Here is a 72089-nt window from a genome sequence, read left to right as displayed (position 1 = left end):
ACCATCACACAGCTCCAACCTCTTTATTAAGTTTGCAGATGACACGACTGTGGTGGTTCTCATTAGCAACAAAGATGAGACTAACTACAGGATTGAGGTGAGCCGCCTGACCAAGTGGTGCAGTGACAACTTTCTGTCTCTGAACGTGGAGAAGACAAAGGAGATTGTTGTAGACTTCAGGAGACCATCAACGGTGCGACTGTGGAGAGAGCGAGCAGCACCAAGTTCCTGCGTGTGCACATCACAGAGGACCTCTCCTGGACTGAAAACACCGCAGCACTGGCCAAGAAATCACAACAGCATCTCTACTTCCTCCGCAAACTGAGGAGAGCCAGAGCCCCGGCCCCCATCATGTACACCTTCTACAGAGGCACCATCGAGAGCATCCGGTCGAGCTGCATCACTGTGTGGTATGGCACCTGCAACGCATCCTACCGAAGGACTCTGCAACGCATAGTGAGAGCAGCTGAGAACATCATTGGGGTCTCTCTCCCCTCCCTCCAGGACATTTATGGAACACATCTCACCCGCAAAGCCCTCTGCATCACAGGTGATCCCACTCACCCATCACACAGCTCCTTCAGCCTGCTACCATCAGGGAGGAGACTGCAGAGTCTCCAGGCCAGGACCAGCAGACTGAAGGACAGCTTCATCCACCAGGCTGTCAGGAAGCTGAACTCCCTCCCGAACCTGCCCCCCCTCCCCTCTTCTTCCCCAGGCACCACTGAACTATGAATCCCCCCCCCCACACACACACACTAATTATATGATGGCATGTACTAGTCACTTGTGCAGCATTGGTCTGCTCACTACCTCCTTCGGCATGGAACTGACATCCTTCCACTACCTCATCAGTCAGTTAAATAACTGCTGTTTGTCACTTGTCACTTGTCACTTTAATCAGACTTTAATAAGATATTTTTAATAAGTGATTTTTTGCACTAAAAAATCTTTTAACTGCACTGTTGTTCACTTCATTGATTTGCACTATATCTGTCATTTGCCTTGCGCTGCTTTATTTAACTTTATTTTTAATTTTATTATATGTCTTTTTTTATCATCCCCTTATTGTATAGTTGTATCTACATTTTATTTTTGATCTATTTATTTTTTAGGTTTTAATGTTAATGTTATCTGTATGCACCGGGGTCTGAGAATAACGCAATTTCGATTCTCTGTATGTATGTACTGTACATGTGGAAACTGACAATAAAGCAGACTTGAACTTGAACTTGAACTTAATGTGGTTTCCGGACACAGCTGCTCTCCCTCATGGTATCTTCATCTGTCAGTGCTGTGATGCTTTTTTTTGTCAGTGTGCATCTAACGACTTCCTCATGAGATTCTGTGTTTAGTCTTTTATCAGTGCAGCCACAAATACTTCCACCATTTCGTCAATAATGAGTCAAAATGGCAAAAATCTGCTTTTTTTTTTTTTCAAAAGCATAAATAATGCCCTTATTTCCCAGAGTATATCTATTAAAAACACACTCTCTGAGCACCTCATTATGGCTCATGTGTGGGATGTTCGTCTCTGAGATGGCACCTGGCTTTCAAAGAATTAACCTGCTACACCTTCGCCCTGTTGCTAGGCGACCGCGGGGCGCTTGGCTCTCACCGCCGGGGGTGTAATAGACAGGATTGTGTGAATATTAAAGACGGGCTGGACTCTCTTAGACTGGAGTGGAGGGAGGGCCGTCCGGACACACACTTTAAGACTGACTTTAGCAGGGCTGGAATCCGCTCCTGCTGCATGCAGGTTGGGGTTCAGCCATTAATTAGTTTATTTTGATGCGGTTGATTAGCCTCATGAAGTCTGTCGAGACTCGTTAGAGTAAGTGTGACTGTATTGTAAACTGACAGATGGCCCAGAATGCAAAGCGCTGTTTGCTTTGAGTGTGAGACTGGCACTTAGAGACAAACACACAGGACCGTGTTCAGGATTTCACTGGTGCCAGCTGAGAAAACACACAGCAGGGTTATTACTGTGAAAAAATCATTCAAAATTCATTTTATTTTGTACCTCGATTTTCAGTTGTAGTTTTTGGTATCTCTAATTGTTCATAAAAAGTCTTTAGAAATGGACTAGTTTTAGTTTTGTCTTGTCTAGTTTATATATATTACAATAGCGGTACAAATCTGAGACTAAGCCTTTAAGTGCTACAGTATTTCAGCTGTTTCATAGTGGGTTTGTAAATTATATACAATGCCATTCAAAGTACAAAATTCAAAGTTTCAGTGTTTTTAAAAGAAGACTCCTCTGCTCACTAGGACTGCATTTATTTGATCAAAAGTATAGTAAAACCAACTGCATTCTCAGTCTCTGCGAATATCTTCCTGAAACAAGTCACTAAAATGAATGAGAAATCACATGAGGAATGTATCTAAAGAATTTTGAAGTGTCTATTATTAAATGAAGCGAAGTCATATCAAAAACAAATATTCTCTGATAAAATAATCTGTATGAAACCAGAGCAAGGTACAGTCTTTCCCCGTCTGATCTCATCTATAATATGATCATGTTCATCACATCGTGTGCTATAAGATATGTATCCACGCAAAACCAGGCTTGAGACGCGCAGATATGTAAATGTCCACATCAGCTCTGTAAATAAAGAAAGATTTATTAAGTTAATCTTGGGTACTTTTCATTTAAAAAGTACTGCTGTGAGGAATAAGCCTTGTATTTACCTCAAAAGAAGAAGAATGCGATGCGAGTCACGGCTCAATCCAGCAGACGATCTCATCTCATTTATTTTTTTACTTATGTTAATAGTGTTACAACTGTTACATAAACTTACACATTCACTTGTTGAACTTTTCCCAAACTATAATGCTAGACTAAAAAATGTAAAATATGTACATTTTGAAATCTGATAGACAACCTTTCATTGCATCTATATGTTTGAGGACTTGTCTGCATTTTAGCTCACATTCTCCTGTGATTTATTCTTCTTCTTCTTCTTCTTCTTGGTTTTTAACGGCGGCTGGCAACCAGCGTAATTAGGTGCATTACCGCCACCTTCTGCTCCGGAGTGTGGAACAGAGCGTTACATTCTACTCATTAATCCTGTCCTTTTAAGAAATTCAAAGAAAGCTTTGCTATTTATTTTACTTGCCCATTTTATTAAAGATTTAAAATGTACCACCTGAATTCCATTCTTCTTGATTTCAACTATCATACTACTTCTTTCTTCCTCATATTTCTTACATTCAAGAATTGCATGAGTTACTGTTTCTTCTACTTTGCATTCATCACATAGTCCATTTGGATGCTTCCCTAATATTCTGAGTGTACTATTGAGATTGGAATGTCCCAGCAATATTCTATTATATACAACCTCTTCTTTCCTTGTTTTACCAATATGTCTTATTTTTTTACTTACTTTGTTAATTAAATTGTAGAGAAATCTACCCTTTTCGTTGTTGTCCCACTTTATTTGCCATTCTGCAATAACCTTTTTCCAGATTAAAACCTTAATTTCAGACTTGCTTAGAGGAACTTGTAATTCTATTTCTTCTCTCTGCAAGGCTTGTTTTGCTAACTTATCTACGTCCTCATTTCCCTTTATACCTATGTGTGATGGAACCCAAATAAAACTAATTAAAATATCATTCTGAACCAATCTAGAATATATCTGTAAAATACTAAAAAGAATATCTTGATGACTGGATTTAAAAGACCTTAGACTCTTTAAAACTGAGAGTGAATCAGAACAAATTAAAACCTTTTCAGGTTTATAATCTTCTACCCACTGCAAGGACAAAAGTATTGCTATCATTTCAACAGTATATACTGCCAAATGATTGGATGTTCGCTTTATACAACTCATTGTCCATTCTGGAACTAAAAAGGCAGCTCCAGTTGTCTCACGCTCTGGATCTTTTGAGCCATCTGTAAATATTTGCAGGTATTGAGGATATTGTGTTCTAAAGTGTACAGAGAATGCTGAAGACATGTCTACTTCTCTTTCTGCTTTTTTAATTTCCAACAGATGTAAATCTATATGGGGAGTTGTATAACTCCATGGTTCATTTTCAGGAATCACCACTGTTGGGCTCATCTTAAACCGATTTACCTCCATTTCTTCTACATACACTTTACTACTCCATCCAAAACTTTTTCTACACAATTTATTTTGTTCCCAACAATTCATTAAAACCATTTTTGTAGGATGATCTTCTTTATGACCTTTGAGGTTAGCCCAGTAATTGATCATTAATTGTTTCCTTCTCATTTCCAGAGGAATCTCTCCTACCAGGACTTGTAAAGAAGGAATGGGTGTTGTTTTTACCGCTCCACAACACTGTCTCATAGCTTGTGCTTGTATTTTATCCAATTTTTCCAACAGGGTTTTTGAAGCTGAACAATATACCACACTGCCATAATCAAACACAGATCTGATCATTGCCACATAAATAGTTTTTATTGATGAAAAACTTGCCCCCCATGCCACTCCACTTACACATCTCATGATGTTTAATACCTTCTGACATTTTTCAATAACTTTGTTTATATGCTCCACCCATGTAAGTTTTGTATCAAAATAAATACCTAAAAATTTAAAAACATTAACTCTCTCTAAGGACCTCCCGTACATCTTCAAATTTATCTCTGGTATATTTCTTTTCCTAGAGAAAATTATAGTCTTAGTCTTTTCTACTGAAAATTTAAATCCCCAATCATATGCCCATTCTTCTACCTTTCTAATTACTTCTTGCATCCTTCCATTAATATACAAAATATTTCTTCCCCTTTTCCATAGAGCTCCATCATCAGCAAAAAGAGATCGACCTACATCTAGCTGTACTTGATTAAAAACATCATTAATCATTATGGAAAAAATTAATGGACTTATAACACTCCCTTGTGGAGTTCCATTTTCTATCTCACATCTGTTTGAAAATTCATTGCCAATTCTTACCTGTATACTTCTGTGCGCCATAAAATCTTTAATCCAACTGTAAATTCTTCCACCTATATTCATCATTTTCAATCCTGTGATTTATTAAAGCGGTCATTGATGCAAAATTCACTTTACAAGTTGTTTGAACATACAGTATATGTGTTGGAACTGTGTGTACACATCCACCCTATAATGATAAAAATCACCCGGTGTTTTATTTAATCTCTATTATAAAATCTTTCTCAAATCAGGCTGTTCTGAGATTCCTGTCAGATTGATGTAGTTCTGCACAGGCCCCTCCCACGATAGTTGATTGACAGGGCCATCTTACCTTAGACCCGCCCTGAGTGAGCTGTCATCAGTCCGTCATTGTGTCTACTCCAGTGCAGGGGAAGACAAGAATGACTCTGATTAAGTGATTGAGGGAGATAGGTATAAACGGAGGTCGGAGCCAGCTCCAAATGGGCGGGTCAGCTCCAAATGGGTGGGACTTCAGCTCCAAGTGGGCTGTACAAACCTCCAGAGCCTTTTGATTGGTTTATTTAATGTCATGGGGTTAATGCACGCTGCGAATCCCCCCCCCCCCCCCCCACCACCACCAAAAAAAAAAAAAAAAAGACGACGTCAACTTCAAAAGGCTTTTCTGGGTCAAGAAAGAGGAGTTTGAAGGGGTAAGTTTAGACTTGTACAACGTATTACAAGTTGCGAAAAAGTGCAGTATCTTGGCGGTTGATGTTTTAGTCTTGACGTAGTTAAATCATGAATACAAGCTCATTGCATTCAAGTTTGAAAATGGGAGGACATTCATGTGCAATTTTTTACCTTCAAAACTCATATTTACGATTATTCCAAGAGCACGTTAAGACAGCATTAGCAGCACAGATAAATTACATCTTTATTTTGTCTGTTACCCTTTTGTGCTAAATATTTCTGCAATACATTTACGCTGCAGATTACGGACACTGAAGACTTTAAGCAGGTAGGCTATTGTTACTAACGTTACGTAAAATATGCAGACCTATGTATTATAACTGCACTGATATTTAAGCGATCAATAACTATTAATAGATTTAGTACAGTGTTCTATAATAGTTAAAACTCCTAACTGATAATGCTTGACTTTAACAAAGCTGGTCATTGTTTCAAAACAATTTTAAAATGTTATCTATTTTTACGTGTAACGTTAATCCAAATAATGTAATGCAATTGAAACATTTGGTTTAATTACCAAATTCATTTTTCAATTTAATAATCATAACAGAGTGGATATATGAGGATAACTGCAGTGTCCACTACCATGCATTACATATCAACAGGTGTAGAATTAATTTTGACATTGTAGGAAACACAAACAAACAAAAACATTATGTGTAAACTTTGTGTTACAGAAAGTTCAAGTCTGGGTGGCCAAAAGTTACATTTCAGTGATCTGGTTACCGCCTCTCTCTGCAAACCCAAAGGATCACTTTCCTGTAAACTTGTTTTTGTTCTTTCTATGCATCAAGATGTGTAATTTATTTTTTCTGAAGATTTTTGACTAATGTGTGTGTGTATGTGGGTCTTTGTGTGGATAAATTATGTTCATACTTTAAAGGTGGACATTTGCAACAGCGCTTGTCCCTAAAATTGCTCCAGGGGTATGGTCAGAGACTGTCCTAAAGGACAAATGTTGGAATGTAAATGACATTACATTCTGTGGACATCTTACATAAATGTGCATTGTACTTTAGTTAATGTTAACTTGTCAACAGTGAATTATTTTACGATGTCATTGGACTGAATGTTTAGTGACTAATGACACTTCATTCCATTAAAAATATAATCCATAGCCTTGGAGTGAAAGCAGCAGCAAAGTTTTCCAATGCTGATAAAATTCAAGCAGGTTAAAACCTCAGGTTCCTTAAATATCTGTTCTACAGGACTTTTTTGGGTTGGACAGATTTTGTTATGGTTTTGAAGTCTGATGCTCACCAGCCCTTCATTTATTTGTTCAGAAATGCAGTAGAAACATTCATATTGTAAATTGTAATAATATTTTACAATAACTCTTTTCTATTTGAGGCAGCAGCGGATCTGCCCCAATCATCATTAACGGGACCACAGTGGAGAGAGTGAGTAGCTTCAATACCTTCAAATGCCCTGCAAAGAGTAGCTGAGCACATGTCCAGAACATCTCTCCCCTCTCTGCAAGACATCCAAACCAGGAGATGTAAATCTAGGGCTGTTAAGATCCTTAAAGACCCACCAACCCATCTGCTACAGTCAGGCAGACACTTCTACAGTCTGATGGCAAAGACGGAGAGGCTCAGGAGGAGTTTCTTCCCTCATGTTATCAGACTACTAAACATGGACATTAAACACACTGCACTTTATAGACTGGTTGTTTAGGGCTACCCAATAACTCTCTGCACACTGCGCTTTTTTGACAACCTAACTAGGTATTTCATCCTCACTGCACATTGTGTACATCTCTGCACATTATCTGTGTAGCACCTCTACAAATCATCTGTGTAGTAATACAGTATATTGTGAATATTTCATTATTTGTATTTAATTATCTCCAAAAAAAAAAAAAAAAACGTATTTTTTTCCTGTTGTTTCATTATTTGTATTTAATTTTCTCTTATTTATTTTTTTTGCACGGTCTAAAAAGAGTATGCCAGACCTACATTTCACTGCTTTTTGCATGTCATATAACAAATAAACCTGAAAAAGTTACCTGTGATTGAGTTGGTGATAAAAAGGAGATGGGGAAATGAGTGTCTTAAATTGGACTTTGGTACCAATAATATTTTCCTCTTAAGTCTTGGAATGTTTTTTTTTTATTATTATTATTAACTCTTGTATTACTATTTAGATTTGTTTTCTTTTTTTAAATTAAATGTTTATTTGTAAAATGTACTTCCACGTGTGGCCTTTTGTAATGTTGTTTCACCTAGAGCCAAGGGGGTTGTAACAATCTAAACAATATAATTCTCCCTCAGATTTCAAACTTGCATTAAAGAAAAACATTCACATACAGTAAACATTTTATTGCTCTAAATTACTCATTCATTTTCTTGATACTGATATACTTATAAAATTAATATAATTTAATATACTTGTATGTTTGCAGTTGTCACAAAATTATATAACCCCTTGTTAATAAAATTTAAACTACAATGAAGAACAATAAATCTGTTTTTCATTAGTATCGCTTCTTTATGCCATCCTCATTCGCGCGCACCCCGGCAAAGACGCAATGTGAAATTTCCGCTTAAACCCCGCCCATTTGTAAAATCCCGCCCACTAGCGGCAAAAGTCCCTCCCACTTGGAGCTCTCCGTGAAGTCCAGCCCACTTGCGGCAAAAGCTCCTCCCACTTGGAGGCCTCCGGGCTGCAGCGATACCTACTTGGATTGAGGCGTTTTGATGTTGGATGTAATAATGAATATAGCAGTCATCATTTACTAGCAGCATCTGAGTCGCTGAAGACACAAAGGATTAATGCTACATTCATTTTGAAGGGAATGCGCCGATCCCTAAACTACTTAAATGTGTCTATATTTACACAAATCATTCATGATCCAGCGTTATCTTCAGTAGAAGTGAGTGTAAATTTTTTGTTTGTTTGTTTTATGAATCCTTGCAAATTGCCTTTCCTAATAATTTGCTAGTTAGCAAGTTTCACAGCTGAGGTTTACAGTCTTTACACCACAGAAGAAAGGGGCGGAGTCAGCAGAGCTCATTAGCATTTAAAGCAACATTGACTAAAATAGCTTTCTGAAAACAGAGCTTATTTTGACAGGGTAAAAAATTGTGTTGTTTTACTTTACCATTGAGGAAATTTAACAAAAGTATGTTATAGACTTTTCATGAAGACCCTAAAAAATCATATCAACTTGTGGAGAATGAGCATCCGATAACCCATTTAAAGGGCATATTGATGCACAAACATGATTTTTACTTCATATTGCTTAACACTGCATTTGTAACTTAAGAAACATAATTTTATTTACATGCATAACTGTAATCAAAAGAAAAATTAAAAATGTAACGCATTGCTGCATTACCAGGAAAAGTAATTAGAATACATTAACGCTTACTGTGTAACACGTTATACCCAACTCTGGTTTCTGATTCTTATATTATATATGTTTTTTGTTTTTTTTCAGGATTCTTTGATGAATAGAAAGTTCAAAAGCAGAACTTCTCATTTTAATTTAGTTGTATTATGTTTACTAAAATGAAAATAAAACTGAAATAAACATTTATAAAAATACACATAATTAACGATGATAAGAAAACATTTAAAATGACAAATACTACTAAATTAAAATCTCAATGTGTTTTTAGAAGATGAACAGAGGACTTGAGGGTTTAGAACAGCATGAGGGTTATTAATTGATGAAAGAATGTTAATTTGTGGGTGAACTATCGCTTTAACAAAAAAAAGGGTAAAAACAGAAACTTATTCAAAATAATAATACAACTAGTAAGTATATAATAATAATGAAAAATAACACTGGTTATATAATTTAAATGAATGGTAGTATCACTCAATCTCGTTCTGTATGGTTATAAATCAAATTTCATTAAACAAATAATTTTGTCTGACACCATTTGTATTGGTGCAAGCATCTATTGATGATGTTACTCCCTGAAATGTGATGTCAGAAAGATCAGGGCATTTTTAAAACCCTTTTGTGGTGAGTGGGGTGGGTCTGAGAGCCGTGTGAATGGGTCGAGTCCAGTGGAGTAATTGGAGATGAGCGACACCTGCGCCACTCACCGGTCTCGAGTCCCACGGAGGAGCTCCAGAAGGATAAAAAGGAGGAGTGATGAAAGTGTAGGATGAGAGAGGACCAGGCTTTGATTTTATTTTGTGCGCAGCAGTCGTCCGTGAGGGGCTGTCTATTTGTGTTTATTTTACCATTAAAGTTTTATTTAAATTTCTGCTGGTTCTCGCCTCCTTCTACCCGTGACAACGAACGTTTGGTAGTGTTACAGCTTTTTTCATCTTTTTTTTTTTTTTATTTTTTTTTATTGTTTTCTAAGTATACAGGTTAGATTGATGTGTGGCTGCATCAAGGGCTTTGTAGTATCTTGTGCATGACATAAAGTTCTAAAAATGTGATGCACATCCTCTTCCCTTTGTCTTTAAATGCAAAAACATGCTCTGTGTGAACTTCCCCTAATGGTGTCAAAAAAAGACTGAATGACTTGCTTTACTTTGTATATTAAGTTGGAAAAAAGAACTTTAAAGAACTTTAATTCAAACAACTTTAAAATATGTCAAATAGTATGTACACGTTCAGAATTCTGGCATTTAGATTCATGGAGTGTTTCTTGAAATGAAGCATGTCTATTAGTCCAGCACTTACACTCTTCCTCCTGTTGATATCAAGTGTAAAGGGCCAGCGGAGAGAGAAACAGACACCATGGACACCTTTGTGGATTTCTCCTGAAACTTTTTCAGATACACTGATCCTCAGAACCTGCTGATGTAAGGAAAGAAAAGCAGCTCTGTCTGTCCCAACAGGTGTTTGTGGAGACTGTTCTAGTCTGTGGTGCTTCAAGAAATGCTGAGAGAGCGAGACTCAGAATGGAAGACCATCTATCTGTGTGTACTTTTTAAGATATCACTTCTTTTGTCCCTGTAATGCATCACATACATCTTCATAAACACAATAAAATACCACAAGAATATCAACACATTGTTCCAGAAGCTTCACAGGAAGCATTAATAGAAATATATGATCAGTTTGCTTCGTCTATGCATTAATGATGCCTATGAAGGTTTTTGAACAGATATTAATATATTAATTTGTTTTTCTTAAATTTTTGTCTGACATAACTGTGTGATGTAAAGTCATTTGCATTGAATGCTGGAAATGAATCATGATCGAAGCTCGACAAGTGAAATGCCATCATCAAGAGTGAAAATACATAATTCATAGAAATATTACTGAACACCAGAGCACTGTGACTGTACACATTGGATTGCGTTTAGAAATGTATATATTAAATTTAAAACGTTTTTTTATTTATTTATTTTTGCTGGAAAACAAAAACTATGAATGGCCTCTACACAAATTACACACAGAAAATTAATTGTTATATTATAAAAAATGTAAATGATATTATCACCGTGTGATATATTAAATGTTACAGTATATGTACATGTATATCTATAAGTACATCTTACACTGCCTGCTGTAATGATTTAGCCCATTAAAGGTGAGTGTAGTGAGAAACCAAGTGCAGTTTATTTACAGAGTGATCCAAAAATAATCCAAACAAAGTTTTGATTTGAACAGACTTGACTAAAACAGACTAGACTAACTGATAGAGGGTTACAACATTAATACACAAACAAGAACAAAGGCAAAGACATGGCTACTTACAGCAAACAAAGAGGCTCATAGACATCCACAAACCAAACCAATGGGAAACAAGACACATGGCCTGGACAACCAAACAGAACATGATGCAATGAACAGAAGAACCAATAGCATGAATACAAGAGGGCAAGGGAAGCATGACAGAACATGGGGCAATGGCAGAACTAGGGCATGGAGCTAAGGTGGGCCTGGACCGAAGAGAAGATCCAGAGCAGCGTGGAGACGTCAGACTGGGGAACCATGGGGGAGCAGGTCTAGGCAAGGCAAGGCAAGTTTATTTATATCGCATATTTACACAATGGTAATTCAAAGTGCTTGACATAAAAGAAAGTAAAATAGTCATGAAGAAATAATAAAACAAAAATAAAAACAAGCAATTTTTAAAACTTTGGAAATGATTAAAAAATTTACTTATTCAAAATGAATTTAAAACAGTTAAAAGTAAATAAAAAGTCTAAAATTGCTCAAAATGGTGTTATCAAGATTTCTCTTTTTCAGGAGGGGCTAAACAGCTGCAGTTTTCAGGGCCATGGTTCAGGGCCTAGCAGAGAACCATGGCAGAGCAGGGAACCATGAGTTCATGAACATACTCTGTGGCCGTGGCAGGGCATGCAAAGGGTTCAAATGTGGATGCCACCACCTGCAGCGGACGCCTCCTCTTCTGGAGGTTCTGGAGTGGATTCATGGTCAGGATCATGCTCAAAATTTGAATGCCTTAACAAGAAGGGCAACAGAGCTTAATGAAGCCTTTTAAAACCAAAGCATGCATTATGTTGTTCTCTTTATTTTTCAAATAATTTAATTTCCATTTTTGTGTGTGTGTGTCTGTTTTAAAATTAGAAATATTACATCTTAATCTCTATCCCTAAACGAAAAATGGACATTTGAGCTGAATTCTGTTTTTTTTTTTCTTTTTTCTTTTTTTTTTTTACAATTTCAATATTAAATCAAAACAAGAATTAACTAAGGATACACTTATTTAACTGGGTTCTGTTAGTGAATATAAATATTATGTAAATGCATTGTTCCTTTAACTCAGTTTCCATGAAGAAAATTGTTAGGAACAATAGTTGGAATTGCTTCTAGAGCTATTGAATGAACAGTTAGTTTGGTGCTGGCAGGTGGATGTAGAGTGTGATATGAGGCGTTTGTTTATCACAGTTTGTTGAAGTGTGCTTATTGTTTTGTTTAAATTTACGGAGCGGTTCACATTCTCCCTTCAGAGAGCGTTTGAACGTGTTATTCGAGTGTCGTGTCTGTGGTTTCGGTATAAAGCAGCGCCAGGATTAAAGTGTTCTGTGTCTGTGAGTGTTTAAAAAATAACGAGCGCGGGCGCACACACACACTAGTCATGTTTCAGTGGTAATGTATATCCATGGGCGCCTCCTAGTGGCCGCTCTCGTTTAATACAGATACAGTATGAGTGTTGGTGTCCTCTCTGGATGTCTGTGGATGTTATACCGGAGAGAAGGAGCAGGCCGTCATGCACCTGTACTACTCACGCTTCCTCAGCCACTTCTGCAGAGACCAGGGCATGGTTTCACACAGGTGTGACATATATCATAATACTAATAATCAAACACCTCCATCAGAGCCATGGGAAGAGTGCTTTTTAGATTAGATTAGATTAGATTAGATTCAACTTTATTGTCACTGCACATGTAGGTACAAGGCAACGAAATGCAGTTAGCATCTAACCAGAAGTGCAATAAGCAGTAAGTACAGAATAAAGGTCTATAATATGTACAATAACTATACAGGTAAGTATTATGGACATAATTTACAGATATTAAATACTATAAGCACGATATACAGATAGGTGTACTATGAACATACTATACAGATGGATTATGTAAAAGTGTATGTACACTATAGGCAGAACTATGAACATAATTTACAGTATTGCAATGGACAGTAAAGTGCATAGAAAAAATATTTCAATGTGCAAATGGATTATACAGTGTTCCTGGATGAACAGACAGTAGTGCAAGTAATAACAAGTTACTTTTTGCTTGTTGTGAGTAAATAAATAAATCAGAGTGTTGAAGAGGGGGAGGAGTCTATGTGTGTGGTGTGGGGGGTGTTGAGGGGTGTCAGAGGGCAGTGTTCAGCAAGGAGACAGCTTTAGGGAAAAAGCTGTTCCTGAATCTTGTGGTCCTTGTCCGGAGGCTCCTGAAACGCCTTCCGGAGGGGAGGAGGTTAAACAGTCCATGGTCAGGGTGAGAGGAGGCCTTGAGAATGCTGCGAGCTCGACGTAGACAGCGTTTCTTCTGGATGTCCTCAAGAGCAGGAAGTGGTGTCCCTGTGATGCAAGCACTTTTTGGTGCTTGACAAAATTTCTCCTATTTTCTTCCACACACACACACACACACACGTGTATATATTACAGGTTGGAACAACATGAGAAAGTCTGTTTTTCTAAACTGAGAAAGTTAAGGAGTGAGTACGTATATCTTAAATTGCACATTACATTCAGATAAAAAGTTAAATATATAGTTAAAAATGGAAGCCCTTCCTTTGGTCAAAAGGAAAAATATTGGAATCTACGATCTATTTTTACTCAATAATGTGCACTAGGTGCATTATATATATAAATATATAAACTTGTTATATACAAACTGATAGAAAATATGTGCAATCTGACTCCTGTAAATTGCATTAGGCCAGTCTTGAGTATAAAATCAAAACAGCTTGTGCCATCATGTTTGTGTGTGAAGCAGCCCTTCTCACATTCCTCACTCACTTTCTGTGGATACTGGAGCCAAAATAGTCTTTTTTGTTGTTGTTGCCAGGCAACAAGGTAAACAGACTCACATGAGCATCTGAATTGGCTCCAAAATCGTCTGTAATTTCTGTGATCTTAGCAATGATGGGTTCATAATGCTTCTGTGTGTACACAGTGTAGAGGAGAGATGCTTATTACAGTAAACACAGCTGCTTCTGTCTCTTCCTGAGGATTCAAACACACAAGATCCTCGCCCCAAAGACCCTCTTAACATCTTGAGTGACCCAAACACTGCTGGTCAGCACTTAATACCGGTGTAAACCTGGTCTTTCACAGCTGCTGCCTGACATACAACATTACATACAACAAGAAGTCTCTTCCAAGGCTCAATTTATGTGATCAAAAATATAGTAAAAATGTGAAATATTATTACAATTAAAACAATTATTTGATCATTTCTCCTGTTTTCAGAGTCACATGATCATATAGAAAGCCTTGATTTGCAAGAATCATTTCTGATTATTATTAATGTAGAAAACAGCTGTGATACATTTTGTTTTTAAGGATTCTTTGATGAACAGAAGATTCAAAATAACAGAATTTATAAATCTTTTGTGACATTATAAATGTATTTACTGTCAATTTCAGTCAATTTATTGCATAATTGCTGAATAAAACTATTAAATAATAATAATATTAATAATAAAATTATGTCCCTAGCAGGTGTGGACTGTTTTAAAGTAGTCAGATAAATCCTAGAGGGATGAAATCCATGTGATATATTTACATCATTGACATAAGTGCATTGAGTGTTTATGGGTGACATGAAATATTTGTTTACTTTTAAATTTGTATTATTATTTTTTAAATTGTATTTATTTCCATGATTTTTCAGTTCTAGAAATCACACTTTAAAAAAATGTATATGTATATATCTAGGTTTTCCAAGATTGTGGGAACCCTTGTTCTTGAGAAGAAAATATAATAATAAAAAAATAATTCTTACATCTTGATTTTTAGCTGTTTATGCTTGTTTTCTCATATTTTAAATCATTTGAATATATTTACTAATACTATATTGAGTCTATATACTATATAAGAGCAGTTAAAGGACCTACGTACACTTTCAAGTATATGTTCATAAAAAATGGACCTAAAATCCAGATTTTGATTTAAAGAAGTGTGTGCATCTTATTCTTCAACTAATGAGCAACAAGGTATGAGATGGCAGGCTCGTATCCATCCATCCTCAAAAAGAGAGAGCGACCGGTGGCCAGGAAGATAAGAGAACAAGAACAACAGCGTCACAGTTGAAGCCAGAGATGACAGTGATCATTATATGTGTTTTAGAAGTGCATTCTCATCACTTCTATGGGGCTGCTGTGCTCAAAATGCACATTTGTAGCATAAATGAGCACTGGGGTACAAACTAAACATTTGAGCACTGTTAAATATACCAGTGTTTTACCAGTAAATGTAGCTGGCAACACATATCAACTAAGATTTACTAAAGCCTCCAACCATGATTTTTTTATTTTATTTCTTATTATGTAATTTGCATTGCTAAGAACTTGATTTGGACAACTATAAAGGTGATTTTCTCAGTATTTAGATTTTTTTGCACCCTCAGATTCCAGATTTTCAAATAGTTGTATGTCGACCAAATATTGTCCTTCTAATAAACCATACATCAATGGAAAGCACGCTTATTCTGCTTGAATTTTCTGATGTATAAATCTAAAATGAAAATGACCCTTATGACTGGCTTTGTAGTCCAGGGTCACATATAATGACAGAAATATTAAACTTTGTTTAATATGACCACTTTAACCAGTATTCAGGAAATGGTCATGTGTTTCACTCCTTGACCAGTGGGGGTCACTGCAGCACACATGCATACATGTTCCTTTCTGGTAGAGATTCTTTTTTTTTTTTTTTTTATGTGTTTGGCTTGTAATTAATTTTAAAAGCACCGATATTTTATTTTGACATAGAAAACAGTAATACGATTTCACAATATTACAGTTTTTACTGCTTTATTTCTTGCACAAAAGGCTGCATGCAATGGGAAAGTGGTCTTACATGTGGAATGTGTATATTTAGCCTGTATAAATAGGCTCTCTGGGGCTTGGATTGATTTTGCACTGGTTTAAAAGAGCCTGGGCTGTACTTGATCCAATCCAGAGCCGCTGAGCCTCACAATCTTTGATCTCCTGCCGGGAAAAGCCTAGCTCTGTCATCAGCTGTGTCCTTCCTTCGGTCAGGGCCTCGGGAGGATAGCTGTTGTTCTGATGTGGAGTCTGCCTGATCTTAGCTTTCCCGGGGAAACGGTGATCTAGCCTCCAGCAGCAGAGAGATCATGTGTTCACAGCATCAGTAAATAAACCTCCACCCTCATGCCTTTATTCATGTCAGGGAGTGATGAGGAACCTTGGGACATTCAAGCTCTGAAACCTAGTGAGCTGCCCTGCTGTATGCTCCCTTCATAGGCAACATCTGAAGTGTGTGAACTGAAATGCTCTACACAGACAGCAACACGTCACAACATGACAGAGGCTTGATGCTCAGAATTTAGTTTGGTGTGCTAACATGCTTACAAAGCAGGAAAATAGCACATAAAGTGTTTTTTTTTTATGTTTGGGGTCATACGTTTTTTTTTTTTTTTTTTTTTTTTTTTGATTCTTCATACTGTAGGAATTTTTTGGATGAACAGAGAGCTCAAAAGAAGAGAATTTATTTGAAATGGAAATCTTTTGTAACATTATAAATGTCTTTTATTGTCACTTTTGATCAAGTTAATGCATCCTTGATTAATTAAAGTATATTTTCTTTTAGCTTAAGTGTATATTTGAAGGAAACTGATATCTGATATTGTGCTGATAGAAGTTAAGCCATGGTATTCTGTTGACAGGTCAAAGGTCACTTCACAAAGAACTTCCTGTTTAATGTGGCCATCTCTCGGCTCATGGGCCTGACCAACACACTCTCAGTAAGTCATCAGCAACCATCAAGAAGAATGCGCTTGTAAATCCAAATGATTGATTGAATTTTCTGAATGTTTTATTGTGTTTTCTGCTCTCTTACCATATCAGGTTCCACACCTTAGTGTGTCAAAATATGAAAATGCTGTCATAATTTACTCATTTTCCCAAAGCTGTTAACTGTGGGTGGACACTATAAAGCTAGAAAAAGTATTGGCATAAAAAGACTTGCTTGGTACAACACTTAAAAATAAAGGTGCTTAAAGGGACACACCATTCCAAAATGAAAATGTTGTCATTAATCTCTTACCTCCATGTCGTTCTAAACCTGTACAAGCTTTGTTCGTCTTTGTTTAATAAAGTCATTATCTTTGTTTTATTTGTGTACAAACAGTATTCTCGTCACTTCATAGCGGTACGGTTGAACCACTGATGGCAGATGGACTATTCTGATGATGCCTTTCATACTTTCCTGGACCTTGACAGAGTAATTTTCTTGGTAATCTATAGGACAGACACGAGCCTCCCTGTTTTCATCCAAAATATCTTAAATTGTGTTCTGAAGATGAACAAAGCTTTTACGGGTTCGGAACGAGTGATTATTGATTATTGACAAAATGTTCTTTTTGGGTGGAGTAACCCTTTAAAAGTTTCTTCCCAGCAATGCCATAGAAGAACCAATGGTTCTTTAAACTTTTTAGAATCTGAAGAACCTTCTTTCTACACAGATGTTAAAGGTTCTTTATGAAACCATTTAGATAAAAAAAAGGTTCTTCTGTGGCATCGTGAAGCACCGTAATTTTTAAGCTGAAATTGAAGTTGTTCTGAATTGCTTTTATTAATAATATAAAGAAAGAGTCACTCTGAATCATTTAAATGAGTCATTTTTTAAACGAATCCAAAGCCATTTCCTGTTGACATCAACATGAAACATTAGCATATTACTCGCCCACTTGTTGGTCTTTTTGCTTTGGTCTGAATTAAAATGCTAATTTATTCTTTGCTACAAGGTGGCACTTTTTTGAGCAGTAGTTATAGCTGTTTCCCCGGTAACGGCTGTAAACAAAGCAGCACTGTGCTCACAAACACTGCTTTATCAGGAGTTACAGACATGATGTAATGAAAATGAGACGGACCAATCACAACAGATTAGGGTCATGCAAAGGAGGAGTTTGGAAAAATGAACTTTTAAACTAATCTTTGGCAGTCTTGAGCAAGTAAGGTAAAAATAAATGCATATTATAATAAAAATAAAGTGTTTTTTGACCTTGCATGCATGTCAACCTGTTGTTGTGGACTCCCAAAACCTAAATATGATCCTTTCATTATCCATAGTAGGGGCACTTTAATAAAGACTTACATACTGGAGCAGTTGCATGGTGTTTCTGGATCATTAAATGAAGCAGGTCTGATGGGTGGATACTAACCTTCAGGGAAACAAGTACATTTAACAGTTTATCTAATCCCGAAAAAGTGTGTTACACCCTCAGATATAGAAGCATGAAGTGCTGCACGTATCACACACACTGCACACAAACCCCCCTCACTGTTCCATGTACTGTCCTTTACTCCACACTGCAGCTATTGTTTGTGTTCCTGGTGAAGATCTGTGCTGTCATTTATATTTCACCCTGTGAAGGGTCCATGATCGCTGTTGGGGGTAAATCATTGCAAGTAACACGAGTTACATAATCAGATGACTTTTTCCAAGTAAATAGTAAAGTAATGCAATACATGCAACAAAAAAATATTTTAATTAATGCAGGTTACGTTGACATCTCTTCTGTATTGTGTTGAGAGAAATCGAGAATGAGGTTGAGAGGCTGAGAAACTTCCTTCAGTTTGAAATTAACCAGCTGCCAAAAATATAACTTTTGGGTTTTTTTTGTTATTAAAAAACAAATAAGCAAGCCCAGCCCAGGTGATTCAAAATAAATAAATGCATTACTTTCCATAAAGAATAATTAAGTAGCATAATTATTTACTTTATGCTGTAACATAATATCACTACCTTTACTTTCCCCAACACTGATGGTGTTTTTTGGTATTGAATGAGCACCATATTCATGTACCTCAACATTTATTGATTTCGATGGTCGTGCTAATTAAAAAGTGGTTTCCTTTCAGTTTAATTTGTATAGTTTATAGATGGTCCTGCTTCACAGGAAGATGAATTGTATGTAACTAACTGAAATTCAACAGAGACAACAAAAACATTGTAATATTTTAAAAGTATTTAATCTTGAATATCAGTGTTGGGGAATGTTACTTTTGAAAGTAATGCATTTTACAGTATGGCATTACTCTAAAAAAAGTAACTAATTATATTACTTTTACTGTTACTTTTATGGAAAGTAATGCATTGCGATACTTTCGCATTACTTTTTGAAACCTGGGCCGGGCTTACTTATTTTTTTTTTTATAAAAAATATCAGAAGCTTACATATTTATAGAATGATTTATAGAATGCATTTTTCACAGAGGATTAGACATATTTCATAAAATGTCACCAAAATTATTTCTGAAAATACCCCATGTGTGTTTTGTTAATTCAGGATTCGTTTTGCATCATCAAAACAAATTCAGTTTAAGAATAATAATTGATTCTGATGACAAAACAAAATGAATAGTACGATGCTAGTAGAAAAAAAAGTGAATAATTGTGAGCTGGGTGAAAAGTCGTGGAAATAGTAGTGGTGAGGGGGAAACAAGGAAACTCTTGGCCCCTGTTGTCCATTCCATCACATCCCGCTATTGTCACACACACACACACACACACACACACACAATGTGTTTGTCCTGTAAGGAAAATGAACATGCCCACATGCTCTGAAAACATTGACTGATGCTGACCATGCTGAACTTTGTTTGTGTGTGTGTGTGTGTGTGTGTGTGTGTGTTCTCATGGATAAAGAGGACCTTAATGTTCCCCAGAAATTTTATATATATATATATATCAGTATGGAACAACATAAACTTCAGTTCAATTCAAGTTTATTTGTATATCTCTTTTACAAAAAATTACGTTTCTACAATATTTAGTACTTTAATAACACACATAATAGTAAATCATGTCAGAACTCATCTCATTTTTTAGGTGAACTATTCCTTCCTTCTGTACTTATGCACACACACAAACACACGCTGAGGACAAGCGGAAGTGTACATCCTTCCTGAAGGCCATGTTGAGGTCAGACACAGGTTTCTGTATTTGTGATATTGACCATCGCACGCCAGTCTATGTGCTGGATCCTTCTCTGTCTTGCTCTTGCTGTTCAGTTTGGTGACACTAGTGGATCTTTAACTCTATAAAGCATACTTTATCATACTTTTAAAGCCTGTATATGATCATAACTTTGCTGTAAAACCTGTTGCACAAAATCTGCTACATCTTCTGTTATTTGATTGAGGCCTTTTAGCAAAACTGTGCAAATATCCACCTTTAGAATGTGGTTCCCGTGTGTTTTTTGCTGTAAAATCTTTACTGAATTGTATCGAATTAAACATAATAACTTTTATATTGTTAGTAATATTTCAAGATGAACTCTTACTGGGCTGAAGCAACTTTTAGCTTTACTTGATTGTCCATGCATAGGTTTTTAGGAAAGATCATGTTCAAATGTGAGTCCCAAATAGGATCATCAGGCTTTTGAGGAATGTGTATTTGTTCATCTCTCAATCATCATTGTATTTCATTATATTATATATTTTGATCAATAAAACTAAACATTTAAATATCATCATATCACTAAGACATTATTGGAAGATGTAGAGTCATAACTGGTATTTATATCATTATAAACTATAAGTGTCTGCTACACTATTTTAAAGATTGCATTGATTTACTATACAAGCCATCAGAATTTGTTTTATGTCTGTTTTTTTTTGTTTTTTTTTTGGTTAAAGCCTCAAGCCCTTCAAGATATAGGCTACTTTTTTCCTTTTTTTAGCTGAAGCTGTCCCTTATGAAACAAAAATATATTGCAGTATATTGGAAAATACTGTATCATGTAATATATTAGGCATATATTCTTATATATGGGATTTAATATTTATTTTTTTCCAATATATTGCAATATATTGAAAGCGGCAATCATTTGTATATTTTGCAATATATTATATATGTATCATCAATATGTTATTCAATGTAATCGAATATATAATATATTAGAAAATAAAAAGGGAAAATAATATATTACAATATATCACAATATATTTAAAGAAATAAATTGGTAAATATATTTTCCTTTCGTAAGGGGTGATTCTGGATGATTCATAAAATGCAATGGCTACCATCACTTTAAGAGTTAAAAAAAGCATCACAGGCAACACAAATTACGTAATTCCCATCTCTCCTGTTGATATATCGAGGTCTTATGAAGTGAAACAATCAGTCTGTGCAAGAAACTGAGCATAATTTACAACAATATTACCTGTAATCCAGAGCCTCAGATAAACAGAGCAATGGGATTATTTTCCAGAAACTGGTTCTTTTGGACAGTTTTAATGTAGTTTCAATGAACTGATTCAAATAACAGATTCACCAGTTATGATATCATACAGTAACATCATGTATACACAATTAAATAAAACAGCCAATAATGACATGAAATGTGGATGTTGTACATGTCTCATGTAAAACATCCTCATAAATATTGTTCATTTTCTTGCACAGACTGATTGTTCCGCTTCATTAGACCTCAATAAATCATCAGGTGCGATGGGTATTCATTTTGTGTTGCCTGATATGCTTTTTGACTCTCAAAGTGACAGCAGGCATTGACTTGCATTGTATGAATCACCAAAGAACAGGGTTTCAGCTAAAATCTGCTCTCAAAACGAATCGGTATCTCAGTATTTTTGTGATATTTTCTTGTCATCAGGATGTTTGTATGCAGAATATTCAGCACAGGATGCTCTCTGGGAAAGTGGCAAAGGGAAAGTGTTTACCTCCAACTTAAAAGCCTGTATTTCAGTGCAGTCGGTCTGTAATTTGTGCATGTGTGTGAAGGGATTGGCCTCTGAATTTGGCTTGACGAGTGAACGATTATTACAGACTTGAACCATCTGGGGCTGAAATCTTCTTTGCTTGACTGTCTTTTGAGGACTTGGGCAAATGTGTGTCTCTACTTGCCCTCATGCATCTGTCATTGGTGTAAATTAGTACACTTATGCTACCTTCTAAAGTCTCGTTTTGTCCGAAAACCAAAACAGCATCACGTACAAAATTGCATTCTTCATGGAGAAGACAATCCCAGAATTCATTAAAGATATATATACAGGTATGACAGATGGGAAATGGGTTGTGAAGTATAGATAAAATGAGTTAATTGTTTTTATATGTCTGGGTAGTCTAACAAAATTATTGAGCTTATATTGTATGAAGCACATAAAAGTATTATGTTACTAGCTATTGAAGCCGTTTATGTCATGAATTCTGAGATTGCATCTCACATACTTTTCTAAGTGTTTAATTCTCATACAATTTTGAGGAAACATCTCACAATTCTGTGAATATATAATATAATATAATATAATATAATATAATATAATATAATATAATATAATATAATATAATATAATATAATATAATATAATATAATATAATATAATAATTTTTGGGGAATATTAACCATGAATGTGTGCTTTCCGTCCAATAAAGTCGGAATTGTAAGACATAAGTTGAGAGTTTCAAGAAAACAACTGTCTGAATTATGAGATAAACCAGCAATTTTGAGAAAAATTTCATAATTGCAAGATTTAACTAAAAAAATAAATAAAAGAGAGAGAGTTTAGTGGGATAAAATGTCGAGCAGATCCATAAGAGCTTTCATGTATTTGCTCTATTGCTATAGCTTGACATTATTGAAATATGTTCTCATTGGCTGGTTCTGCATTCAGACAATTTTATGAATTTTCTTTTAGCATTTTCTGAAATCTCAACCAAGCAGAACAACGTGCAACAATCTACTGTTGCCAGATATTGGTTACCAGAACTGACAACTAGCAACATGAGATAAAGACATAGCTACCATAACAGTTACAAAGATTAATAAAATCAGGAAATTAATCTCTAAATGGAGATGTTACTGCATACACAGTTGAAATAGTACTACCCAGAAGGCTTTGCTGCGCCTGCTCCCTGCCGGGCCTCAGGCTGGCATCAGCCTGCTAGTATTTTAGGGAATCCCCTGCTTTGTGCGGGTGGCTGAACTACTCTGGGAGTCATAATAACAGGGACGATTTTCTCCCATGATGCAGTCCAGCTGTCTGGGTGCGTTTCATTTCACCACAGACACACTGAGAAGCAGATGCAGCAGCTTTAGTTTCACACAAAGCTAACAGCAGATGCAGAAGCAAGGTAGCCACCCACAAAGGTTTTGTTTAGTCATGCCAGGATACGGCATAAGCACTTTAACACACAGTATGCCAGTTTTAAAAACTAAAACTGCTGCTGATCAAGAGGAAAACCAGTAAGAAAACAACTCTCAACTTCCCACAATATGAGTTTTATCTGATGGACAGTCAAAATAACACAATGTAAAACCACTTGTTTAATTGATTGTCTTCAGTTTCTAATCTTTCAGATGTCCTCAGTGTTCCCTCTGTCTTGTCCTCAGATCAGTGATGAGGCGTGTGGGAGTGTATCAGTACCTCGTGAAGGGGCTCAGGACACACAGAAGGTTCAGGAGACCTCTGGACACCCGTCTGCTCTCTGAGCATGTCATCCTCTCGCCCTGAACGACCCTCATCAGCTTCCTGCTGGACGACTGACATGAGTTCTCATATCAGAAAGGAAAAAAGGTTGAGGATTTTTGAAAAGGAAGCAAAGAAGGACATTGTGTACAGTTTTACAAGATGTTCTTTTTGAGTTGAAAATGAAAACGGCTTTGCTCTTTGTTGCTAAGAGGATTTTATGTGATTTTCAGTGGATGAGGTACATTTGTTGTACTCGGCCCTCTTCACCTCAGACTCCAGGCCAAAGTTGAGAGCTATTTCTGAATGCCCAGTTTTAGCCTGACATTACAACACCTCTGCTCTGCCTGAAATGGAGATGTGGAGGTCATGCTGTGCTTTCAGACAACAGTGGGATTCCTGCTGGGTCTCATAACAGCGTCTCGTCAAACACTCAATTACTGCAGCTGACTCACGGTCCTGTACGGAGTCTTTAGTTTTTAACATCCTGGCTGTGTTGTGAGAGCACGTACACACTGAAGATCACACAGCGTCAAACACTGTCAACCAAATGATTCAATGGGGATGCTGCTTCACAAGTACAAGAGAAAAAAAAATGGCATAGGATTTACTTTGGAATAATTTTCACTCGGAAATTGCTAGTTAATGTCACAGATAAATCATAAATAATAGGTTTAAGGAGAAAGGCTGAAGTATTATATTTATTTGATGTACAGTACAACCTTCACATTTTTTAGGTTGAGGTAGAAAACAATGTAACAATTTACATTTGAGAAATTGTTGATGCAACTCTGTGCATCTACATATTAACCAATAAGAATGACTTCCAACGTACTTATTTACATATATACACATTTCTGTGCATCAATGTGTTTGATTGTGTGCAAGCGCTTTTACCAGTTTATGCTGCAGTAATAAACATGCTAGTTTGTACTGGATCTTCGGATAAAAGCATAATATGGCATCATAAAGTGTTTTTCAAGCCATTTCATATAATGCACATGCACATTAAAGTTGCTAACTGAAGTCACATCAGATTAGTTTATTTCCCCAAACTTTGACTTGCATATGACAAGTAGTTTATAAAAAGGACATGGACTTGATTCTGTATAGCAGTTGTTGAATGGATGAAGGCAGATCTGAATTTCTTTCTTTGTTCTGTGGAAGATAACATTTTAGTGAATTTTCAGGTCACATCATGTGAAACCATAGAAGAATTATCTGAAAGGTAATGAATAGATCTCTCTTTTATAAGAGTTTATGACAGCTTCAGGAAAGCCCATCATCATTCCCTTTGGAAGTGAGAACGGAGAGACTTGAGTCATCACATTTCAACACCAGAGTAATTTGGCTCGGCAGCCCAACCCCATGACACAACACACGCTGACAAAATGGGTTTGGACTGTGTTGCTTCATGTGCTGGGTGTCTGACCTTCTCCAAATGCATCAGCGAGTATGTTTTTCAGTACTTGAGTGGACAACAAGTTGGGAACGGGCATAAAGGAAGCTTTTCATGTCAATGAAGTGTCATGCCTTTAGGGTATTGATGTCCTGGGACAGTCGCTGACAGTACCTCTGTTGTTTGGAAACTTTTTTTGCCCTGTTACTCAGTAACCACACATAATTCAGTCTGAAATCGATCCCCTCTGCTGTCCCTTATGGCCTTATAGAAGTGACTCACTAATAAAACACTGTAGAATAATTTCCCAGAAGTCCCACATTCCTCAAATGTGCTGGCTTTAAAGGGAGGAAGGGATTTTTTTTCTTGTCCCAGATGACATGTGACTTGATATTTTTAGAGTATTCATTTCCTGTGCATTGTGTCTTTTCGTATTGTGCTACTGCATTCACATTAGTGGTCTGTTATATTCTTTTATATTCATTTATTAGTTGCGTTTGCTAAAGCAAGCAGCACTTTTACTATTTTGAATACTTAAAGGGGGGGTGAAATGCTATTTCATGCATACTGAGTTTTTTATACTGTTAAAGAGTTGGATTCCCATGCTAAACATGGACAAAGTTTCAAAAATTAAGTTGTACGTTTGTAGGAGTATTTTTGTTCCCAAAATACTCCTTCCGGTTTGTCACAAGTTTCGGAAAGTTTTTTTCGAGTATGGGTCTGTGTGACGTTAGATGGAGCGGAATTTCCTTATATGGGTCCTAAGGGCATTTTTGCCGGAAGAGCGCGCGCTCCCGTGTGGCGAGGCTGAGCAGCACAGACATTTCACTGATCAGAGCGATTCACTGATCAGAGAGAGAGCGTCGCGAAAAGTCACAAACGGAGTGTGTTTTTGGTTGCCAAGACAAGACAACCCTGCACAGATTACCAAAAAAAAAAAAAAAAACAGCATTAAGGGACCAGTGGATGGAGTTTATTTTTACAGAGCATCAACGGAGATGTGCAAGTGTTTTTTTTTGTTCCCTGCATTTCGAAGATGCTTGTTTTACAAACAAGGCCCAGTTTGACGACGGATTTGCGTATCGTTTATTTCTTAAGGATGATGCAATCCCAACGAAAAAGGGTCACGATCGTGTGTTGGAACCGCAGGCGGTGAGTAAAACTGCTTAAAATATCTCTGCCTCCTTGTTAGTGCGTCTGCCTCCCATGCCGGAGACCCGGGTTCGAGCCCCGCTCGGAGCGAGTCGTTGCTGCTGCTGCTCTCGTTCAATTTCAGCCTCTGGATCATAAATATACGGCTGAATCTGACAATTAGCCATGGTTTGTTTTGGATGATGGTTTTTCCCTCACGGTAATGTCACAGCTTCCACATGCTCTCAACACAAAAGCCTACTGGCGCTCGTGATTCTTTAGCTCCGCCCACACGTCATGCCTCCAGCCGGTCGTGTTTTTCCGGGAAAAATCGGTACAGACTATCTTTCTCTTATGAATATAATAAAACTAAAGACTTTTTGGAGTTATGAAGGATGCAGTACTACTCTATAGGTACTCAAGATTAACAGGATATTGAGTGAAAACGAGCATTTCACCCCCCCTTTAAGGTTAAAGAGATGCTCTAGACCATTTCACCCAGAAATTAAAATTCAGTCATTTGCTCACGCTCATGTCATTCCAAACCTGTAAGGCTTTCTTTGTTCTGGGGAAATATGAAATGATATTTCGAGAAACCTCTCACAGTCGAAGTCAGTGGTAACCAAAACGTTTGTTTACTAAGAATCTGAACAAATCCTTATCCCTTAGTATTTGGCACAACTCTTCAGCAGCTCTAGTGGCCCCAAAAATTATTTGGACACATTTGGTGACGTTTATGAATGTCTGAATGTTGTTGCATCTAACGAAGTGGAATTTTGTTTCAAGAAAGATAGCAAAAGAGCATTTAAAAAACCTTTCTCAAAAATCTGGGTTGATAAAACAAGTCTCAAAGTGAAGTAAGGTGTGAAACATTTGCACATGTTCATACATGACGAACAACACCTGAAAACATGCAGGTAACTGACTAAAAATCACTGCCACAGCAGTTAATGAAAAGTCATAAAATGAAGAAGAAGTTTTAACCTTGTGCAGTCATCGGTCACTTCAGACTGGAGAATTTTACATTTTGAATTTTAAAAAATCGTAGCTTCAACAGATTGGTAGAAAAAAAAGAAAAAAAAGAATTGAGGGCATGATTCGAAAAAGCTGAGTGGATGTAAAAAAAAAAAAAAAAAAAAATAAAATAAGGCACACTCATAGTCTTCGGTCAAAAATGTCCGACCATAGGAAATGTATGGGAAAAATTAAAATACAAAAAATGTTTTTGTGTACGATCTACAAATCCTCCACAGCGCAGAAAAAAAATAATCTAAAACATCTAGAGTGCAAAATCAACACACCAAATATCTTTCTCCCTATCACACACACACACACCTATGAACTGGTATGACTGTAGAACTGCAACTATGTAAAATAAAATCAATAGTACAATGCAGTTAAAAGTGGTCAGCAAGGAAGGTTGGCATTTGGCCCAAAAAAACAAACAATTGCTACTAGATGACAGACCAGAATATAGTCAAAGTATAATTTAAGAAATTAATTGATGACAAATGCAACTAGAATTGCCTGTGACAGAGTGTTACAGTTTTTTTTATAACTGGTAGAGGGCTGTTAAATCCTGTAGGAGGACAGTCATTAACAAAAAGCAAAATTTCTGTGGCGGTGTCCGAAAGAGTCTGCTATGAGAAATCTGCTATACGCTCCAGTCAAAATCACAACCCCTCCACTCCGCGCTCCGCTCACATACTTCGATTGTGAGTAACTGTTACTGTCATGACAGATCTATTTCAGAACCAGCCGCTATCAAAATAATCTGGCTGCAGGCGTGGGCCAGATATTAGTGCTGGCAGTCCAGTTTTGGTCCACGGGCCGCCTGTTGCCGACCACTGCTCTAAAACATCAAGAGTGTAAAAGAGATACATCCACTCACACACACTTAAACATAATTATGCATCCTCAAATGAATTGGTATGGCTATAACCATATACATGTGTGTATATACTGCATATATATATATATATATATATATATAGAGAGAGAGAGAGAGAGAGAGAGAGAGAGAGAATTTTAATACTTTGTTTAACAAAATGCTTTCTGTGTTCATGTTTAAATTAAGTAATAATAATACAAAAACCTACACTTCAAATCACCATTTACAACAACAAAAAATATAAACCTTGACAAAAAGTAGTCTTTGAGAATGCTTTAATATACATTTAAATCCACAACCTAATAAAAGTCAGCAATTATGTATAAAAACAACTAGGGCATTCACAAGCCTATGTATACAATCTGAATAGTGGTCACACCATGAAATTACAGGTTTTGTGTTTTTTACTCTCACCAGGAAGTGCTATAATATATATATTTTTCATTTATTTTTCAATGATTTTTTTTTTCAGAATTATGCATACATATTAATTAGTACCATAAAATTATTTCAGAATAAAAAATAAAAAATATAAGAACAAAAATATATTAGATTAATTTAACTGAAGAAGAAAAAAGTTACATGTCAGGTGTCCGGTCACTTTTGGCCATGAAGATCATTAGTGTGACTCCCAAATGAGAAGTGCACAAGGGAAATAATAAACTTGCTTTTATTTGTCGCTAATGAAAAACATTTTTTAAGTGTCCACATACTTTATGGGACTAATGTTACTGAACATGTGAGGTGTGTGCTTGTAGAGGAAAGCATTTCTGTCCCTCTTCATGCTGCAGATAATGTTGCCGTGTAGGAATGTTTGGCTTGTGGAGTTGATCACATGAGTTGTGTTATCCCTCACTTCACTTTCCTCTACACAACATCATGGTTTGGTTTGGCTACTGGAACTCTCTGAAATGTCTTCAGATGGGACCTGAGAGGCTGATCAGCATGTCGCAGTGATCTCCACAGTAACCATCAAACATGTACCTATATGTTGTGTTTATAGGCTAATAGTTGTGTGGCACATTTAATATTATGCATTGTGTTATGCTTTGAAAGACTTCAGAGGAAATATTGTCTGTGAATAACATACATTTTGGTTTGTTCATCACATAGAGATGAATGACTTCAAGTATTATATAATAGTGAATGTGCTTTTTTGCCATTTTTGAAGCATATTGGAAAATTCTGAAACATGAATTTTAGGGACTGAACTTTAACCAGTAAATTCCCTAATTAAATGAAAACCTTTCATCTAGCCTATGCATTTTTTTAATCTAATCTATTAATTCATAGCCTAAAGGCTCAGGTTCATTCTTTTATTATAACACTGGGGTTTTGCTCCAGTCCAACAGACCAAGTTGACTCCTCAAGTAGGCTAACCGTATCAAATTAAACGTTAGATGTCAAATTCACTATAATTAAAATGCAATGTTTTATTATTTCCACATGTCTTGTGGTGAGAAAATTCTCTTCAGTGTAGACTACTTTAATCATGTAAAGTTACAACGCAACCGCACGACAGCAGAGTCTTTACATGTCTCTTTCAAGTAGGCTACAAGCTCTCAAACAGCTCAAAACTTCTCCAAACAAACCCCAAAACACTGATCTTGATTATTTAGAGTGGATCCGTGTTAATAACCTGCACGCGGACTCTGTTCTCCTGTGGGCGCGCTCGTGAACTGCAGCGCTGGTCGCGCGCTCCTTCATTCACCGCGGGACTCGGCGGGAGTCGCTCAGTTTCTCTCAGTGAGGAGAAGAGTTCACTAAAGCAGCCGTTTAAACTTGCTCTCGTCCATTGTGTTGTAGAATTCGTTAGATGTTAGAGTTTAGGTCGAGTTTCAGTCGATTTAAACCGAGAGCTGCCTCCGAAAGTTACAAGAGCAGTTCTGCGCGTGTACGTTTCTTTTCAGTCAGCTGTTAGTTCGTTTCATTGAGGATTTTCCTTCTTTTTGTCGTTGTCTACAGTTAGTTTTATCTACAGGTTAAGAAAATGCCGAGAGGTTTTTCGTCGAAATAGCTTTCCCGTGACGCTTGGTCACTTATTTATTTTGGCGGGTCGGCTATTTTAGTGGATTTAATCTGTGTCGTGTGATGTTTGCTGTGGAAACCTAAACCCTTCACTTGGCTTCAGCAGTTTTGACTGATCTTACTGGTGGCTTTTCACAGGTGAATGAGTTTGGACAGCTGTTCCCCATCAGTTTTCCGTCTTCAATGGTTTGTCTAAATTTACCGCTGGAGATCCTCCTTTGACAGAAGTCGTTAAAAACTTTCTTTCTGAGTGTTTCAGTTCTTGCTTCTAGTTGCAAACATGGATAAATACGACGATTTGGGACTTGAGGCGAGTAAATTCATCGAGGACTTGAACATGTATGAAGCATCGAAGGACGGCTTATTTCGCGTGAAGAGAGATGCGGGAAACAACCCGGATTTTGAAGAAACCAGAAAAGTCTTCGCTTCAAAGATGACCAAAATACACATGCAGAAGCAGCAAGAGGAGATGGCAAGAAACAGTCTGGCGGCAAGAATCAATGGAAGTCACTCGAAAGTGTCAGATAACACATTTTACACCAAAGACAGACCACCCATCAATAGTTATAGACAGGGTGGTGAAGCAGCAGCCAAACCACCCATCATGTCTGGACCAATGGTTGGCACTGCCAGTGTGACTCCATACATATCTTATGAAGGACAAAAGCATAATTTGGCCAGTTTACCTGATGGATCCAGCAACAGGGTATATGACATTAATGAGACTGGGAATGCTGTTAACCCAATACCAGTTCCAGCCCGATCGGCACCTTCTACCAGCCCCCCTGGCACATGGGCATCAAGAAGTGTTTACCCGTCTCAGACACCATCATCTCCTTTCTCCAACAGTTCCTCCTCTTCCAGCTCACCTGGAGCAGGTCAGAATTATTCTCCAGTGTCTCAGGGATTCCCTCAAACAGGGAAGTCTCCCTCTCAGTCGCCCACAGGAACATACAGGGATGCATATCACCAGCCGCAACAGGTTAGCCCTGTTCAGCACCAACTAAGCTCTGCCCAGAGGCCTGCCAGTGGACCGACATATCAAAATGGGGTAGCTCATAATATTGGCACCCCCTCCCCTACCCAGGTGACACAATTTCCATTGTCTCATGGAGGGAAGCAAGGTGAGCCATCCCAACCCAAGAGCCCTGCACCCGGTAACCTGACAGTGCCCGCTGCTACCCCTGTTGAGTCGCCCCATGATGAGTCTTCCAGCCCTTCTCGGGCGCTCAAGCTGCCATGCCAGACCCTCCATGTACAGACGGATCAGGGGCCATCTGCGGCTGAAATAAAATTAGAAGCTCTAACTGAACGCCTGGAAAAGGAGATGGACGCCCAGCCAAAGGCTGAGTACTTTGGTAAGCACAACGTGGTCACTGCCAGTTTGCTGTTTTTATATTTATCTTTTTCACATCTGCAATTTTGTTTAGCAGCTTGCTGATTGAAAAACCCTCTGCCTGTTTCTACTTGACCTTCACTCTATATGTGTGTGTGTGTGTGTGTGTGTGTGGTTCTTGCCACAATGAGCCGTACATTCAGTTGTATGCAAGTGTGTGAAATAATGATGTAGCCTAGATCCCTGTTACTGGTGCTTTTTCCTCTTCAGAAGCTATTCCTCGACCTGCCTTTTTCTAATCTGTTGATAATTCATTTTATTACATTTTAGTTGCCAACGGCAGACTTTGCTGTTACCTCTTTTCATTGAGCTAGACTCTGATCTGTGGGAGTCTATTCAAGCTAAAAGATATTTCTTACTCTAAGGAAAGTTTCCTCCTGTTGCATGGTGCCTGCTGTGTATGAAACAAGCCTAAACCAACATCACCATCCCCATTATTATTCGCTCTGTGGGCAGTGGGCCTGCAAAACTAATTCATTCACTTTTGTCTCTACACAAGACCTAACAATTGTCTCTGGCAGACGATATTACAAACCAAACGCTCAAGGTATTTTAACATCGTTCATGCTCAGTGTTAAATTTAGTTTCAGTTTACTTTGGTTACAAGTTTATTGACCTAAGACTAAAATGATTTATGGTTGAAGTGCAGGTATATACTTCTGAAGCTCAGGGAAGATGGCATATTTAAAGGGGAGGTTCACCCAAAAATGAATATGCTGTCATTTACTCAACCTCATGTCTTTACTGTATGAGTGTCTTTCTTCTGTGGAATATAAAAGAGAATATTTAGAGAGATCTTTTGGAAGTCAATGGGATCAAAAGTTGTTTGGTTTCCAACATTCTTCAAAATATTTTCTTTTGCGTTTCGCAGAAGAAAGTATGTCTTAGAGGTTTGGAATGACGTAAGAATTTTCATTTTTGTGTGAACCATTCCTTTACCGTGATGCAAAAAGAGTACATTTCAGCCAGTGTCTTTATAGTTTTACGTTGGTCCATTTTCGCAGTTATAATTTTTTTTGTTGGAAAGCCATATTTTCATATTTTGTCTGAACAATCAACACCATGGTACACAAGCACAACCCATCCAATGGTCTTTACTGTGATTATTCACAGCTTCAAATTAAATATGCCATCTATCCTGAGTGAGGTCCATAAACAAGTGTAACACTGTGACTACTAAGTGGACTTCTAAAATACGTAAAGAAATCATGTGTGGTCTCTGTGTGAGAGACAACACATTACAAAAAGTCACGTAAGAAGGAGCTGAATATAATTTGGAACCTATTAATGAGCCTATGTTCCTAGCTTTAGCTTTAATGGCTAACAGAGGAAGCTGACAACAAGTGCATCTTATGTGCTTGTCTTCAGTTTCCTCAGTGTTCTTGAAAGTGAAGTCTCTGATGATGTACTGAACAAAGTTTTATGGTTTTCCTTGTCTTAATATTCACACTTGTGTATATAGTAGAAGGGTGGAAAAAAATATCTAAGGTACCGGTAATCAGTTGACCTATAACTGAATGGATTATAGGTTTTACTGCCATATGGAAAAAGTGCACTGAGAATAGTTCTCAGATATAAAGCGTGATGGTCTAGCAGTCCCTAGCTGCACTTGCTGTTTCCATTGAGCTTTTGTAAATCATTCAGTCTTGCTAAAGGAATTTCCTGCTGGAAAAGCATAGCGCTTGTAGTGTGTGTGAAGAATCTTTAGTATATGTTACTGTGATTGCAGAAGAGATACAGACATGCAATATAGACATAAACATTAGCATGCCTGTGCCCGAGCCTACATAGACGCATAGTTTCCTCTAAGCATGTCTCTGGACATTTGTTGTTTACATGGACTGTATATTGTGGTCACTAGGAAATAGCTGGTTTAAATTTAACTAAACGAAGCCGCGAAGCACATGGAGTGTTTGCCGCGCAGCTCATATCCTCGTGACCATTGTGCTGTACTTTGTACTGTACTTGACAGTCACTCTCACTCTCACTCTCTCTGATTCATACTCTCTCTCTCTCTCTCTCTCTCTCTCTCTCTCTCTCTCTCTCTCTCTCTCTCTCTCTCTCTCTCTGATTCATACTCTCTGATTATAAACATTGATTGAGTGACAAATGCTTTCTTTGGCCTTGCATGAACTGAACAAATCAAGGATTTTTCATATACTGAGGAGTGGGTGAATAAAGTACATTGCTTTCATCGTCAGCCCCACGCAGTATTCTTTTTTTTAAGCCTTGAAAACGTCAAATATCATTCAGGCCACAAGAAGTCACTTTTGGACAATAATAGGGCTGCAAAACATTTAAACATGATAAATCGATTCAAAATAAGTTTGTTTACATTCTATATGTTTGTGTTCTGTGTATGTTTATACGTGTGTGTGTGTGTGTGTGTGCGTATATGTATATATGGAAAAAAATTATAAATAAATTATATAGTGTTTATATAATTATATTAAGTGTTTGTATACAAAAACATGAAAATATTTGTTAAAAATATATACAGTACATATGTATTTATATATAGATAATAAATATACAGCATACACAAACATGGTAAGTAAACATATTCTGGCTATGTATTAATGGGAGTTGTGTAACCTACAACATTGTAAATCTAGCATGTTTTTATATATATATATATATAATTTTTTTTTTGTTTTTTTGTTTCTAGAACAACAGCTGTGAGTGAATGGCAAATTTGACATCATCTAACCACTGTAGATAATTTTTGGGAAAAGTCATAGAAATGTTTTATTTTTCTTTCGTTCTTTTGCTATTAGATCAAATGGGAACACTATAAATGCTGCTTGTTGTAGATGCCATTCACTAAGAATTTACCCAACTATGATAACATAAGCTGAAAGACACAGAAATGTGAAAATACTAAAAATGATTACTCAAATCCATATTAATAAGTAAATAATAAATACATATCAATTTGAGGATTACCCCTAATTTATGTGCTATTAAAAAACACATTGATGACCAAACGATTGTGTTTCCATTCATTAGGGAAGACCCAGTTTAGGCACTGAAGGATGTTTTGACATCCACCTGTGTCCTCTTGATGTGTCCTGGATGCTGAGCTGGCAGTGAATGGCTCAGTAAAGCCATGCTGGTGTTTATAGTCTCCGTCTGACAGCTCCTGCACCGCTGAGATGTTAAGGAATGTCTACATTTTTACAAAGTAGCTACACGAGGACAAAGAGAAGGTAATAAATGAACAGACTCTTTAGTGAAGCCCAATGGTGAGCTTGCCTCTGCTGACATCCAAATGGTTGGCGTCCCCCCCCCCCCCCCCCCCCGTCTGGAGTGGGTTATGCTTGGCTTCTCCCTGCTGCTGTGTTTTGTTTTGGAAGAGACAGTGGGTGAGATGTGAGTCTGGCTGGAGGGAGGGAGAGAGGGATCCCGCCTTGTGCACACAGACATACCAACAGCAGACTTTCATGCTTTGTGCCCTGCACTCTTTTGATGAAGGATTCCTTAATCTGCCTGTCGACTAGATGGCTTTATCTTAATTGTCGTCTAGGATTCTTGGCTTCCTGTCCCTTAGCTTTTGAGTTCATGTCCTGCTCTTGTGAATGGCTGTACTCTGAATTAACTGTTTGGCCTACATCCCAATGGCGGATGAACTGGGAAAATGTACCTGCTGTAATTTCTTGAGCACTATTTGGACATTTTTGACAGAGGCCAAATCCATGTGACAAATGAATTGCTGTATGAATCCACATCAGTCCCTTTCCCTGCTGCACGTGCGTTAATGTGAATGCATGTTAAATACTCACACTTTTATAAGTGAAATGCTGGAAATTGTTTACACAAATAACATTACACAACAGTAATTAATAACTAAATGAATCACATTTTAGTCATTTTAAAATGGGCTGTTATTATAGTATGCAATCAATTGTTAAATATTACGGTAGCACTTTATTTTACAGTCCTGTTCCTCATGTACATACTATGTACTTATTATATTAATTACAATAACTATGTAATAACTAGGTACTAACCCTGAACCTACCCCTAAACCTAACCCTACCCCATGTAGTTACCTTGTATTACCAGAACTTTCTTAGATAAATACACTGTAAGTACACTATTAGTACATGTTAGTACACGTACTGTAAAATAAAGTGCAACCAATATTACTATACAGTTAAATAAATGTGGGCTTGCACAATAATTTTACTAGTCAAACAAGTGTCCAAATGTTCACCATAACAGTTTGGCTAGTTTACCCATTTTAGAAATGACATCAATCATTTAGAGAGCTGAAATGCAAGATAATCATTGTGCAATAATTAAATGGTCAGGATATAATTTTTCCTATTATTAAACTAAATATGGAGTTATTTATTAATTTAATATAATTGTATTTTGTATAATTTATGTTTTTTCCCTCTATCGCAGGATTATTATTTCTGTTTTCTCCTTGCATAGTTGTGACTGTTGGTGTGCCACAACCAGTTCAGTTAGACTATGCATTATGTGTCTGTTCCTGATAAAGTATTGGACAGCTGGGAAGAAATGGTTTTACCTATTTGCCAAAGCTAGTTTCTACTTGTGTGGCATTTGGTAGGTATAAATTTAGGGCCCTGGCTGTGCTCACATGAATGTATTAATAAGCACACGTGGGCTGATAAATAGCAAAAACAGATTGAGTCTTTTATTGTCGATGCTGTAAATAAATAGCACTGGTGCTGATGGGAATCTACTGAGTGGTCTCTTCAGCTCTCAAGGGGCTACATTTACTGGTAATGGTTATTTTGAGTCGATGTAGATCTATGTGCAAGATGTATGTTCTCTGAGAGAAGTTGAAAACAGTCCAGTGTGAATGTAAGCACATTTCCCTGCATGTGTCATGTGTGATAATGTGTTAATTTAACAGACCGCGAAGCTTGTTAGAAATTCACTCCACATGATTTGTCCATGATTTGTTCAGGTTCAGTGCATCTTCACCGCTATATTGACAGCATCTGGAACGTGCTCGATTACCACAGAAAATCATTTTGATCTGTCTAACAGTTTGGGAAATCTGCAGCAGCTCATATTTGGTCAAATAAGCTTGTATTAATTCTAAGGCTGCAACTAGCCTATTTTAATTGATAAATCTATTGATTCCTTTTCTCTAGTTAGTCCATTAATCTAACATTTCTCTCCTTATAGATCTATTGATTATTTTCTGATTTGCTCTGAATAATCCTTTGGCAAACTTGTAAATAACCATAACTTCTGCCATATACCTTTTTATGTTTTATTCAAATAGTGTAAATTTGGGTTAAATGTGTAATGAATATTATTACAGTGTTTTTTTTTTTGTTTTTTTTGTATTTTCTTTTTTTCCGTTTTAATTTTAAAGTTTTAGTAATTTTGTTGTGTTTGATATTTTTATTACTTATGTTTCTTTAAATACTTATATTTATTTTTGTCAGTACATTGAGTTAATGATGTTTAGTTTAGTTTCTATAATAACCCTGGGGTGTGTTTCCCAAAAGCAACATTAGTTAACTGGTGGTAAGTTCCATTGAACTTGGTAATGACAGAATTTGCAAACTTAGTTGCTTCTGGGAAAAAGGAGTCCTCACTCCAGAAAATTTTAAGATATCGGTTCTGTTATGCAGTTTTCATGCTTGTAAAAAACCAAATGTTGTATAAACGTAACTGTGAGACTGACATCCGTATTCTAAAGCAGAGTAAACAGCCTATTTTCTGCTGTGAATAGTGCTGCTGAGCATGCATTTCTGTGCCTAGTGCCGAATGTAATCGGAAATGAACTTTATATATTTGAAAATGTTGTTTATGCCATCTTGGAGCATAACCACAACATAAATCTACATTGTTTAGTTAAACAAACAGCTTACAACAGCGTGCATGTGTGCTGGAAAGTGGCACTGCAATGCTAGCCATTAGTATCTGCTCTATGGAGTCTGAAACATGACATAAGAAGGAAACCACAACTCATTGGCTCCCAGTTAAAGATTTCTTACAATATTGATTGTTGGGTGCGATATGTTTGTGATGACTCACGGATTTCCAGCATGTGATGTATTGATGGAAATCATAATGTCCACATGTCGTTCTGACCCAAATTATTTCTCACATAAAAAATATTTTTGTTTTGAATCCAGATTTAGTTTAAAAGTGCTACAACATGGTGTTTAATTGAATCCTGTTTCAATGAAAAGCCGTTTTGTAAAGCAGATGTGGATCTGATGGTGTTTGTGCTGAAAGTCTGACTGAGCTTGGCACGTTTGGACCAGGCTTTGCTGAGTGGGCAGAACTTGTTAGCATGATGTTTGCTGAATACCAGATGAAACAGAGGCTCTTTTGTGTGAGGCCAGCGCTGGCTAAGAGCAGACCTCTGTCTGTTTAACGCTGTTATCTCAGCTCATGATTGCTGAAGTGTTCTCCTTGCGTATGCCACGTAGACTAGCCTGAACCAACAGAGATGGACAGAGAGTCTCTTGTGCTCCCAGCTCACCTTCCTCACAGACAGTCTTGTGATTTCACTTGAGCTGTAGTTATCTTAAGCTCATCTTAATGTAATGTTCTCTTAAAGGTGCGGAATGAAAGTTTTTGACTACTAAAGCAGGGGTCTCCAACTTTTTTTACATCACGGACCGGTTACTTTTGGAAAATTTTGGGTGGATTGGGTGGATATATCCTAATATATATATGGCTATTATATAATAAGGCTATTATATAGTTTTATAGTGGTTCAATGCATTATATCATATTGTTTTATTTGAATTTTTTTGAGTCACATCTGACATTTGTTTGGGATGAGCATGGAAAAAAATATGTGAAGCACAATGACATGGCTGTGGAGCGTTTATGACATAAGCTGTAAATATATGCATCTCTGTATTTCCGCGCTGTCTGAAACACGTCTCCGTATGTTCTCTTGGGCAGACTTTGATTGTGTGTGAGAACAGCGTGTGAGTATCAAATTGAGCGCTCTTTCGTTTCTTCATTTTGTGGTTTAAAATAGCTTGAACGTGTAAAGTAATCTGTGAATCATGTGCATGCCGAACAGTACAGGGTCTCGTCCGTACATACTGCGATTTGTTTAACCCCTAATATGTGACAGATCAGAGCAGAAAAGATCTTTCATTTACTTTTTTAACATGAAATCATCAAATTGCTACTCCATATCATTTGCATACAACAGAATTACTGAATAATAAGAAAAATCACTAACACGCAATAAATAACAGAGTGTCGTATCTGTACACATTTTTCCCAAAGCGTTCTTGCGACCCGGTAGCAGTTCTTCCACGGCCTGGTAGTTGGTCGCAACCCGATGGTTGGGGGCCTCTGTACTAAAGCATAAAAATACCATATTATGTTTGCAGATATTCTCTTTTGAAAATGTGTGTTTGTGGCCGGAATGTCTGTTGTTGTTGTTTTGGTTTGTGAAACCCGTCCACAGCCAGTTCACCCAGTTTTATTTCAGCACGCTGGGTATCCAGTTGGTAGAAAACGCATTTTATTTCATTCATTGTCAAGTGCACTCGTTCCTGTTGGTGTCACAGTCTGGCAACCTGCACTTACATCAAGTCTGAGGAGGAGGGGGCAGGTTTGTGTGTGTGTGTGAACTATCAGAAGTATAGTATTACACTCTTGGGGGGCAGCAACGGAATAAGAAAAACAAGCTATATTTTTGGTTCTAGTATGGCATTTAAAATTGATGTTTTCTTTGCATTGCATTTCAATTATTGTATTTTATTATAAAGGAGTCATATGATGCAATTTCAAGTTTTCCTTTAACTTTGGAGTGTTACTAATATATATATATATATATATATATATATATATATATATATGTATATATATGTATATATATATGTATATATATATGTATATATATATATGTATATATATATGTATATATATATATATGTATATATATATGTATATATATGTATATATATATATATAAATATATATATGTATATATATATATATATATATATATATATATATATATATATATATATATATATAAATATATATATGTATATATATATATATATATATGTATGTATATGTATATATATATATATATATATACGTATATATATATACATATATATATGTATATATATATAACAATTATTGTTTTTTTTTTAAATAGGCTATGCGAAATATATCCGACTTAAATAATTAAGATTAACGGATTTAAAACAGAAGTGTGGGTGCTCCATAAGTTAACAAAAAAAAAAAAAAAAAAGGATGACAACGCATTCTGTTTGTTTGCTTTATTTTACAAGAGCACAAATCTTCTGTTTTTATTGTGAGTGTGCACAAATGAAAGTAAACACTTTTGCGGAAAATATATATATTTTTCTTCTGTCTCAGCTGTTTCGATCGCGCCGGAGCCTGCTGCAAACGTATATTCTAGCGATTCAAACTTACATCGCAGTCTGTTCATTATCAAAATAAAATAGTCAACTAAACATTTAAAAGGTTACACTGGTCAGTTTAAATAGACCGTAGTATACCGGTCCACTCTGCTGTTCCAAGGACATTTTTGCTCATATGAAGAGGATCATCTTTTCCGTCTATATGCGAATGCGTGTTAAGTACAAGCCTAGTTTACATTATAAATAATAGTTTAACATTCAAATACATTGCGAATATGGAAACATTTCGATTTGTGCCGAATGAGACATGAGCAATAACCTCCAAATAAATCTAGCCAAAGCCGCGCTCGCTCATCCTCGTCTGCACGCATGCACTGTCACGATCTAATTTTTAAAAATCTGACATTTTCTAGGACAGAATCCAGCAGGATCAAATTAATGTGAGCAACAGTGTGTTTTGGTGCAGCAGCGCCGATGTAGTTCACTTAATGTGCAGCGCAGTCACACGCGCTCCACATTTCGGATAATTTTATACAATAATGTCAGTTGAAAACATTGCAATTGTGCTTTAAAATACAACAACGAGCACCACAAAACCATTTAAAGAGGCGCGTTCAGCGTTCTCCGTGCGGGATTGGAAACTGTCAACAAAGTAAAATGACCTCAAAAGTATGGCGCGCTCTCTTCATTTTATCAAATGATCATAATCGCATCTATTCATTTTATAATCCTGCTACTAGCATTTTATTCAGACTAAAACCTCTTTAATTCAAGTGAGAAAGCGTTTTGTGTGTGTGTGTGGCTTTTGCACATCCTGTCATACCGCTGACTGCGTGCCTGCAATAGACGCATTTTGCAGTATTATGGTTAACGATTAATCGATTAATTGATCGTTAATTTAAACGACGATCGATCATGGAAATAATCGAAATTTGACATCCCTAATATATATATATATATATATATGTATATGTATATACACACATGTGGTGTGCATTTATGAGATCTGTAAAGTCACAAAGATTAAAGTCTCAAACCCAAAGAGATATTCTTTCTAAAAGTTAAGACTCATCCACGCATTTTGATTAGCCATTGGGCTGGTTTTGTTTTGCAGACTTGGTAACCCTGATCCCGGGATGCACCTCATGAAGCTTGTTTGAGAGTGAATCAAATGTGCAGAGCTGTGGTCTAGATAAGTAATACAACATTTTAGTTGAACGTAATTCTAATACCTCTATTTGTAATTACATATCTCCAATATCAAGATCCAGTGCTTCACATTGAGTCTCCCGTCAGAACAAACATTATTGTGGTTAGTCTCATAACTCAGCTGACCTCTGCACTGACGCTCAGACTCCTCGCCAGCGGTGCCTTTCCTCTAACACACTCTTCCATTAAGTGCTTCTTACCTGCAGTATATAGAATGGAATTGAAAGTGTGACGTGGTTTGTTTTCTTGCTCTTTTGCAGGCAGCTGTGTGAAGTGCAGCAAGGCAGTGTATGGAGCGAGTCAGGCGTGTCAGGCCATGGGCAGCCTGTACCACGACAGCTGCTTCACCTGCAGCGCTTGCAGTAAGTGTGTCATATAAACTCACTCAAGATATAAGCGTGCTTTCACACGGAAGTAAACACAGGGCCTGCTGCAGTAATCATTTATCCATTCATTTAGAAGCTTCAGTGGATTCATGAGCAAAGATAAGAAGACACAGAGCAAAGTTTTTAAATATTTATGATAGGACCCCATAAGTTTAGCTTGTATAGAGCTGTCACTGCAATACTCATAAGTTCAACACCTCTTTATCTCTCCACTGACTACATCCACAGAGTCTGTTATATTCACTGAGCGATCATACCAGTTAGTGTTGTCACGGTACCAAAATTTCAGTATTCGGTATGATACCAGTGAAAATCCATGGAATAAATATTGTGTGATTTATTTCTTTAAAAATTTCAACAGTAGTAGGAGTATCACATACATTCTACTAAATAATAGTAATATTTCTAGCACAATGCCTTTATGTAAAAATGAACATGAAATTACTGCGAGCATCACGCGCTTCTGTCTGTGTAGTAAACAAACCATCCATTCATTTACACAGAAACGCACAGAACATAAAGGATTCATATTTCAACCATCTTTTGTGGCTTAACATTTACAGATACTGGTCCATATGGAGATTTAATTAATTAATGCTAACTTTGACAAATTCCGTGGCTGTCCATATTAAAATGTACGTTTCATTTTCATGACTGGATTTTGCGTTTTTTGCTGAGCATAAATCATAGCGCTGTATGCGTCAAGAACAGGGTTGACCGTGTACTCGGTACCATCGGTACTTAAAGAAACCTGGTACCGTCACATTTTCATTTTTTTAGTACCGCCTTGGTACCAAAGTACCGGGTATTTTGACAACACTAACACCAGTATATAAAATCTTTAGAGTGACTCCTGTCTGCACTCAATTATGATGAATGTCATCTAGTGTGATGTAAATATCGCATGAATGCTGATATGACCATTCAGACTGCGGTCGCACTGCAAATCATCTGACCTGAGTTTAGGATTTAGGAAGTGGCCCAAAACAGAATCCTAAAGATAAGAGTCCATGTGGTTTGTGCTGTTCACAGTGTCAGGGAAAAAAATATATTTCATTTATTTGATCAAAAATACATTAACCAGTAATATTGTGAAATATTATTACAATTCAAAATAACTGATTTATAATTTCATATACATGTTGCAGCTGTTCTGATGGAATCTTTTGTCCCTGTTTTGTTTGCTAATTTGTATGTTCCCAGATTTATATTTGACGGTCATATTTGAAGCTGTAGGTCTGGTCTGTGTTGGATGTCAGGATTCATCTCAGTTTGTCTGTGTTTTGTTAATGATTTAGCTTATGGTTCGGGCATATATGTGTATGTTTGGAGCATATAGGCTAACAGGAAACAGCACTGAGTCTGACTGAACTAAACTAAACCGAGCTCATGCACTGCGGTGAAGTTCAGTTAAACCTTTATTCCATGCTTTCATCCAGTCTTGTTTCCTCACACTTTATTTAGCTCCGCTCCGGCCCCTGGGACTGGCAGCTATTTGAAGGAAAATGTACATTCCTGAGTTTCTCCTCTGCATGACTGGTTCTGACCCACAGCGTCGCTCCGCAACGGCTCTTTAGTTGTCGATCTGTGTCCAGAGACTTGTTATGAGTGCAGTAAACATGTCTGCGTGTACTTCCACCTGTTTACACAGATTACAAGACTAAAGATAGTGAGAATGCACAGTGTGTAGTTGTGCAGGAGAGCGTGGTTGCCCGCTGGAGAGGAGTGCGGGGAGAGATGGGAGTGATGAGCAGATGGAGGAATGTCTGATGTGTTTGGTCAGCTGGAGCCAGAGAGAGAACGAGACAAACAGGTGTTTGATCTCCAGGGTCAGAGTGCAGTACGTAAATGAAAACATGAATGCTTGGCCAATGCATTGCAAGTGCACAGTCCCTCTAGGGCTGGGCGATATAGGCAAAAATTCCTTTAAAAAAAAAAAAAACTTATTTAATATTTCACTTACCACCCAATGTTGTCCAACAAAATACATATTAAAGACTTATGAAAACAAATAAAGTGAATGTAACCATGTAAGCCTTTATATTATGTGCAAAAAAGGTTAAAATCACATTTCATTCGAACATTTCAATAAGGGATGCACGATAAACGGTTTATCGGCACAACATCGGTATCGGCCGATAAAAGCTTAAAATGACCATCATCGGCATCAGCCGACATGAATATTTCTGCCGATGATCCAAACAAATAGGGGGGCGTGTGCAAGCGCGACGACCATGAACGTAGCTTGAGCGCCAAAAACTTAAACTTACAACATGTCAGCTGTGTGGAGGCATTTCGAGATCTGTCAAACAGATAACAAAGTTGCTATTTGCAATATTTGTAAAGCACAAGTGATGCGAGAAGGCATAAAACAACAGTCTTTCAACACTACAAATATGATTACACATCTTAAGAGCCGTCATCCTGAGCAGCACCAAGACCTGTTTTTCAGGTGTGAATGTCTGTCTACATTTGTAAAATAATACGTTTATGGATTTCTCTTCAGTAAAATGTAAGTTTAAATATATCAGGCGAAAAATTTGTATATATATCAATATCGGCCAAAATTATTTTGAAAATATCGGCATATCGAATATCGGCCAAAATCCAATATCGTGCATCCCTAATTGCACTCTAAAAACAAAAGTAAGGCTTATAAAGCGGAAGTTAAATTCACTAAACTAAAAATGAAAATAAATGAGAACAAAAGCACAGAGTTGTGTTAGGGTATTTTGATTACCCCATTACAGTCAAAAATAGATATACTTGTAGATTTAAAACTCTACATCACATTTATTGTCTAACTACAAATAATTCAGCAAAATGTTATTTTAGTCAGAATTGTTGAGCTTGTATTTAATTGAGCTCTGTCAGTTTGGTGCTCGTTCACTGAAGTCTGTGAAGTTTAGAGTAGAATCTCAAAATAGAAAGATCATGCACTTCTTAGAGAAAAAACTGAAACATTTCCATGGCTTGCTTACATTTACAGATGGAGAATATACCTGTGAAATATAAGTTGTGCATTCAGGAAGAATCTCAGACACATTAAACCACGCGAGTAGCCTAGAGTCTGTCAGAGCATGACGGGCTGAGACGCTTAAACAAATATGTGAAACAAAACTAAAAACTACACTCCCCTCAAAAATTGTTGGAACAGTGAGGCCAGTTCCTTTATTTTGAGGTAGACTGAAAATATTTAGGTTTGACTATGAGACGTGATCAACATTTCAGCTTTCAGCATTTCAGCAAGTATTTCAATCTAGATCTAATAAACACAGCTTAGAAGATGGCACCTTTTGTTTGAACCCCCCATTTGCTCATGTGACCGATGTGTGGGTTCACCATGTTTTCAGCATAAATAAAGTAATTGGCCTCAATCCTTTTTCATTACTGTGTTGGCATCTATGTCCAGCGCATCTTAGGGCTGGGTGGTATATCAAGTTTGTACAATATATATTGATAATTTTCTTTATAAGCGATTCGAAATGAGGCAATACCTTTTATATGGACATACAGTAGTTTGATACGAGCACATCTGAAAATATAAAGGACACAGACTGTTTAATAAATCTGTTTAATTTTTTTTACCAAATTCCAAAATCTGTTTTTTTTTTTTCAGTTTTAAATATTATAATTATTATGCTGGGTTTCATTACATTCTGTTCAAATGAAATTTTAGGAGTCAAAAAGCATGTCTAATTAATTTGAATCATGAAACTTATACAGTGAAACTAATCTGTCCCTTTAAAGCTGTTATTCCAACTACTTCAATTTTCAATAACATTCTGTTTCTCCTCAATTCTCCAAAACTGTAGGTGTAAAACAAACATAAATTCATTTAATATAAATGCCAATCCTAAACAAATTTATTTGAATTAAAAAATATGCAATACATGGGAGTTAACAGATGTTCAGGAGCAGGGGCACGCCCCAAACAATCACCTTCCCGAAACCTCCATATATCGGGCCACCACTGTACTGTTTGGTTCTTTCTCTCGAACCCACCCTTCCCTATTTTTTCTCATCCATTCAGCCAACCTTATCCCACATTCTCTTTCTTTCAAGTTGTATCGGGGGTCCTAATTTTCTGGCCTAAAAATATGATAGAGATGGTACCCCGACCCTGAGTCTCTCTGAGCCATCAATTCTAGATGCCCTGATCAACCTGACCATCATCCCATTTCCTTGACCCGTTAATCCTCTTTCTACTCCTCCCCAACACTCTGTTCAACTAACAGTTTCATAGCTTGTTTGTGGTGTAGTCCTAGCTAGTGAAAAATAAACTTGGGCTAATGTTCCTACTTCATTTTGGAAAAATTCTAATATGTATACTTTGTGCATGTTTCAGAAAAAAAAAAAAAACTTATATTTCAGAAAATATAGTAAATAGAACCAAAATGGCTAACTGTTGAGCTGTAATTTGGCCATAGTTTTAGCCATCAGATACTGAAGACTGTAAATGTTTGATTCTACAGCACGTTATCTCATCATCTGTGCTGTCCTGAGAGTCACATATAGATTATATAGCCTAAACCAAAGAAATAAAAGCCAACTATCTGTACCACATTGAATTGCACAGCATCATATTTTTTCTCTCTATTGCATTGAGTCACATAGCATTATAATAGCGGTGAATCATATTGCATTGCGTCAGTAGCTCCTTCATATGTATCTTTGACAATGCGTCGATATGCGTATCACATTTCTCTCAGTTATGGAGATGTACATCCCTAGTATAGATGTCTTCAGTGATGTAAGTCCACAACTTAAACTGTCAGTGAGCTCAACTACAGTGTCCTAGTTTTGGCATGTCACTCCAGTTGCTTAATATAATTTATTCCAAATTAAAAAAAAAATAAACAGATTGAGCTGGATCAATCCTCTATGCTCAAACTGATCTCTCAGTTGTATCCTACAGAAGAATTCTTGCTGTGTTTAGATCAGAGGGCTTCGTCAAGCAGAGAGACTTAGAAATAGCATCATAGACCACACAAACGGCCCATATAAGGCAAAGTGTGAAGGAAAACGTCGCAAAGCTCCCATAATACTTAAAACCTCAACAGGCCGAGTAGAAATGCTTTGATTTCTGGCTTCTTTCTAAACCCACTTCATGGACTTCAGAAGGTTGTGCAGGAAATGGCATAGTCTGCTGCACTAACTAGTGCAAGGTAAGACATGCTCCTGAAGTATTTTACATTTCAAACTCTCTGCTTTGAACATCAGATGAGTCTTTGTATGACTTAACTGAACACAAGCTCATAGAGAGTAACCCAAAAGTCACTGACTACCACTCCCAAACTCATGATTTGCCGCCTTGAACTCAATTTGGTTTTGTGGCTTCTCTGTGAAGGCGGAGACGCCAACAGTGGTTTGTGTGAAGGGACAGTAGATCATTGTTCTGGAGCTGTTAGGAGGGCAGCTTTGTTCGTGACCCAGTCCAAATGCTCTCCGTATCAGACCCACCAGGGATTGCCTGACATTTAAGTGCTGTACTGAGGTTTTTCAGATGAAATTGGATGGTATGGCAGCTTGGTAATCCTGTATCCTCCAATGTATTTATAGGTACAGTGGCCTTAAAAACGGCAATGCGTTAGATAACAAAATAACAAAGCAATGGCATCTTTGTTCTTCTGTGAACAAAAGGTCCTGAACAACTTCAGATTTTTTTAAAGTCAACTTTTATGTGATGAAAGTTGTGTCAACATCGACTACTCTGCTAAATGACTAAATATAGTCGGTGATGAGATCATTAATTAACAAGTAAGCCTGAACCTGGAGTTGAGACTCAAAAAACACCTTGTGTACAGCTATGGCATATGACACAGTACCACCCACATAGCTATTTCTCCTATAACCGTTCGTTTTTATCAGAATAGTGATTAACTTACCGTTTAAAACGTGCATTCTCCCATTCAATTTTGAGCATCCAGTAATATAATCACACGTCTAGTGGAGCGCTTTCAGAGTACGCATTTATTTGTCATTTTAACTGTTTGGAAACGGAGTATAAATGAGTCTTCTATAGGACCAGCGACTAGTCATCGTGAGGCTTAAAGTGTCACGGCAGAGCGTTGAAGTAGACTAGTCACAAACCCTACTGAACAATTAATTGAATTAGTTTGTCTTTAAGAGTTAGCTGCCATCTATTCTGTCATCTATTGTTCATTCTCATGTCATTGCCAAAACATTAAAGAAGATTTATTAATAGAATGTTGAGGTCCAGACAATATTGGACTCCATAGATTTTCATTGTATAGACACAAACACAAAAACATTTCATTTTTTTCAAAATGTCTTTTGAAAGAACAGATCACGGAGATCATTTACAAGTTTTTTTCTAGTTTAAACATCCTTGAGAACATTTAAGATCAGCCATTTCTCATAAAGAACATATTTATAAAGTCATTTTTCATTTAAATTGAATTTGAAGGGAAATGTTTTAAAGAATGTAATTACACTATTTCTCACGTAATGTTCTTAAAGAGATAATTTGCTTAAAGCAAACATAATGTGGTATGTACCAAATTAAACAGAAGTGGTTGGCTGAATTACATTATAAATCAGACGGCTGAATTCCAGTCTACATTTGGTGAATATAATTGAGAAGCATTTAGCTAAAGCTCTTGAAGTCCAAAATGATCCATATGCTTCACTTTCAGTAAAATATGGCAATTTATTAGTCTGGTGTCCTCCCATGAGGAAGACACGTGCACTGTAAAAAATTTCTGTAAATTTACAGCATATTAACAGCGTAAATATACAGTACTGAACTGTTTTCTAAAATTACGGTGTCTTACCGTAAATGCACACGTGATCGGTGGGAGAGGGGGAACCAAAGGCTAGCTGACGCATGGAGGAGCATGGTTTCAGTCAAAGTTTTATGGATTTCATCTCAAGTTGAGGCTCATTTACAGGTAAGCAGATCAAAGTCTGAATACATTTTTATCTTAAACTGCAGCGGTTTTTTTTTAATGTGGGCACAATATTTTAATTTACCTTTGACAAATCTTGCCAAGACAGTGAACTAGCATGTATGCAATTTTTACAAATTTCTCCTGAAAGTTAAGTGTGTATGTGTGTTTGTGAAGGATTTGCATCGTTTTTTTTTCTTTCCTGGTGTAAAATCCTGTAAAAAAAACCTTGTAAATAGTTAAATATAAAATACTTGCGTTCGCTGATTATTTCATTGGATATGAATTGAACATATTCGGCAACGGTAGAAGATGAGCACGTGATCGGTGGGGGAGGGGAGCAACGGTTAGCGTCTGATACCAGAGAAAAGCATCATCAGTCTCAGTGAATAAAACGGATATTATCTCAAATATAATCTCGATTACAGATTGCAGATAACGAGGATATGAAGTAAGTGCGTTTTCCTGATTTTCTGAAACACTTACTTACACAATTATATTTACATTTTACATTGGCGCCAACCCAGTGTAGTTTAAAATGGAGGATTTGTTTTATTTGCATTAATGTTGCTAAGTTAGGTGCGTATAAAGTTGGTAACTTATATACTATCCTTATATATTGGGAAATCGAAAATAGGCCTGTAAACTTAATTTTACTTAGGAAGCATAAACTCATCGCCTTTTGCATGAGCACTTGACTGGATAGATGGAAAGAGTAGCGTTTTAACGTTATGGTGAGAAACGTTTGTTTTTTTCGGAGTGACACATTAGTCTTTCAATATAAGTCGTATCTAAAACTAGTTAGAGTGTAATAATCTAAATATATTCTAACTTATTGTTAATAAAGTAGGCTTTGTATGTGAGCACATTTTAATTTTAATTTTGCACTGGATTTATTGGCACAAATCTCTAACGTTATATCACAGAGGAAACGTTACTTCATTCACTTACATTCTAACTTGTTCCTCAGCCTCAAATACAGTTTTGTGTGTGTGAGAGAGAGTGTGTGTGTGTGTGTGAGAGAGAGAGAGAGAGAGAGTGTGTGTGTGTGTGTGTGAGAGAGAGAGAGAGAGAGAGAGTGTGTGTGTGTGTGTGAGAGAGAGAGAGAGTGTGTGTGTGTGTGTGTGAGAGAGAGAGAGAGTGTGTGTGTGTGTGAGAGAGAGAGAGAGAGAGAGAGGGAGTGTGTGTGTGTGTGTGAGAGAGAGAGGAAGAGGAGAGAGCAGTAGACAGAATATTTTTAAGTGTTTTTAATGAAATGTTGGAGGATGTCCCAGGATGAGAACAAAGATATGGTTCTAACGTTAATGTCCCACTTCCAGGAACATGAAGATGGACTGGTTTCACATGCAGATGTTAGTATTTAGTTTTCTTCTTTCCACTTCACCACATTATATTATGTAATATTATTATTTGTGTATTGTGTGTTCTCTACAGGTTGCAGCATCTCCATCTGAGGTTGAGACGACACTCAATCTACCTGCCAATCCTCATCTGATTTTGCTGGGTTAGTGTGTCATTGCACATGATGAAGAAGAAACGTTTACTGATGGCTGAGATATAAAATTGTTAACATTGCTGTTGTGCACAATTGTTAAAATTGCTTCTTTTTTTTGTGAGTGTCCAGTCAACATTTTTGACTGCAGTTGCAACAGTGTTTGCTGTGTACTACATCTTCAACCTGCAGTATCAAGAGGCGGCTTGTTGCACGTTAGAATTTTTTCAAAGGTAAGTGTTTTCCTTTTTGCGTATGTTTTTATCACTCTCTTAGAATCTGTGGTAACACTTTATAATAAGTATACAGTAGTAAAGTAATAAATTATTTGCAAACTAGTTACCTCAACCTTTCTCCTGTGTTCTACTTGTGTTCTTCCATTTCAGTTTTTTCAGTTCATCATCTGAAACACTGTCAAATGTGGTTTTATTCGCATGCCAGACACGGAGAAAATAGGAGAAAGGCATGTAGATCCACATTAAATCCAAACGAGTCAGAATATATTTATAGATCGTTTGCAAATGATTTATAAGTGCTTTATTACTTTATACTTATTATAAAGTTTTACAAAATTCATCTAAATTCTAAACCAAATTAATTAATCAGAATTTGGAAAAATGGTTATTATACACTTCGGTAATGTGTAATGCAACTTTCCTTAGATGATTCTATGGAATAAACCCAGAAAGAGGCTCAAAGACCTGCCGAGGCAAGGTAGTCTCCAAGAAGATGGGGAAGGTGGTGAATAAGAAGTCCACTACAGTCAATCCAAAGGTTGCCACTCTACAAAAAAATCGAATGGACTTCAAATGGGACTTCATCTAGGCAAGTGAAGTTACGCATACATTTTCATTAAATACAGTTCTTAATACAACTTACTTCACCGTTTAAACACATAAAATGTTTCTCACATTTAAACTTGTTTAACAAAAAAAAATCAACATTTAAAAGTAGTCAGTTGAAAAACTGTGACTCATTTTGGTTACTAACGTTGCGTCCCTGTAGTTTGCATTGCATAAAATAAAATAATTTACAGCAAAGAAACGGTTTTATAAATAAAATCCACAAACCTATATTTGACCCCAAAAAAAGTCGTCAGTGGCACTGAGAACTACCCTGAAGAGGATACAGTCCGCACTCATTACAACCCCTATGTTGTTGCGACTGTTCAGTCCCAGGTTACACAAAAACTATCCAAACACACAAAAAAATTTTGAGGTTGAAATAATATAATGATTTTATTAAAACCATGAATTTTTTTTTTTTTGAGTACATGCACACTATTAATCAGTTTAGTTGGTCCACTAATGTTGCTCAAATGCACCGTTACCTCTCTGTCCTCTAACCGGTCACCCCACTTTATTCCGGGACCTAGCAATTTACAAATTAAGTACTGGTCATACTAATAGTGTGGAAACAATGAGAAAAAAAAGAGAAAAGAAGCATTTTCCATTTCTATGAATTATAAAAAATTGTATGCAAGCGCTCAACTCTGAAAAAAATTAAATAAGATTTACTTTGCGAAAAGTAAAGAATTTGCACAAATATATTTTAAAGGGGGGGTGAAATGCTATTTCATGCATACTGAGTTTTTTACACTGTTAAAAAGTTGGAGTCCCATGCTAAACATGGACAAAGTTTCAAAAATTAAGTTGTACGTTTGAAGGAGTATTTTTGTTCCCAAAATACTACTTCCAGTTTGTCACAAGTTTCGGAAGTTTTTTTCAAGTATGACTCTGTGTGACGTTAGATGGAGCGGAATTTCCTTATATGGGTCCTGAGGCACTTCTGCCGGAAGAGCGCGCGCTCCCATATAGCGAGGCTGAGCACAGACATTTCACTGATCAGAGCGATTCACTGATCAGAGCGAGAGCGTCGTGAAAAGTCACAAAAGAAGTGTGTTTTTGGTTGCCAGGGCAAGACAACCATGCACAGATTACCAAAAAAAAAAACCAGCATTAAGGGACCATTGGATGGAGTTTATTTTTACAGAGTATCAACGGAGTTGTGCAAGTGTTTGTGTTTGTTCCCTGCATTTCGAAGATGCTTGTTTTACAAACAAGGCATAGTTTGACGACGGATTTGCGTATCGTTTATTTCTTAAGGATGATGCAATCCCAACGAAAAAGGGTTACGATCGTGTGTTGGAACCGCAGGCGGTGAGTAAAACTGCTTAAAATATCTCTGCCTCCTTGTTAGTGCGTCCGCCTCCCACCGGAGACCCGGGTTCGAGCCCCGCTCGGAGCGAGTCGTTGCTGCTGCTGCTCTCGTTCAGTTTCAGCCTCTGGATCTGATTCTGGATCAAAAAATAAACGGCTGAATCTGACTGTAAGCCATGGTTTGTTTTGGATGATGGTTTTTCCCTCACGGTAATGTCACAGTTTCCACATGCTCTCAACACAAAAGCCTACTGGCTCTCGTGATTCTTTAGCTCCGCCCACACATCACGCCTCCAGCGGCTCGTGTTTTTCTGGGAATAATCGGTACAGACTATCTTTCTATTATGAATATAATAAAACTAAAGACGTTTTGCAGTTATGAAGGATGCAGTACTACTCTATAGGTACTCAAGGTTAACAGGATATTGAGTGAAAACGAGCATTTCACCCCCCCTTTAAGTAAATTTGACTGCTCTAATATAAAGTGCAACTCACCTGTAATTCTCAGGTAAAATCTACTTAATATTTAACTTAACACTCATGAAGAAATTAAGTAAATATGTTTTATAATTTTTTTTGTTTTAACTTTTTCAAATTATATCTTAATGGTTAAAATACATTTTAGAAATCAAATAGCATGTCCAATTAACTGAAATCCTGAAAGTGATTCAGTTAAACAATTTATCAGTAATTTTTTTTTTTTAGGAAATACGTTTTATTCTCAAATTCCATTTTTATTCCTGTTACAATTAAAACATGGAATAACAATTGTGTAATTATTCCTTAAACATCATTTTTAATGATTATTATTATTTTTATTACTATAATTCTTATTTTTATTATTATATTACTTTGAAAATGACATATTCTACTGTACAAAAGTGATATATTTCCGTCACAATCACATCACATTAGACATAACCTTTATTTTGAAGGATTGATGTGAAGACGCTTGATTTTTGTTTTGTTTTGTTTGTGTATGTGGGATAGAGCTGCAACTATTGATTATCTTTTCTGTAAACTAATGTGACGTGTGGGCGGAGCTAAAGAATCACGAGCGCCAGTAGGCTTTTGCATTGAGAGCTTTTGGAAGCTGTGACATTAGCGTGAGGAAAAGAAAACATCATCCAAAACAAACCATGGCTAATAGTCAGATTCAGCCGTTTATTTATGATCCAGAATCAGATCCCGAGGCTGAAACTGAACGAGAGCAGCAGCAGCAACGACTCGCTCCGAGCGGGGCTCGAACCCGGGTCTCCGGCATGGGAGGCGGACGCACTAACAAGGAGGCAGAGATATTTGAAGCAGTTTTACTCACAGCCTGCGTTGGGATTGCATCATCCTTAAGAAATAAACGATACGCAAATCCGTCGTCAAACTGGGCCTTGTGAACAAGCATCTTCGAAATGCAGGGAACAAACAAAACAACTCCGTTGATGCTCTGTAAAAATAAACTCCATCCACTGGTCCCTTAATGCTGTTTTTTTTTTTTGGTAATCTGTGCAGGGTTGTCTTGCTCTGGCAACCAAAAACACACTTCTTTTGTGACATTTCGCGACGCTCTCGCTCTGATCAGTGAAGTCTGTTGTGCTCTCAGTGCTCTGCTATACGGGAGCGCACGCTCTTCCGGCAGAAGTGCCTTAGGACCCATATAAGGAAATTCCGCTCCATCTAACGTCACACAGAGCCATACTCGAAAAAAACTTTCCGAAACTTGTGACAAACCGGATTCAAACGTACAACTTTTTGAAACTTTGTCGATGTTTAGCATGGGAATCCAACTCTTTAACAGTGTAAAAAAAACTCAGTATGCATGAAATAGCATTTCACCCCCCCCCCCCCCTTTAATCTAGTGTTCCTTTTTTTGATTAGCTAATTAATCCTTTGGATAACTTTACAAAAATGATAAGTACAACTTCTAACATAATATTGCAATTTTTATTAGTGTACAACACTATTTTATTGTATTCATCACAAATGTGACAAATTCTGTGACAATCCACATTATTTGCCTAATTCCGTTTTCATGATTGGATTCCGTGATTGCCTCCATGTTTTTCACATCGTGGAAATCGCAGGGTCCTAAGTTTCTGAAATGTTTTATATTATTGTACAGTATACATGTTTTTTGTTACGTTCTATTAAAATTCTGCTGATGTTATTTTAACTTAAAAAGGATTTTTCTCAATGTTTATGTTTCAGACTACAACCCTCCCTGGCTACACTTGCATCAGAGTTGGTGACAGTTTTATGCTTCTGAAACGTTCTTGGACTGTTCTACAAATCCTTGCCAGGTTTTGACTTATTACACCAAAATAAGATTTCTTAAAGGCTGTTTTTAGGGGAACGTACACTCCAAGCCCATGCCCATGCATTGTCATACTCATAGCACAAAGCTAGACCTAAAATGGCTGCTTGTTTTGTGTTTTATATGGTCAACTTAAATTAGTTTAAATATGTCCACAGACTTCTGCAGGGTTCATTTTGCACATTGTCTGTTTTGTAAATTGGTTAATTTTCTTCTCTCTTCATCTCATCTTTCTCTAACACATTTTGATTGGTTATTATTTTTATTTTTTTTGAGAAAGCATTTGAATTATTGGTTGGGCACTTAAATAAATAGTGTTCTATAAGAAATACCCCCTTGGTCTTCTCTTTTCTGTCTATTTGCTGCCACTTTTTAGTATAAATGAAATGCCAGTTTGTGAATTTGTTAAAATACAGATATTTTTAATAAAGTTAATGATTGGCAAAATTGCCAGTTCTACGGTTTAGAAAAAAAAAAAAAAAACCTAGAATACAGTAATGATCCTCAAAAATTACGGTACACTGCTGGAAACCCTGCTGCCAGTATATTACTGTTAATTTACAAAAAAGCTGTAATTCAGAAAACTGTAAAATAACGGTACACAGCTGGAAACCCTGCTGCCAGTATATTACCGTTAATTTACAGAAAAGCTGTAATTCTGGAAACTGTAAAATAACGGTACACAGCTGGAAACCCTGCTGCCAGTATATTACCGTTAATTTACAGAAAAGCTGTAATTCTGGAAACTGTAAAATAACGGTACACAGCTGGAAACCCTGCTGCCAGTATATTACCGTTAATTTACAAAATAGCCGTAATTCAGAAAACGGTAATAAAACTGTAAAATTACGGTACACTGCTGGAAACCCTGCTGCCAGTATACTACCGTTAATTTACAGGACAATTTTTTACAGTGTGGGAGGGCTTTTATTTTCTTTCTGAGGGGACTTTGGATTAAGAATGGATCATTTCTTAGAAATCCTGTTTTTGTCTCTGCAGAATAAAGCTGAAGTTAAACTGGAGAATAAAGTTTACAGCAGTTTCTCTGTACAGTCATAAATCTGTCATCACATTCCTCTCAATTCCCAAAAGCACTTATTCATTAGCTGCCATCGTTTAAAAATCTAGTTCAGTGAATCTGTAAGTATATCATAGTTTAAACACATTAACTACCATGTAAACTACTTTTTAAAGACATCAGATTTATTAGATGTTTTTAATTAGTGCTGTCAAACAAATAATTGCATCAAAAATAAAAGTTTTTATTTACATTATATATCTGTGTACGGTGTACATTTATTATTTATATAAAAATACACACACATACAGTATATATTTTGAAAATATTTGCATTTATTTACAGGTGTGTGTATGTATGTATGTATGTGTATATATATATATATATATATATATATATATATATATATATATATATATATATATATATATATATATATATATATATATATATATATATATTATACACCTGTAAATAAATGCTAATATTTTTTGCATTTATATGCAAACATATATATATGTTTGCATATAAATGCAAAAAATATTAGCATTTATTTACAGGTGTATAATATATATATATATATATATATATATATATATATATATATATATAAATAAAATTAGGATATCATCTAAAAGTTGATTTATTTCACTAATTCCATTCAAAAAGTGAAACTTGTATATTATGTTCCTTCATTACATACAGAGCGATATATTTCAAATGTTTATTTCTGTTAATTTTGATGATTATAATTGACAACTAAGGAAAATCCCAAATTCTGTATCTCAGAAAATTAGAATATAAATTAAGACCAATGCAAAGAAAAGATTTTTAGAAATCTAAAAAAAAAAGTATGAGTATGTACATCACTCAATACTTAGTTGGGGCTCCTCTTGCCTGAATTACTGCAGCAATGCGGCGTGGCATGGAGTCGATCAGTCTGTGGCACTGCTCAGGTGTTATGAGAGCCCAGGTTGCTCTGATAGTGGCCTTCAGCTCTTCTGCATTGTTGAGTCTGGCATATCGCATCTTCCTCTTCACAATACCCAATAGATTTTCTATGGGGTTAAGGTCAGGCGAGTTTGCTGGCCAATTAAGAACAGGGATACCATGGTCCTTAAACCAGGGACTGGTAGCTTTGGCACTATGTGGAGGGGCCAAGTCCTGTTGGAAAATGAAATCTGCATCTCCATAAAGTTGGTCAGCAGCAGGAAGCATGAAGTGCTCTAAAACTTCCTGGTATACGGCTGTGTTGACCTTGGACCTCAGAAAACACAGTAGACCAAGACCAGCAGATGACATGGCACCGCAAACCATCATTGACTGTGGAAACTTTACACTGGACCTCAAGCAACGTGGACTGTGTGCCTTTCCTCTCTTCCTCTGGACTCTGGGACCCTGATTTCCAAAGGAAATGAAAAATTTACTTTCATCAGAGAACATAACTGTGGACCACTCAGCAGCAGTCCAGTCCTTTTTGAAGCGAGACGCTTCTGACGCTGTCTGTTGTTCAAGAGTGGCTTGACACAAGGAATGCGAAGCTGAAACCCATGTCTTTCATACGTCTGTGTGTAGCGGTTCTTGAAGCACTGACTCCAGCTGCAGTCCACTCTTTGTGAATCTCCCCCACATTTTTGAATGGGTTTTGTTTCACAATCCTCTCAAGGGTGCGGTTATCCCTATTGTTTGTACACTTTCTACCACATCTTTTCCTTCCCTTCGCCTCTCTAATAATGTGCTTGGACACAGAGCTCTGTGAACAGCCAGCCTCTTTTGCAATGACCTTTTGTTTCTTGCCCTCCTTGTGCAAGGTGTCAATGATTGTCTTTTGGACAACTGTCAAGTCAGCAGTCTTCCCCATGATTGTGTAGCCTACAGAACTAGACTGAGAGACTATTTGAAAGCCTTTGCACGTGTTTTAAGTTAATTAACTGATTAGAGTGTGGCACCAGGTGTCTTCAATATTGAACCTTTTCACAATATTCTAATTTGAGTATTTGAGATTATCCTTAGTTGGCAGTTATAAACATCAAAATTAAAATAAATGTGCAATTAATCGCGATTAATCGTTTGACTGCACTAGTTTTTATTGTAGCTTTTTTTTGGGGGGGGGGGCGGTTGTTGTGTGCTTGCTGGTTTTTGACTCCTCCGTAAGCCTCAGACATCCTCTCATCTGTAGTGAGCGTGTGAAAAGTCTCTGTATTTACTCTCATCTCTCTGGAGAAAGATGAACTCAGTCCTTTGGTCCACATCTCTCAGCATTCCCTGGGACTAACATCTGTTTCCTGGCAACAGACTGATTTTTGTCTGTGAGCTTTTAACCCAGAAGAATGTCTTGTCATTTTCTCACATACTGCCGATTGTCTATTGCAGACTTCCACGCTGACCAGTCTTAATAATGTAATTGTTGGTGTTGGGTATCAGAAAAAATCCTAAAAACATAGTTTTCAACATTGCTAATAATCAGATATGTTTCTTGAGCATCAAATCAGCATATTAGGATGATTTCTGAAGCATCATGTGACATTGAAAGCTGGAGTAATGGCCTTCATATAAATACATTTGATTTTAAAGACATCTGTTTTAACATTTAAATGACACACATTATTCCCTATTATGCCTTTTTACAAGATTTAATATAAGCCTCAGGTGTCTCCAGGAGGTGTCTGTAAAGTCTCGGCTCAAAATACCGATCATTTATTGTATCATTTTGAAAATACCTATTTTGAGTAGAAGCAGAACCACTGATGTTTTCATGCATGTCTCTTTAAATGCATATGAGCTGCTGTTAAAAACACATGAGTTACAAAAACAGGCGGTTATGTCTGTGAACGTAAACAGCTGGGAAAGAAATTGCATGTTTAGATTAGATCTGTGTAGCAGCAATGTAATACACAGTAAATAAATCAATAAATCTACTGCTCTCTAGTCTCTGAGGCTGGGACTCTAAACAGTGTTCTGTGGTCGTCTGTGCAGCCAAAGACAGAACTGTTAGCATGCTTTGCCTCAACTTTTGTCTGAACTAGTGCACCGTTGTCGCTTGTGAAAACACAATATAAAAAGTCAGGTTTTCATGATATGTCACTTTTATTTTAAACGTTGTTTCTATCTCTGTCTCATAAAGATGAAATGAAAACACCATTTAAACTTTTCTAAAGACAATCAGATCACCTCAGAGATACATTTATATAAACTCCTACTGCAGTTGTATCGCAATTTGTTTGGAATCTCAGTTGGAATTGGATTTGAATCGTCAGATATTTGAATCGATTTTCAACCAGCTCGCCATTAATTGTTACATCCCTAGATGAATTAATCCTGTGTAGTGTTCACTACTTCAGTTAACTAGTGGTGTGAACGGATAGAGGCAGGGACAAATTGGCATATTAATTAATGGCGTATACTTAATGTGGTGAAGTTTGTAAAGTTACATTCAAGCCATTTGAGGACCTAAAGAAATAATTTCCATTTCCAAAAATGTTTAAATATGTTATTTTGATGATGAAGGATGAGTTTTAACGGATAAAATTAGTGACTTGTTTTCAAATAGAAAACAGATATTTTAAATTAATATGTCACAATACGACTGTGAATGATTATTTTTCATTATACAAATGCATCCTTGCTGAGCAGAAGAGACTTGTAACAGTTGTGCACTCGTGTGTCTCAGCACACAAACTGTTTCCACCAAGCATCATTTGACTAATCCAGCTGTGCAGTGATGGTTACAGCATTAAAGTAAACACTCCTGTTGCCAGCAGACTCACTGGCCCTGGGAAGTGTGTTTAGGTTGACTGTGCTCCACTGAGTCTGGACGACAACAGCATGAAGGCTTTCATTGAGCTTTGGCTTGTAAGGGTTAACTACATCGGCCTGAACCCCCCTCTGCAGAAAATGTGTGGAATGTTCCCCTTTCCTGTGGGACGGGGTCTGTCTGAATGGGGAGGGTTTGTCTGTCTGTCTGTCGAGGTAAAAAGCCAAAAACAGTCCGGATTGGGACAGGAAGTCCTCACCATGGGCTGGAAATTGTCTGAACTGCACATTTTGTAAAGTGCTGACACGTTCTTAATGTGTTTACTGTGTGTTCATTGGATTAAATAAACCTTTCCCTCATGTGCTTTGAGTTTAGTCTCTGATTTATTTTCAAACTTTTAAACATGTATAAGATTACATTTTATCATTAGGTATTTCTTGGAGGAAGGTGGAAGGTCATGGGATAGCCTCGTGTCCTTTTATTGGAAAAAGGTACTAAAAGATTAAAGAAAATCTCACTACCCAGGAATATAGGAGTTAACTAAAATTTGTTCACTTTAAACCATAAAATTAACATTAACTAAAATAAAATAAATCAAAAGTATATATTTTTTTGAATGTGGTTTAACTTGATATACTAAAATAAAGAAACTAAAATAAAAGTATAAAATGTATTGATTTTACTTTCAAAAAGTATAAATCTGTTATTTTTTTTTTTTTACATTTTCAAAAAGCGTGTTTTTTTATTGTTTTAATATTATGTTATAATATAAACATTATAGTATGTTTTTATTGTTTTATTGATGCTAGTTAGCTGTATTTTTACCTAATCAAAATAACCCAACTGCTGTTTAATTGAGATTACTGTGATTTTTGAAAATTTATTTTGGAGTTATCCGTTTTTGCAAATGAACTCTCCATATAGACAAAACAATTAAATTAAACAATACAATTACTGAAACGAACTAAAAAAAACAACAACGTTTTGCTTTTTTAATTATCAATGTCCCATAATGTTGCTGAATTGATGGTAAGTGTCTTTGTTGTGTGTTTTGTGCAGGTCGAAAGCTGAGAGGGAAAGCCTTTTACTACGTCTGTGGGAAAGTCTTTTGTGAAGAGGACTTCCTGGTACGCTGACTTCCCCTCTTCTTTGATCTGGTTTTCATGTCTCAACATGTCTTACAGTCATAGCTCAGAGTTATGTCAGAAAAATGTGTCATCTTATCTAAAGCATGTCTTTAAAGACTTCATGAAGTTTCAGGTTTCAAAACATGAACCTGGTTATGAGTTCACTTTGAGCTCACCTTAGCTCAACTTGGCTTAATTGTTTAAAAGAATACCTGTGGGGTCCAGATGTTTTTATTTTGGCTTCTCTTTTCATTTTTATGCAAAAGGAAATTGATAATTACCATAGTGATTTGAGTAAAACTTACTTGACTCATGAGCTTCAGTGGAAGCAAGAAAATCTGAGTTTCTACATAATGTCATGGATTTGCTTAGTTAATTTGTTTATTAATCTGCAAATGGAGCCGTAGTGTACTGTAAGTTCTTCCTCTTCAATAAATGTTGAAGAGCTCACCTCTTCTTCACTCTTGTCTTTAATAGTACTCTGGGTTCCAGCAGTCTGCCGATAAATGCAATGTATGTGGACATTTAATCATGGACATGGTGAGTCTGATGGACCTCCACACCCTGCATTAGTCACAATATCACATGACTGAGAATATCACACCACAGAGCTTGAAGCAACTTGTTGGGTTTCATTTACAAATATACAGTGATCTTAACATAGATTTGGCAAAATGTGGTAGACTAACTATGTTTTAGGTGATTTAAAGTTTGTGTAAAAAAAGTAGTTGTAAGGTACAATGTACTTACTGTGTTTATGCTGTATTGCAAAACACATTTACTGCTATGGAGGTTAAGATTAGGGACTGATTTTGTGGTATGGTAAGTTTTAAGATGTAATTGCATGCAGGTATTTTTTTAAACACATAAAATTTAAAACATGTTTACATGCAACAGGTTTATTTTCGTTAACTGAAACTAAAACCATAAAAAAGGCTTAAAATCAATTTTAAATTAAATATTTAAAAAACAGTGTATTTCAGCTTGAACTTAAAGTTGTTGAAGTAAAAATAACTAAAACTTAAATTTAAATAAAATTAATAAAAACTGTATAGGCATATTTTCAATCGATCAATCAATATGTATTTAATTTCAGCTAGTGGCCAGGGCAACACTTATAATTTTTGTTTAGGAGTACTAAAATAACTAAAACTAATAAATACATACAAATACACTTATATATATATAAAAAAAACACAACAATACTAAAACTTCAACTAAAATTAAAGTGAAAATATATTTAAAAAAAATCTAGTTTCCTAAGTAGGGAACAAGACACTGCGTCCTCTAGGGGTCGCTATGGGGAACACCTCGTCGTGACCAGTGTCTGAAGCATACATTGAAAAAACACCAACTTGTTGGCCGGCTACAGCCTCTGATGTCACTACCGGCGTGACTATAAACAGGCACCGGGAGAACACGTCATTCACTTCTTCGTCTGAAGCTTGCGTCCGAAGCATGGCAGGGAGCTAGAGGACGCAGTGTCTCGTTGGTAACCATGGTTACATTTGTAACCCGAGACGTTCCCTTTCAAGGGAACTTCGAACTGCGTCCTCTAAGGGTCGCTATGGGGAACAGTATACCGACGCCGCCATGCTGAGGAGATTGCAGGCCAGAATCACGGCGAGCACTAAATACCAACTCTACCATTTCTGTGGGAGTTGCCCCCGGGACTTTTAGACGGCTGTCTGTGACAGTACCCCTTACAGCCAAAGGCCTAAGCTACATACCCAACTTAATTGTTAGGGCCTTGGCCCAGGGTAGAGCTGAAGGCTTGGAATTAGGAAACATTCCTTTAAAGGGATGCGGCTAAGAATCTAGCATTTTCTTGCCTGTCACACAGGGGCTACCGCTAGCTTACGCATAAGCTTGCTGAAGGAGCTGTCTCAACAGTTCTCTAGTAGCACACCCTGTTTAGATGGATATCCGAGGATACATAGGTGGAGTGGCACTCAAGATGAACGGGGCTTTTACCAACTCAATAAAGGGCATGAACTTACCACTTACCATAGCATGGATTTTCAAATACTGTTCTGAGGGGCTCTTGGGGCACTCTGATAGAGCAGCCCATAGATGAAAAACAGTATGATTGACAATCATCAACTTGATCTATGGAAACAATACTGGATCACTCTTCTCTGGGAAAAACAGAGAACTCAGTTTCATATGAGAGGAGATCTCTGAGCTCAGAGTAGTATGCTCATAGGCGACCCTTAAAAAAAAAACTAAACTAAAACGAGAATCACCCATATAGCCCGTCATGTTGAGGGAAGCGATGCTTGAAGTGTATAAACACAAACACACTGGCTGAATTGAGCCCAAGGAACCAAGGTCTAATCATCTCAAGAACGGGACGAGGTGGAGTGGGGTAACCCTTACCGTACATGATTTCAGAAAGTGCACAGAGTCTTGCGTGCACCCTTACCACTTACGGGGATTTTAGAAAGTGCACAAAGTGTTCACGTGCCAGTGAACACCATGTGGTTTTGAGAAAGTACACAAAGGCTAGCGCATGTACCTAAAGGTTCCTAAGCATCGCAGAGGCACTGAATCGCATGGGAGAGGCAAGCTCAATTTTACAAACCTCAGGCGAGGGGAGCATCACCAGAGGCAGCATATACAGGAAGACTTCTGTAACTGTCACCTTCACTTCCCGCTAGATGCGACAGCAGCACTAAGCGGCCAGGAGACCCCTCAGGGTGATCTGGCTGGACATCCATGAAATTCCCTGCAGTGCTGTGCCAGGCCTGAAGATCAAGGAGGCTCTCGCAGAAACCTGTGATCTTAGCCGCCTAATACCAGAACATGAAGCCGGGATGGCTGGTGCTGGCGAGTGTTTAGTAAACACTGTAATTGAGCACTGGAAACTCACAGAGTTTATTAGTAGACACATAACCACCAGCAATTTAATACACAAGTATATACAGAGAGGGTTACATACTCACCCACCCTCCTGCGCTGGAGCCCCGCTCAAGGGGCGCCTCCTTTCAGTCCAGACCATCAGTCAGGTGGTTGCTATGAACATAAAACCAGCCAAAAACATTATAGGTCCTGGATAGGAGACTGTTATGCGAGAGGTTTCCACCTAACCTCGATCAGGTGGAGAGCTGGTGGATACAGGGAAATTTGGAAGGGAAGATTAAAACCAGAAGTAAAAAATTCCTTGGTGTCACTCTGATTTGGACAAGAACGCTGCCTTGTCTGGATCAAATCCCTTATGTTCTGCTTATTTCCTCATGACCCACGATTCCTCTTACCCCTGCCCGCAGGTGGGGGAGGAGTGCGAGTCGCGACATTTGCCTTCTGTGCCCGTCTTTGATCCTCAGATTGAGACGGGACAGGACCCCTATGTTGTTCGGGCTCAGACCTGGATCTTCGTGGAACGAAGGATCTGAAAGCAGCAGAGCACGCCTTCGTTTCCCTGAACTTCTCGACCACCGTCTCAACAGAAATACCAATAAGTTCAAAAGGCGAAACCTGAGTATCGAGAAGAAAGCCTTTTATTTTCTCCCGATGAAAGAGAGATGGAAGAGAGCCGATGGAAAAGAGACGAACGAGAGCAGAGCTTTTTTCCTTGAAAAAACGCTCACAATGCATGCAGATTGCCTCCTCACAGACATCGCGTGCATGCTCTTCACCCAAACAAATCACGTGTGTCATCAGGTGTCAAATAACACTGACACGGATGCACAAATTGTCTAAACGCTTGCTAGTAGTCGCCATGATATACAGAGAAAGATCGCTCTTACCAGTTCTTTCGGATGCGTGCTTCAAACAGAACAGTGAGTGAAGACGAAAAAGAGAATGACGTGTTCGCCCGGTGCCTGTTTGTTGTCGCGCCGGTAGTGACGTCAGAGGCTGTAGCCGGCCAACAAGTTGTTGTTTTTTCAATTTATTCGTCAGACACGGGTCACAACGAGGTCTTCCCCATAGCGACCCCTGGTACTGGATGCAGTTCGAAGTTCCCTTGAAAGGGAACTATATCAGTCATAATAAGATGGATAACACTGGTACACAGCAAGTGAATTGTACCAAATCATTAATTTACTGTAAATAAATATTACTTATAATAACGAAATAGAAGGATGTTTTCTCGCACATTGAAGCCCATCTCCTCTCATAGAGTCGTACTGTCAAGAGAGGAGGAACACACACACACAAATGTGTCGCTGTTGTTTGGCAGCATGTGAACATGGTGTTCATTCTCAGATCCTGCAGGCGCTGGGAAAGTCTTACCACCCAGGCTGTTTCCGCTGTGCCATCTGTAACGAGAGTCTGGATGGAGTGCCTTTCACTGTGGACACCGACAACAAGATCTACTGCGTGAAGGACTATCACAGGTGAGTTTGTGAGGAGCTGCAGGCCCACAGCCAATCACAGTTCTTCATTGGTGGTTTGTTAAGACTTCTTTTTGTGTCCAGAAGACTTAAGTACATAAAACTGCACTGGTTGTGCTGTGTGTTTGTTTTTATGTGCAGACCACAAGCATTGTTTTTTTTTGCAGTACATTGTCTCTTTGCAATCTCACATTGACATGCCGTATGGTTTATTTTGCAGTGTCACTTGAGATTTTCCAGTTGCCTTGTGTGTTTTCAAAAATCTAAATGGCATTAACTTAGCCTTCACTTTCAGATATCATATTTTTGTAATAACTTTTAAAGTGAACACCATAAACTACACAGGCAGGCAAGTGCCAGCTATGTACTCAAGGTGGAAAACATTTACTGAATGATTGAACTCTGCGCTGAGGACAAGAGCAAATAGTTCATATCTGTTGTTACTTTATATCAAGAAGCCAAGACTTTTAGATCTGTGTCTACTGAAGCTGTCTTTCCTGATAACTCTACCCTGGGAAATACTGATTTGAGTATAAAGTGTTGCAACTAGTCCAGGTACTCCCGTTTAGTAAAGTTTGTGTCATGATGGGATTTCCTTTTTTTACACTGCTTTTGAACTTTAAATTGATCAAAATTGTAAAAAGGATGACCATAGTCAGGTGTGATAAATACTGCATTCCATTTAAAAAAATGTCAATTTTTATTTTATGGTGAATTTTGGCTGGCAAAGCATACTCCAGATGCATAAAGTGAGCTATATATTTCCTTCAGTTGATGGTAGATCTGTGCTTTTTGATGTGCACTATTCTCCATAATTTCTTCCACAGGCGTTTTCCTAGCAGTAGCTTGATGTAATGACATTTTATTGTGAGTTTTATTGGTCTTGAGGGTGAATGTGTGTGTGCTTTGCTGAACTGCACATTCTTCTCATGCATCCTTTGCCGTGAGCAGTGAACTGAGAGATGATTGCTGTTGTTCCAAAACCTCAGACATTCAGTCAGGTGGTGACCATATGGAGATGAAATCAAACGGTGCTTTTCCACTCAGTCCTTCTGGGATGGAGCTGTTCACGGTCTAATCGAAGAGCCAGCAGATCTGCAGTCTAGTCCAGTACCTCTATCTCACTCTTCTCAATCTGCCTTTCACCTCCAAGTCATGCAGTGGCCCAAAACCAAAAAAATATTTGGGCGTACTTATACATGTCTGATTGTCATAACAAAATATCAAATCAAATGGAAAAATAGCCCTTAAATAAGTTATGAAAAAAAGAAATTATTTATGAGAGAGTCATTGAATTATTCACTTAACCAACAACGTTATTGTATACTTGCAATGTCACACATGCAGTTGTGTTGCTGGTATGAAAATAAGTGTTGATTTTAAGAGCAGCAACATTAAGAGGATTCTCTGTTTTATGTAAAAACAAAAAATATAACTAAGTCACTTGTTGGTTAAAATTAATTGCAAAAATTGTTAGTTCTTAGAAAAGATCTAGCATCATTTGCCTGAAGACATTTTATTTGTATGCAACTATGTCACAGTCTTGTACTCTGGATAAAGAGTCATGCTGATATGATTTATTTCTTGTCTTCTCTTCTTCAGAGTTCTTGCTCCTAAATGTGCCGCATGTAATCAGGCGATCCTGCCGTCTGAGGTAAGATGCATATCAGGACCGATTCAGCCTGTAAACTCTCTTCACACACAAACAAATCTCATTTGACTGTTAAAGGTAACCAGTGAAACCCTGCCGCTGTATTCTCAGTCCGTCATAGAATCAGCTTCCTCTGTATTAGATCCACGTGTCAAAAATAGTCAAATCAAAATAGTTTCAAACTGTCCTCATCTCTGCCGCGCAGCGGTGCTGACACACACCTGACTGACACACACAGCTCAGATGAGCAGCGAGAGAGAGAGAGAGAGAAATGATGGAGATGTGTGAAGTGAAAGTGAGAAAAAGCAGCAGTTATTTTGTGCACAGTTTGAACAAACTACATATTAATTATTATAAATGAGACTTGTTAACAATATTGCCGATATCCACACAGCTGACAGCTTTACCTGTGATAAGAATATTGTATGCTTGTAAAGCTTGTTCAGTGTTTCAAATGGCAGAAAACGTGTAAAGATTGTAAACATTTTAACGTAATATAGGCTTACATTTACCTCAGAATAACCATTCGGTGTCCATCAGTCAGATAGAATAATAACTATAAAGAGGAGCGTTTTGCTATATTTATGCGCTATTGCATTTTAATCTCTTTACTTAACCTGTTGTCTACATGATTCAACTTCTCCTATAAAACTGCATTCTACTAATTATGAAAAACAGGCTGAAAGTGTGAAACAAATAGACCCTTAAAAATAAAGGTTCTTCACGGAACCATTTTAGGATCCACCAAGAACCATTCAGTCAAAGGCTCTTTAAAGAACCTTCTTTCACCACAAAGAACCTTTTGTGAAACGTAAAGGTTCTTTATGAAACCATTTAGACTAAAAAAAAAAGCTTCTTCTATGGCATTGTGAAGTACCTTTATTTTTATGAGAGTATGACATCATTTCCAGGATGCATTGAGGAGGAGCCCAAACAAACTACACTCAGTGACCAAATGATGCTTATGGTCCATGATATTGGTACAAATTCTGTGTAATAGACGGATTAATGCTGATAAAGTCAAGAAAAGATGAGATGACACATGACAGTATGATTGAAATGTTAAAATGTAAAATTAATAATAAAATAAAACACATTTATTTGGTGGCACGTAAAAAAATGAAGACGATTTTTTCTAATAGGAGCCAATGGCTCCTTAGATTGTTTTGTTTGGAGCCCTCCATACTTAAACTATGCAGAACATCTACGTCATTCCAGAACATTTAAACCTTCTTTAGGCCCGATACTGTGAGTAATTCAGTTAGCACTGATTACTGCTAAATTTGGGCATGTGTCATTTGTTAAAGCACACCCCCCCCATCTATAATTAGAGATGACCCGCGAGGCATGCGTCTCTCCAACACCAGCAACAGTGAGAGCTCAGTTATCATGCACCTGCACAGAGCCTCTTATGAGAAACTCTACAGGGCCGAGTGAGACATTAACGTTCACAGCCGAAACATCGCGATTCCCAGAAAAGAAAAAAAACATAGTTCATAGTTCAAATGACATGACTTTCCAATGCTAAAACAACAGTTAATAGTAATACAACAGTTCATAAAATCACAGTTTACAGTGACAAAGATTTCTGGTTCAGCTATTCCTTTAAAAGCATTAATAAAATAAAATGTACATACAGATTAAAATCATTGCAGATTCCAGCTTAAATGAGCACTAGAGGCAGTAAAACACCAACAGCCTTTTTTCTGTTCACACAAATGATGATTACAGGAGCAGGTTACTGATTGAGGAAGACTTCCCTTTGCATGGTTCACAATACTGTACGGTACTATATGATGATCTCAGAACACTTTTACCACAGCGCATGATATATCAAAATATGTACTCACCTTTGTAATAATACATTGCCATGGTGACATTTAACACATTTACCTGTTTTGGAGAAACTGAACACGGTATTCAGTACCAGTCGCTGGATACTTTTAGTTTGAGCGTGAATTAGGTTCTTCATCTGAACGGATTTAGGGACATTTAGCATGTGTATTTATATTAGTGCTATCAAACTTTTAATCACGATCAATCAAATCCAAAATTAAAGGTTTTCTTTAAATATATATGTGTATACTGTGTATATTTATTTTCAGGGTTGCAAGTGGTCCGCAGGTCCGCAAGCACGAACAAAATAAAAAAATGCACTGTGTAAATAAGTTCTGACAGTGCATTTGCGTACCGACATGGTTGACAGCTGTTAATGCACAATTAACATTTTAGATCATAAACTGTAATACTGTAAGATTTTCTATTAAAACTGAATTCATAAATAAAGGCTACTCGCTGCCGTTTTTAAAGAACAATGCAAAACTGTGACATTTCAATCACTGGATGCGCTTCCGTCGGTAGCCCTAAACCCAGAAGAGCATATGCTTACTTGCCAAGAACCCGCCAAAATAACAGCCAGCTGATTTTGAATTTGAAAATGATGAAAATTCATCTAAAAACAACAAAAAAGTAAATATTAGCATTTTATTTTTAAGTTTATTCTAAAATAGTTGTATTTGCATTTAATACTCCCATTTTATTTTAAAATATAATAGTATCACAGTTTATTTCGTTTATTATTTTATTTAAAAAGTGCAACAATATTATTACAATATTATATTATATATTTTATAGTTGTATTTAATGGGTTTGTATGTGATTAATCATGATTAATCTTTGACAGCACTACTATTTAGTGCCACTCACCAGAACTGCCTTGATGCATAAAACCAATTTAATGATATATTGCCCCTAGTCACGTTTAACTTCTTAACTCCAGGCTGACATTAACACAATTGAGAACATTTTTATTAGATGTTAATGAATTAGTTAATAATAGTCATGTTTCTGTTTCGTTATTGGAGTAGAGGCAGCTTTCGAAGCACTCATGCTGCATCATTGAGTGTGTTGTGATGAGATGTGTCGTCATCTCTCTGGTTGTTTACTCTCTTAGGGGTCAGATGAAACCATTCGAGTGGTTTCCATGGACAAGGACTACCACGTGCAGTGTTATCACTGTGAGGTGAGTTCAGCTGTGCCAGTTTAATGTCATTCTCAATGGTTAGTGCAAGTAAAGAAACCCTGCATTCCTCAACATGTGTTATTAACAAAGATCTGCACACATCTAACAGTGGAGAATGAATTGAGTGTGATGTGAGTGTGAATCTCTTCCCGCAGGACTGTCATATGGAGCTGAATGACGAGGAGGGTCACCGCTGCTATCCTCTGGACGGACACCTGCTGTGTCACGGGTGTCACCTCAAACACATGGACCCTGCCGCCCCGCTGTCTACAGCTAACAGCTACCACAGTCAGTTTTAAACATCTGCCTCCCCCTAGTGGGTGTTCAGAGACATCAACGTTTGCCAAAGATGCTCAGATATCCCCTCACCAAAAGTCACAGCTGAGCTTGAGATCACAAACTGTGTGAGACACATTATTAAATATGTATTATGTCTGAATTATTTACCATACTGTTTTCTTTTCTTTGCATTTATTAATATGTTATTAGATTGGATTTAAACAGAACATAGTTTAACATTTCTTGTATAATATAAATGCTGTAAACAATAAACCATTGGCGTAAGCAAAATGTTGCTACAGATAAGGCAACCATTAAGAATATTATTACAAAACTTCATCTGAATTTCTCGAATGGCACCTACACCTTTCTTTAATTGAAAGTGTGCTCAGTAACTGTTTTGATTCTGTTGTGCTGGTCAGTAGACTTACAATGACACCAAGCAGTGGAGATCATCAAAAAGCTTTGGTTACTGATGCCATTGCCTAAATACACAATCATCCACGATTTATTACACGAGAGAGAGTGTTAAATAAGAAGGAATGAGGAAAAAATGACTAAGTGCACCTTTTAATAGACCAATGAAATAGACATGCCTATTTATGGATGTATATTTATTATAATAAGCCCCCAGTTGCATGAACATTAGGTAGTAAGCTTTTAATTTTGTGTCCAAAATTTTGTGATTCCATTTCAATTTAATGGACAAACATGAACATCAACTGTTTATTCCTAAAGCTAATGCGGATACTTGTGAATGTGTACGAACACATATTTTCTGAGTGATCACATCAGTTGAATTGACTTAACAACAGTGACAGTCTGTCATTTGAAATCAAACTCACCTTATTATAGCTGAAGCTTATTCAATTTATAAATGTGTGAGTTTTATTATTCAGCCATTCAATCAGGTGCATTGAAACAATGGAATATTGTTTATATATAATATAATTTGGTGCTTGGTGTTAATTGTGGGCCCAGCTTAGAAGTCATAGAAGAGGTTGATGAACTGTTATTCTGTATATCTTTGAAATGCTTTAATAACACTATTGCACTTGGACAGAATTCAGCAGTTCACTACAGCTGTGTTACAGATGGTAGGTCAAACCCACGTCTTCACTGATTGGAAGATTTGACACCAATTACTCTCAATTTAAGGCTGTTATTTCAGACTTCGAGACCTCTGTTAATGACCTTCATTGTTTGTACATTTTGTTCAGTTAAGATTTGTTATACAATGTTGAGTTGTTTGCCATGTTTGGTGTATCTGGTCATTAAAGCTATTGTTGAGAAATTCAGGTAAATTAAATATGTTCCCAATTTAGTTTCAAAGAACACCAGATTGCAATTTGACCAGACAAATGTAACTCCAGTTTAGCTCACCTATATATTGTTTAAAAGTCACCACTGGAATGGAAAGCCTTTAATTAGAAACTCATTTATATGCCTGTTGTTTCTTTGGTTTTCACGATTAAGCTGTTGATTGTGTACAGTGCCTTAAGTTCTCAGATCTCCCTCAGTGTTACTTATTTATCCATCTACTCCTATTAAAAAGTATGATGTGATGCACTTATTTGATGTTGTGTTATGCTGATTATTTAAAAAATACAACTTTTTTTTCTTCATTTACACTGAACAAAATTATAAATGCCAGGAACTGAACTCAAAAGGTCTGTCACACTTTATTTTAGGGTCCAATTCTCACTATTAACTAACCATTAACTATGACTTTTGCCTCAATTAACTCCTTATTTGCTGCTAATTAATAGTTTATAAGGTAGTTGTTAAGTTTAGGGTTTTGGGTTGGATTATGGATGTTATGCATTATATGTACTTTATAAGCACTAATAAACAGCCAATATGTTAATAATAGACATGCTAATAAGCAACTAGTTATTAGTGTGAATTGGACCCTATACTAAAGTGTTACCAAAAGGTCTAAGACTAAGAGTTTCTATGTAGACAAAAGGCCAATATTTCTCTCAAATATTGTTCACAAATCTGTCTAAATCTGTGTTAGTGAGCACTTCTCCTTTGCCGAGATAATCCATGCACCTCAAAAGTGAAAATTGGGGCAAAAACAAAAGTGTTGCATTTATAATTTTTTTCTTTAGATTGTTTCAGCACTTTTATGCAAAACTATTAAATGGTAGTTCACCCAGAAACTAAACTTATGTCAGTTTACTCTCATGTTGTTCCAAATCTGTATGACATTCTTCAATGAAGCAGTAAAAAAAAAAAAATTGGTTCTTTATCCATACGGTAAAAGACTTTGGCCAACAAAACTGTTTGGTCAGTAAAAATATTTTGATTTTCACAGATAAAAAAACAACAAAAAAAAAACTGGAAAACCAATTATGGAGGGAAAATTTCAGGTTTCTTGTACTCTGATTTCATATTAGTGATGATCATATCAAGAATCTCATCACCTCAATGTTATTCAGGACATCCTGGCACAGTTTGTTATCCAAGAGATTAATAAAATGTACAAGTATGATAAGGCCAAAAAAGTATGAAAAGCATCGTCAGAATAC

At 36.9% G+C, this 72089-nt stretch overlaps 1 protein-coding gene and 2 long non-coding RNA genes across 7 annotated transcripts; 2 read left to right on the top strand and 1 right to left on the bottom strand.

Annotated features, from left to right (window-relative positions):
* Positions 1–2264: 2264 nt before the first annotated feature.
* LOC127974513 (uncharacterized) lies at positions 2265–2944 on the bottom strand. The gene is made up of 2 exons (XR_008157304.1): positions 2692–2944; positions 2265–2605 (listed from the first exon to the last, which is right to left on the bottom strand). It is a non-coding gene; the product is annotated as an uncharacterized LOC127974513 (long non-coding RNA).
* A 2641-nt stretch (positions 2945–5585) lies between these two features.
* Positions 5586–7808, top strand: LOC127974509 (uncharacterized). Its single transcript, XR_008157303.1, has 2 exons — positions 5586–6379; positions 6973–7808. It is a non-coding gene; the product is annotated as an uncharacterized LOC127974509 (long non-coding RNA).
* Positions 7809–29728: 21920 nt separating this feature from the next.
* Positions 29729–71128, top strand: limd1a (LIM domains containing 1a). 5 transcript variants are annotated; one of them, XM_052578406.1, is made up of 9 exons: positions 29732–30278; positions 30413–31498; positions 41372–41473; positions 60199–60266; positions 60744–60806; positions 64476–64606; positions 66206–66257; positions 69208–69276; positions 69432–71128. In XM_052578406.1, the coding sequence occupies exons 2-9, from the start codon at positions 30421–30423 to the stop codon at positions 69573–69575; spliced, it is 1707 nt and encodes a 568-aa protein (XP_052434366.1). In that variant the 5' UTR covers positions 29732–30278; positions 30413–30420; the 3' UTR covers positions 69576–71128. The 5 variants fall into 5 exon arrangements, with proteins under 5 accessions (XP_052434367.1, XP_052434366.1, XP_052434364.1 ...); XM_052578404.1 differs by having other exon boundaries at positions 29732–30326; XM_052578403.1 differs by having other exon boundaries at positions 29733–31498.
* Positions 71129–72089: the final 961 nt, after the last annotated feature.

Source organism: Carassius gibelio, chromosome B16 (genome assembly GCF_023724105.1).
Source record: "Carassius gibelio isolate Cgi1373 ecotype wild population from Czech Republic chromosome B16, carGib1.2-hapl.c, whole genome shotgun sequence".
Lineage (NCBI taxonomy): Eukaryota > Metazoa > Chordata > Actinopteri > Cypriniformes > Cyprinidae > Carassius > Carassius gibelio.
Note: the sequence above shows the minus strand (reverse complement) of the source record. Positions and strands in the feature narration are given on the sequence as shown.

Bases quoted from the DNA above. Each gene is read 5' to 3' on its own strand.
- limd1a (XM_052578406.1), top strand. From the start codon at position 30,421: ATGGATAAATACGACGATTTGGGACTTGAGGCGAGTAAATTCATCGAG. The intron at 41,474-60,198 runs GTAAGTGTGTCA...TGTTTTGTGCAG, and splicing joins CTTCACCTGCAGCGCTTGCA to GTCGAAAGCTGAGAGGGAAA. The intron at 64,607-66,205 runs GTGAGTTTGTGA...TCTCTTCTTCAG, and splicing joins TGCGTGAAGGACTATCACAG to AGTTCTTGCTCCTAAATGTG.